The sequence below is a fragment of the Chrysemys picta genome, chromosome 16 (genome assembly GCF_011386835.1).
Source record: "Chrysemys picta bellii isolate R12L10 chromosome 16, ASM1138683v2, whole genome shotgun sequence".
Lineage (NCBI taxonomy): Eukaryota > Metazoa > Chordata > Testudines > Emydidae > Chrysemys > Chrysemys picta.
The window spans coordinates 4,080,151-4,151,593 of record NC_088806.1 but is presented as its reverse complement, the minus strand read 5'-3'; the positions used below and the strand labels follow the sequence as shown (position 1 = coordinate 4,151,593).

The following is a 71,443-nucleotide window of genomic DNA, read 5'->3' as shown; positions in this document are numbered from 1 at the left end:
CAGGGTCTTGTGAGATGCACATCCGATGCTCCTGGAGGTTGGTTTGCAGAATCAGACCCTCAGTCTTCAGGGTCCGTTCTTATAGGGATTTATCCTTGTAGAACTGATAAATGAAATTGTTCATAAGTAAAGTTTTATGAATGAAACAACATTCATTCATAAAACTGGTTAATTGACAATTAAGATGCTCGTTAAGAGCCCTAGCTGTTCAGCCAGTTGCCCTTGTATGTTTCACTGTCAATCCTGCTTAAATCACTGAATACACTGGTCTACAATTTTTGAGAAGTCGTCTGCTTCAGAGATAAAATGTGCTATTTATTATGTATTTTGATGTGCTGAATTCAAATATGACAATTAAAACAACTGATTGGCTACTGTTTCTAAGATATTTAAGTTTGTACATTTTATGTCTATGTATATTGTGTAGATAGTAGAGTTTTAATCATAAATTGTAAACCTAGGTCTTTTCATGTGTTTATGGTTGCTTTACATGATAATATTTCACCTGTCCTGTTTATGTAACACTTTAAAAATCAGCAAAAGGGTTATATAAATAAAATTTATAATGAAACAAAAGGCAAAAAATTATTCTGTACATAGTTTAGTCCTATTCAGTGTCTACTCGGCGCTTCTTGGCTTGTCTCTTGTATTCATTAAATGGAGCATCTCTTCTCACTGTCCAGCAATAGTCTGCAAGCATTGATGGGCTCCAGTTGCCCTGATAGCGTTTCTCCATTGTTACAATGTCCTGCTGAAATCGCTCGCCATGCTCGTTGCTCACTGCTCCGCAGTTCGGTGGGAAAAAATCTAGATGAGTGTGCAAAAAATGTATCTTTAGTGACATGTTGCAACCAAGGCTTTTGTATGCCTTGAGGAGGTTTTCCACCAACAACCTGTAGTTGTCTGCCTTGTTGTTTCCAAGAAAATTTATTGCCACTAACTGGAAGGCTTTCCATGCTGTCTTTTCCTTGCCACGCAGTGCATGGTCAAATGCATCATCTCGAAGAAGTTCACGAATCTGAGGACCAACAAAGACACCTTCCTTTATCTTAGCTTCACTTAACCTTGGAAATTTTCCACAGAGGTACTTGAAAGCTGCTTGTGTTTTGTCAATGGCCTTGACAAAGTTCTTCATCAGACCCAGCTTGATGTGTAAGGGTGGTAACAAAATCTTCCTTGATTCAACAGTGGTGGATGCTGAACACTTTTCCTCCCAGGCTCCAATGACTGTCGGAGTGGCCAATCTTTCTTGATGTAGTGGGAATCTCTTGCACGACTATCCCATTCGCAGAGAAAACAGCAGTAATTTGAGTATCCAGTCTGCAGACCAAGCAAGAGAGCAACAACTTTCAAATCGCCACAAAGCTGCCACTGATGTTGGTCATAGTTTATGCACTTCAAAAGTTGTTTCATGTTGTCATAGGTTTCCTTCATATGGACTGCATGACCAACTGGAATTGATGGCAAAACATTGCCATTATGCAGTAAAACAGCTTTAAGACTAGTCTTCGATGAATCAATGAACAGTCTCGACTCATCTGGATTGTGAACGATGTTGAGGGCTGCCATCACACCATCGATGTTGTTGCAGGCTACAAGATCACCTTCCATGAAGAAGAATGGGACAAGATCCTTTTGACGGTCACGGAACATGGAAACCCTAACATCACCTGCCAGGAGATTCCACTGCTGTAGTCTGGAGCCCAACAGCTCTGCCTTACTCTTGGGTAGTTCCAAATCCCTGACAAGGTCATTCAGTTCATCTTGTGTTATGAGGTGTGGTTCAGAGGAGGAGGATGGGAGAAAATGTGGGTCCTGTGACATTGATGGTTCAGGACCAGAAGTTTCATCCTCTTCCTCATCTGACTCAAGTGAGAATGATTCTGGTGCATCAGGAACCGGCAGTCCTTCTCCGTGGGGTACTGGGAGTATGGCTGATGGAATGTTTGGATAATGCACAGTCCACTTTTTCTTCTTTGACACACCTTTCCCAACTGGAGGCACCAGGCAGAAGTAACAATTGCTGGTATGATCTGTTGGCTCTCTCCAAATCATTGGCACTGCAAAAGGCATAGATTTCCTTTTCCTGTTCAACCACTGGCGAAGATTTGTTGCACAAGTGTTGCAGCATATGTGTGGGGCCCACCTCTTGTCCTGATCTCCAATTTTGCAGCCAAAATAAAGGTGATAGGCTTTCTTAACCATAGTGGTTATACTGCGCTTTTGTGATGCAAAAGTCACTTCACCACAAACATAGCAGAAGTTATCTGCATTGTTCACACAAGTACGAGGCATCTCTGCTCACTTTGGCTAAACAGAAATGTGTCCCTTTGCAAAATCAAACACTGACAAATAAGAGAGCACGACACTGTATGATTTCTAGAGCTGATATAGGGCAATTTGTTCAGCAGAGTGATGTAAGCTTCATTATGATTGCATCATCCATGACTTCTAGGAATAACATGATGCAATTCATATCATGTATGACGCAATACCAGCTTCAGATTGCATCATTCATTGTTTTGCCTAAAAACCAAGTACTGTCCAAACCCAGTCACAGATTTATTCATAGATCCAGTCAAAGATGTATTTTAGTCATTTCTGGTTTAAACTGAGATCCCTTCCCTTTATGACTCACTTATCCCCCACCATTCCCAAGTCAAGGGTCGTATATACTGACCCAATAGCATATCTTGAAAACTAGAGCCAATCAACAATTTTAAGCATCATTTTCTTTCTCAGTGACCCAGAATTAGTAAAGTTTGACTACATTTATTTCAGAAGCATTTTGGCTGTAGAGCAGTGATATCAGGGCTGGAAAGGACCTCAGGAGGTATCTAGTCCAACCCCCTGCTGAAAGCAGGACCAATCCCCAGACAGGTTTTTGCCCCAGATAGGCCCCGTAAGTGGTGGGCCCCTTAAGGATTGAGCTCACAACCCTGGGTTTAGCAGACCACCGCTACAGCCTCTGTGTAACCAACAGCCCTCCTCCCCAAGTTCCATAGCCTCCTCACCCAAACGCCCAAGAATGCGGTGGGGGGGCCTCCGGCCACCCAGCCACTCCACCCCAGAGGATTGCCCAAGCAACAGAAGGCTGGCCTTCAATAAGTTTTAAAGTTTTAAAGTGCAGTGTGTCCTTGTCTTTCCCTCCTCCCACACCCCTTCCAGGCTACCTTGGCAGATATCCCCCTATTTGTGTGATGAATTAATAAAGAATGCATGAATGTGAAGTAACAATGACTTTATTGCCTCTGCAAGCGGTGATCGAAGGGGGGGAGGGAAGGGTGGCTAGAGTGATCTGGGGGGAGGGGGCCTGGGTGTTCATCAAGGAGAAACAAGCAAAACTTTCACACCGTAGCCTGGCCAGTCATGAAACTGGTTTTCAAAGCTTCTCTGATGCGCACCACGCCCTGCTGTGCTCTTCTAACCACCCTGGTGTCTGGTTGCGCGTAATCAGCAGCCAGGCAATTTGCCTCAACCTCCCACCCCACCATAAATGTCTCCCCCTTACTCTCACAGATATTGTGGAGCGCACAGCAAGCAGTAATAACAATGGGAATATTGCTTTCACTGAGGTCTATCCGAGTCAGTAAACTGCGCCAGCGTGCTTTTAAACGTCCAAATGCACATTCTACCACCATTCTGCACTTGCTCAGCCTATAGTTGAACAGCTCCTGACTACTGTCCAGGCTGCCTGTGTATGGCTTCATTAAGGGGTAGGCTGGGTCCCCAAGGATAACTATAGGCATTTCAACATCCCCAACGAATTTTTTCTGGTCCGGGAAGAAAGTCCCTTCCTGCAGCTTTTGAAACAGACCAGAGATCTTGAAGACGCGAGCATCATGTACCTTTCCCGGCCATCCCACGTTGATGTTGGTGAAATGTCCCTTGTGATCCACCAGTGCTTGCAGCAGCATTGAAAAGTACCCCTTGCGGTTTATGTACTCGCTGGCTTGGTGCTCCAGTCCCAAGATAGGGATATGGGTTCTGTCTATCGCCCCACCACAGTTAGGGAATCCCATTGCAGCAAAGCCATCTACTATGACCTGCACATTTCCCAGAGTCACTACCCTTGATAGCAGCAGCTCTTTCATTGCTTTGGCTACTTGGATCACAGCAGCCCCCACAGTAGATTTGCCCACTCCAAATTGATGCCCAACTGACTGGTAGCTGTCTGGCATTGCAAGCTTCCACAGGGCTATCACCACTTGCTTCTCAACTGTGAGGGCTGCTCTCATCTTGGTATTCTGGTGCTTCAGGGAAGGGGAAAGCAAGTCACAAAGTTCCACGAAAGTGCCCTTATGCATGCGAAAATTTCGCAGCCACTGGGAATCATCCCACACCTGCAACACTATGTGGTCCCACCAGTCTGTGCTTGTTACCCGGGCTCAGAATCGGCGTTCCATGGCATGAACCTGCCCCATTAACACCATGATTTGCACATTGCTGGGGCCCATACTTTGTGAGAAGTCTATGTCCATGTCTATTTCCTCAGTACTCTCATCACCGCGCTGCCGTCGCCTCCTCGCCTGGTTTTGCTTTGGCAGGTTCTGGCTCTGCATATACTCCAGGATAATGCGTGTGGTGTTGAAAGTGCTCATAATTGCCGCGGTGATCTGAGCGGGCTCCATGATCCCAGTGCTATGGCGTCTGGGCTGAAAAAAGGCACAAAACAATTGTCTGCCATTGCTTTCACAGAGAGAGGGAGGAAGTGGGGGCCTGACGATATGTACCCAGAATCACCTGCGACACTGTTTTTGTCCCATCAAGCATTGGGATCTCAACCCAGAATTCCAATGGGTGGCGGAGACTGCAGGAACTGTGGGATAGCTACCCACAGCACAACACTCTGGATGTCTACGCTAGCCTCGGTACTGTGGACGCAGTCCGCCGACTTAATGTTCTTAGAGCATTTTGTGTGGGGACACACACAATCGACCTTATAAAAACAATTTCTAAACAACTGACTTCTATAAATTAGACCTAATTTCGTAGTGTAGACATACCAGGTAAACCTAGACCATCTCTGACTGGTATTTGTCCAACCCCTTCTTAAAACCCTCCAGTGATGCAGATTCCACAACCTTCCTTGGCCGCCTAGAATCATAGAAGATTAGGGTTGGAAGAGCCCTCAGGAGATCATCTAGTCCAACGCCCTTCTCAAAACAGGACCAACCAGATATTCCAGAGCTTAACTATTGTTAGTGTTAGAAAGTTTTTCTGAATATCTAAAATAAATCTTCCTCGCTGCAGATTAAGCCTTGGCCTTCACAACATCTGGCAAAGAGTTCCACAGGTAACTGTGCGTTGAGTGAGGAAATACTTTCTTTTGTTTGTTTTAAACTGGCTGCTTATTCATTTCATTTGGTGACCCCTAGTTCTTTTGTTATGAGAAGGAGTAAATAACACTTCCTTATTTACTTTCTCCACACCGTGGGCACAGGCTTTGTGCCACTGCCAATTTAGCAAGGAGAGTGAGCTCCTTAACTACCCCCCACCCCTCCTGCTGCCTTTCCTTAAATATTTCTTTCCAAATTGTGAAATTACCACAATATCACTCACAAAAAATACTACACTGCCCAAACTCTCATATCCTTCAGAGTTTGGTTTAACAGAACAAGATCTGTTTAAAAGGAGTGATTTCCTTAACAAAAGGTGAGGTCGGGGCCACCTCCAGTTCTACTTCCCCTTCAGGCAAAAGCTTACCCTGCCTTGTCTTGAACATTTTTTAAAAGCTTGTTCAAATTTTCCCGTCACCCCTGACACAGGTCAGCGAGGGACACAGCCTAGAATCTGGGCTTGTCACTGTGATGCAGCCTAGTCACCCCTGACACGGGTCAGCGAGTGACACTGCCTGGATTCTGAAATCGTAGCTGAGAAATCTCTCTCTCTCTCGCTCTCTCTGTATATATATATATCCTTCAAGACCTAAGGGGTGGACAAACTCCTATATCCTTCACAGTTTGTCTGGTTGGTAAGAGTGCACACCAATTTTCACAATAACCAAGACATATGCCAATATTCCCCCTTTTGCAATTCTCCACCAAAATGTTATACCAAGAAAATAAAAACCATCCGATCTTATTAAAGGGGATGAGGCAAAATGCCACGTTTATTGTGAGTATAGAAAGAATCAGAGTAAGCAGTCAGTTATAGCTATAACATCTCATTCATTCACACACACAAGTTCTGCAAAGTTGTTATAGTTCCCAGCCTCAGAGTTGCTCGTGCCAAGTCACTGGCCAGGTGGCCTGGACCTGAGGGTGGAGCAGGGTCTTGTGAGATGCACATCCGATGCTCCTGGAGGTTGGTTTGCAGAATCAGACCCTCAGTCTTCAGGGTCCGTTCTTATAGGGATTTATCCTTGTAAAACTGATAAATGAAATTGTTCATAAGTAAAGTTTTATGAATGAAACAACATTCATTCATAAAACTGGTTAATTGACAATTAAGATGCTTGTTAAGAGCCCTGGCTGTTCAGCCAGTTGCCCTTGTATGTTTCACTGTCAATCCAATTCCTGCTTAAATCACTGAATCATAGAATATCAGGGCTGGAAAGGACCTCAGGAGGTATATAGTCCAACCTCCTGCTGAAGGCAGGACCAATCCCCAGACAGATTTTTGCCCCAGATAGGCCCCTTAAGGATTGAGCTTACAACTCTGGGTTTAGCAAACCAATGCTCAAACCACTGAGCTATCCCTCCCCCTAAGACTTGCACTGTTTCAGTATTGTAACTTCTGTTCATTGTTTGCCATTCATTACACTTGCCTACATTGTAACTTCTGTTCACTGTTTGCCGTTCACTACACTTGCCTACTTCTGTTCACTGTTTGCCATATTGTAATTCAAACTCCATTTTACAACGCTTACTCCATTTTGTAAGCTTGCTGCAACCTTCATTTTTGCAAACCCTGCTGTAATCTTATTAGTTTAGTTTAGATGTGTGAATGAGGTATGGATGGATGATGGAATCAACCTCCAGCACCAGCCTGTCCTGATGAAACAGAGTTCAAACGCCAACGGCTGAAGATGCATACAACAGCCCTAACAAAGTAAGAAGAGTCCACCCTAAAAAGAAAAGAACAAAGGTACAATAGAAGGAAGATCAAAGCCAGGTCCCAGGCTGAAAGTCACATCCGCAATTGACAGGTGATCAATCACACCGAACCCAGAGGCAGCGTGACACAGCAAGACCTATAGACTCTGGATTCCAACTAAAGCCTACAAAAAGGATGGGTGAGATGGGAAACTTTGGGTAAAGTTCTGCTGCCAACATGGGAGTGCAGACCCAGCCCTTCCTTGTGCCCGGCTTTCCTGGCCAGTTAGCCGCCACAAGCTTCGATCCCAAGCTGGGAACTCAAGCATGTTCAGGACTGGTAACTATCCAGCAGCTGCAGAACATTTGGGGTGTGTGTCTCTCTCTCTCTCTACGTTTATAAGTATTAAGGTATTAGCTAGTGGTTATAGATCAAATCGTTATCATAGTAAATGTGGCATCTTTGCCTTGCCCCCGAAACGATCCTGTGTAGTTTTGTCTGCATAACATTATTGGTGGAGAATGCAGTAGGGGGAGCAAGCATAGAATCCACGATTATTATAAAAACTGGTGTGTACACTGCCAGCTTTAGTAAGTCTGGCACTATGGAAAAAAGATTGGAAACTTTCAATTAACCACATAAACCCTGAAGGAAATAGGAGTTTAGGTTTGGATATTATAAAGTTGCTCTTCCAGGAGTTAAATAGTAAAATTGCTCTTCTAGGAGTTAGGGGGTTATAGTGATTGATGTTTATCAATTTGGTTTTGTGTTGTGGTTGGTTGTTGCCTACAATTGTTGGGGGAAATGTTTAAGAAAACACTGTCTAAAGATATCCTTAAAGAAAAACAGGAAACATTGCCTTTTGTACAAGAACCCACACCTTTTGAACAAACCTTGCAAAAATTTGGACACAGCCCTTGGTCTGATCAAGTGTTAGCTGATGTCCATACAATTTCAGACCTAGAAGACAAATTGCCTAGGTACTTATTGATATGTAAACCCTCAACTCCAATGGAAAAAAAAGTAGCCGCAGTTTGGCTTCTATGGAAAACCTGTAATGAGGTATTCCTTCAATTGGCTAAATGTAAAAATGAAAACAAAAAACTGCACCAAGATTTACAGGTCTCTGCTGCAAAAGCAGAAAAATGAAAATGTCTGTCCATTAGTACCCAAACCTAGTTAGATGCCCTTAAGGATGGGTGCAGAGAGTTAAAACAGCACTCTCAAATCTTACAGCAGCATACAAAAGAAAAAGAAACAAATTGAAAAAGAAATATTTGCAAATAGACAAATTGCAGCAGTAACATCAGGAGAAGGGACATTTGAGACCCCAGAAGGGGCAGACTTTTGGGACCCCTCTGGAGATTGGGAAGGGGATATTTGGGTAGATTCCTCTTCCCAGGGCCAAAATGCCATTGCAACAGTAACAACAGTGCCTGCTTCTGCCTCAGATCTCCAGGCCATGGCAAAGTGGCCTGGGATTTTAAAATGGAAATTTTTTTCTAGATGGAGTGTTAATGCCCTTTTATTGGGAGAAAGGGAGGATTTAAACTCATGAGAAATGCACCGCTTAATGAACATTTGTGCAGCCCCAAGTACCGGACACACTGTGGCAGAGACCAAGCAGGGTCTGCCGTGGTGGGAGTACGGTGCTAATTTGTTTCTAAGCTTCTATCTTTCAGCCTGTGAACCAGAACATCAGGAGAGCTGGTACCAGCTGAAGAGTTATAAAAATACCATGGTTATAGTGTCGCGACAAAGTCTGTGTTGCATGTCCTGTGTCTGTCTCTGGTGAGTGTCCTTTGCTAGCATTGGGTCCAGAGAGAGAGGGGATACTACACTAGACAGGGTAAATGCCTTTTCCTCTCTCTACTTCCCTCATCTCCAACCAAATTATCAATCATATCCACCTCTGGCCAAACGACTTTGGTCCCCAGTGCATCAGGTTTATTTTTTGTTAGGTTCTCTAATAATCATTTTGTTGTTGATTTCTGTTATTGATACACTTGTATTGTTAGTTACATTTGCTTGTATTGTTACTTCCACACTTTCTTCTAGGCACCCTGGTTCTACTTCCCCAAACCCTGAAGGGTAGTTCATGGGCCCCCATAACCTGTAAGACCTTTGCCCATGATTGTAGGGCCCCATCTTTCAGGTCCCCAGAGACCTCTTGAGAACAACTGTTAGGAATAGGGGATTCTGCAACATTTTAGCAACTGAATGTTAGTTTAAGTCCAAATCAACTTAACCTTTGTTTGTTTAGTTGATTGTTCGTTTTTTGTAACAAATTAGCAGATGAGAGCTGTAGTAAAAGTATAAGAAATTAAAGAAAAAAGAGACAATGCCCCTCTGAAGCAACAGAAGGAGTGAGGTTGACGAAAAAAAAGAAGCAATGTTAGGAAAATTGGACCGAAGGTGGCTCTGAGTAATCAGACTGTCACTTTAACAAAGGTCCTTGAAAACTCTGCTGCAGCCACGACTTTGGTCCTTATTTAAAAACATTTTAAATTGTGTAAAGCATCGAGTTACCCCTTAAGGGTTAAATGCCAAATCCCAAAGCCAAACAACACCAATCTGGCAAAAAGGTCTGTCAGTTTTGCAACTTCGAATTAAAGAGTCAAATGGATTTTTAGTGGCATTATTAAAAACAAAACAAAACCAATTGGTCCTTATGTAACCCTTCTGCCCATCTAAGTTGGCAGCAACAAGGGCCGGGTTCTGTATCTAGGGGTTCCGTTTCAATAACACAATGCAAAACCGGCTCGAGCCCCCACCCAGTGACCTGGGACAATTACATACCACCCCCTGGGCGCCTCTAAGAGGCAATACTTCCCCTCTCGCAAGCACGGAGTCTGAGTGTAACAGAAAATGTTTAATAACATGAGGTAAACAACATCAGCATTAAATTGGAAAAACACCAGAACTAGAGTTCTTAGACCAAACCATGGGCGAAGACCCACCCCAGCAAATTGGGCCGTGTCCTCTCCCATTGGTTCTTGAAACCAGCGACCCCAGAATCACCAAAGTCCCAAAAGTCCACCAATCCCAAGGTCTCTTGGGTCCAGCAACCCAAGAATCACAAAAGTCCGACAACCCCCCAAAGTCTCTGTCCATGATCAGTGCAGCCCCAGAGTTCAAAAGGGGGGGGCGAGCAGGGTGTTAAGGGGCACCTTACGTGATCCGAGGCCAACCGGCTGCTTCTTCGTGGGGTTCCACCGCAGCCTTCACCACGAACTGCTCCATCCACCTGCAGTCCCACTCCCTGCCGTCCCCGAACTGCTCTGGCAGCTGCTCCGCTCCGCTCCGCTCCGCTCACCGACCTGTGAGCCGTGCCGCTCCGCTCTGCTCACCGACCTGTGAGCCACGCCGCTCCGCTTTGCTCACCGACCTGTGAGCCGCTCCGCTCCGCTCACCGACCTGTGAGCCAAGCCGCGCCGCTCTGCTCTGCTCTGCTCCGCTCACCGACCTGTGAGCCGCTCCGCTCCGCTCCGCTCCAGCCGTCCCTTGGGCCGCTCCCACAAGGCTCTGCTCTGCTAGCTGCTCCTCCAGCCGCTCCGCTCACCCCCGCTAAGCTAAGTTAGCTTAGCAATAGCTTCAGGCTCCCCCACTAGTTAACACAGCCTCAGTGATCTCAGCTCTTATGTAGCTTCAGCTCTTTTGTGATTTCAGCTCTTAGTGATTTCAGTTCTTAGTGATTTCAGCTAGTAGTAGGGGAGCCCCAGTGCTGGTGCACCATTGGCCCAAAGTGAACTCAGACTCCTAAGGGAATCAAAGTTAGCTCTGACATTCAACAGTGGAGAGAGGAGGAGGTGCAATTGGTGTTTCAGGCCCACAAAAGGGACCCACACCACTAGGTACCAATACCTGTCCCCATCCTCTCTCAATTCACTGGGTTTTGTAACCCATGCCCCTTGACAAGCAAATGCTACCTAGGTAATGGTGAATGATTCACTCAGTCCTTCTGTCATACAACAGTTCCACTGGCCTTGATTCACAGAATCAGGGTAACAAAACTTTATTCTTCCTGCCCCAATAACAGAGAAACTGGGGATCCCACACCAGCCAAAGTAACCACTTTGAGTTGCTGTGGTTTCATGCCAGGCGAGTGGGTGTGCCTATGCAAACAAGATCAGCCCCTGGAGTTCTTTTCCACACTCACCATAATTCACCACCAGATGTCAGGGTAGAGCTTATCCTGACTCTGCTTACACTTAGAAGCTGACATATTTTACTCAAAATATCAATACACCCACATATTCTTTATTTTTTAAAAATTCTTACACTGCTTTAATTTTTACACAGGTGTCCATAGATTACATTTGTATACATTTGGGGGCAGTTCCAACAGAAACCCCTTATGTTCTTTTAGCAAATTTGACTAAATTGTCCATAGTCGAATGATTTTAATCGATTGTCTCTTTTTGCCTGGCTTATTTACAAACATTCCTTTGGAAAAGGGCCCATTTTCCCTTCAGAACAGCTGCAAAGAAACCAAGAGTTATTTTTCCCTAGCGCTTTTCCTTTTTAACATTTTCATAGAATCCTAGAATATCAGGGTTGGAAGGGACCTCAGGAGGTATCTAGTCCAACCCCCTGCTCAAAGCAGGACCAATCCTCAACGAAATCATCCCAGCCAGGGCTTTGTCAAGCCTGAGCTTAAAAACCTCTAAGGATGGAGATTCCACTCTAGGGAACCCATTCCAGTGCTTCACCACCCTCCTAGTGAAAAAGTTTTTACGAATATCCAACCTAGACCTCCCCCACTGCATCTTGAGACCGTTACTCCTTGTTTTGTCATCTGCCACCACTGAGAACAGTCTAGATCCACCCTCTTTGGAACCCCCTTTCAGGTAGTTGAAAGCAGCTATCAAATCCTCCCTCATTCTTCTCTTCTGGAGGGTAAATAATCCCAGTTCCCTCAGCCTCTCCTCATAAGTGCCCCATATGTGTCCCAGCCCCCTAATCATTTTTGTTGCTCTCCGCTGGACTCTTTCCAATTTTTCCACATCCTTCTTGTAGTGTGGGGCCCAAAATTGGACACAGTACTCCAGATGAGGCCTCACCAATGTCGAATACAGGGGAATGATCACGCCCCTCAATCTGCTGGCAATGCCCCTACTTATACAGCCCAAAATGCCGTTAGCCTTCTTGGCAACAAGGGCACACTGTTGACTCCTATCCAGCTTCTCGTCCGCTGTAACCCCTAGGTCCTTTCCACAAAGTTTAACTGCTTAATTCCCTCCAGCCTCTACAGAGTTAACGTTTCACTCTCTTTCCTTAAATCACTTGCATACCTCCCAAATTGACACTTTTATCAACTCAGATTTTACCATTTCAAGTATTGTTCCAGGGATCTGAATTCCCCATGGCTGTACTTACTTACTCCTTTCTTTACTCCTGCCATTCTGCCCTCAGGGCTTCCAACCTGTTTTCTAATTTCATTATCTGTTGCCTGCCTGCTTGTCTGGGCCCGATCCTGCTTTCCTCACTGAACCGTCCCTTTCCATGGGCACAGGCTTTGTTCCACTACCAATTTAGGAAGGAGGGAGGGCTCCATAACTAGCCCCCACCCCTCCTGCTGCCTTTCCTTGGACATTTCTTTCAAAATTGTAAAATCACCGCAATATCACTCACAAAAAAATCCTACACTGCCCAAATTCCTATATGTTTCAGAGTTTGGGTTAACAGAACAAGATCTGTTTAAAAGGAGTGATTTCCTTAACAGGTGAGGTCAGGACCACCTCCAGTTTGACTTCCCCTTCAGGCAACAGCTTACCCTGCCTTTCCTTGGACATTTTTTAAAAGCTTGTTCAAACTTTCAGATGCATCTGACGAAGTGGGTATTCACCCACGAAAGCTTATGCTGTTAGTCTATAAGGTGCCATGGGACTCTGTTGCTTTTTACAGATCAAGACTAACACCGATACTTCAAACTTTCCGTCACCCCTGACACGGTTCAGTGAGTGACACAGTCTGGATTCTGAAATCGTAGCTGAATAATATTTACCCCTGCCTATACATATCCTTCAAGGCAAGGAGGTTGATTTACCCCTGTCTATATATATATCCTTCAAGACCTAGAGGGTGGACAAACTCCTATATCCTTCACAGTTTGTCTGGTTGTCAAGATAGAAGTGCCAAGCTCTCTAGAGCTGGCGGTGTGCACACCAATTTTCACAATAGCCAAGACATATGCCAATATTCCCCTTTCGCAATTCTCCACCAAAATGTTAAACCAAGAAAATAAAAACCAGCAGGAACTTATTAAATGGGATAAGGCAAAATGCCACGTTTATTGTGAATACAGAAAGAATCAGAGAAAGCAATCAGTTATAGCTGTAACATCTCATTCACTCACACACACAAGTTCTGCAAAGTTGTTATAGTTCCCAGCCTCAGAGTTGCTCGTGCCAAGTCACTGGCCTGGACATGAGGGTGGAGCAGGGTCTTGTGAGATGCACATCTGATGCTCCTGGAGGTTGGTTTGCAGAATCAGACCCGAAGTCCTCAGTCTTCAGGATCTGTTCTTATAGTGATTTCTCCTCCTACAAGTTTATAGGGTTTGCTTCATCATGTTGTTTTCATGTTTGAAATGATAATCCATCACCGTTCTCATTTCAGCTGATAGTCAATCACGAAGATGGCACAGCAATGTCGGAATGACAACATGTTGTTATCTTGTTCTTCGGCCCTCCTGTCCTTGGGGCAAGTATGCCCTCAGGGTTATCAGCCTATCTCGTCCACTGCTTTCTTCAGCCAGACAATCTGATTTTTAAGTTGGCATCTCAACCTTTAATCTTTCATTCCTCATTCAATCATACATACATACATACATACAATCACACTCACACTCCAACATATATCCTGTCACATCTGCATTTTAATCATCTACCCATTCTTTAACAGAACCATTCTAAAATCAGTGGGACATGGCAGACTTCAATAACTCTTTTCATCCTACTTGTTATATCTAAAGGAAACGAACAAGATAAGCATGGAAGAGTGGGGGGTTCACATATCTTATTCCAGAGTTCAGGAAAAGAAAGTTGTACCAGCAAACTCTTTGTCTCTGGATGTTTTTCTACAATTAGCACAGACCTTGCAAACTGGCAGGCCTGTTTCAATTAGCACAAACTCAGCAGGTTGAGAGAGCTGGCTGAGAGACATATTTCTTTCTAGGTCACTCCAAATCCTGGAGTCTGCGGTGGAGTCAGTCTTTCTTACATTTCCCATATCAGAAATATACCACTTATCTATCCAGTCCAACACCTGGTCTGTCACCACTTTGTTTTATCACCTTGTGTGAGCAGCGGGCAGAGGCGTCCTTAAGCATTCATTGGAAATGAAAATTAGCCAAGTCAGCCTCACCGCCCTTTGCCTGTGTCCAACCCCGAGTGCTCACATCACATCACCACTCACATCACCAGTTGCTTAATGAGGGCAATATAAAAACCAGCAGCAGGGCAGAACTGGGAGATAACACCGGATCTCTGGCAAGGACAGCCAGCCAGACAAGGGATCCCGCCAGATACGCTCCTCCCTGCCTCACAAATTACGATGGGCACCTACAAAGTCCGTGTCACCACCGGGAACTTCCTGCTAGCAGGGACATTCAGCTCCATCTCCATCACCCTGGTGGGGACCCATGAGGAAAGCGACAAGAAGCCCCTCAACAATTGGGGGAAGATCTTCAACCCTGGGGCGGTGAGTACTAGTAGAACGGGCCAAGCTCTGTGGACAGAATCTCCCAGTAGAAAGTGTGTGGGGGGTTGCCAATGCTTGTGACTTGGGGCTGTTTGATCATCAATCCTGAGCTTCTGTAGTTATGGGGTTACGCTGGGCGACTCTGCATTCATTTGAAAAAATATTGAAGTTTCTAGTCCTTGTGGTTGTGTAGAAAACCTGAATTAAGTGCAGCTTAAAAGATCTCCAAATAGTTAGTGTTTTTTTCTTAAATCTCCAGTGCCTGTAGTCACGTGATTATTACAGGAGACTGGCAGCTTTTATTGTGAGAATGTTACTGCTTATGCTAGAGAGGAGAAAGGGGTGCAAATTTTCAACAGTAATTTTTTTTGTGGTGAAAAATTGCTATTTGGCACGACCTTTCACAAATTTTCACTGATTCCACTGAACTGTTTGAGTTCCAAAACAAAAAAATCAGAATGTTTCGGTCTTCTCATTTTCAAAATGAAAGTATTCAATTTTTCTAGGCAATGAGCATTTATTTTATGTTTCATTTTGTTTAAAACATTAAAAAATTGCTTGAGATCAAAACAAAACATTTTGTTTCAGGTCGAATGAAATATTTTGTTCAACCTGAAATGATGTCCCTTGATTTTTTGATTGGCCAAAAATTTCATTTTTTCGGTTTGACCAGAAGTGAATCCCACCCCGCCAACTTTGTTGGAATTGCCGGAATTGAAAAATCCATTCTCTGCCCTTATTATACTATGTGGGGAGGATGGTCCAGTGGTTAAAGTAATTGACAGGGCTATGCTAGATCCTGGTTCTATTCCCTGTGCTACCACTGTCTGAAAGCCTTTCTGTGACTCAGTTTCCCCATTTATATAATGGGGATAACAGCACTGTACTACTTCACAAAAGTGCAGTGGGGGTAAATGTGTTAAAGATTCAAGATGCCTCCATATAGCAGTGATGGGTGCCAGATAAGTGCCTAAAATAGACTAGCTTTAGAAATGCCTCAAAAATACAAAGCACACGGGTTGCTGCTTTTTTTTAATCTCATGATTTGTAAACCAAACTTGGGAGGGATGCTGAGGGATGGTGCGTGTTAGGGGGCTTTCCCTTCACCCCCTCCCCTGGTTCTTGTCACGCAGACAGAAAGCAGAAGACCAGAAGTCGGAAGTGCAGGCAACGTGATGTTTATTGGGGTTAGTTCCAAGCAAACATCCATCGCTCTACACGCCGGCAGAGTCTATTTCCCAGGGTTCTGTTCCCAGCTCTGATGCTGCAGAGCCCGGCCTGTGTCCCTGTTCCCCATTTCCCCCACCTCCTCCTTATCAGCCCCACATATACCAGCCGCGCACACCCCTGGTCCCACCCCTTGCAGCTTATGGTCATGTTCCATTTTGGAGGGGCGTGGGCGTGGGGTCCCAGCACCTTTGTACCCCGTGGGAGGGTATAATGGAGCACGACTCACCACTGTGGCACCTCCTGCTGGTTGCTCCGGGGATTAGCTCACTCCAGCTCTGGAGTTCCCTCTGCAGCGGGTGTCCTGCCCATTGTCTACCCTACTCTGCTGTTTCAAACCCGCGTTGCTCCCCTGCTTGGCGGGATTCTCTTCAGGACGCTGCCCTCCGGCAGTGCCCACTACTTCTTCCTCACCCCCCTTCCGGGGGTCACGGCAGTCCTGTGACTTGCACCTGCCTCGGGGCCAACCACAACCCAAAGTCTGGCCCCTCTCTGCAGGGGCAAGTTGCAGTCTGTATTGGCCCTGCTCCTCCGTGGCCAGGTGCAGTGCACGGGGGGGGGACCCAGGCCCACCCACTACTCTGGGTCCCGATCCAGAGATCCTCTAGTGGCAGCCTCCCTGCCTTACTCTCCCCTTCTCTACATATCGTTCTGGGCCACTTCCTCTTGGCCCTTCTTGGCCCTTTCTAATGGGGGCCTGCAGCCTAGCAGGTAAAAGGCCAGAGCTCCCCCTCCGCTCCCCTGAGCCTGCCCAGCACTGCTCTATCTTCGGTGCTATCCCTGGGAGCCCGTCCTCCTCCCTGGCTTGTCGGGGGGAGACTCCCTTCTGCTTTGCTGGGCCGCTCCTTATATCTGTGCTGCCGCAGCAGCTGCCTCCCGTGCGGCTCCTAACAAGCCTCGCCCTAATTAGCTACAGGTTTCCACAACCTCCCTGGCTGCTTCTGCCCCACCCCCGGCTGGAGTGGGCCACCTGCACCGCTACAGAGGGGTAAGGAGTGAGGTTGTGTCCTGGCCAAGGCCAGGCTCATCTCCGGCTTTTAGTGTGTTGTATGCCTTCCCCCTGTTATGCTTAAACAAAGCACACGAGATCTTTTATAGGGGAGAAGGCAATACGCCACATGTATTGAGAATACAGCTGTTAGCATATGCTTTTCAGTCACACACACACACACCATGCACACAGTCCCGCCAGTCGATGTCTATAGTTACCAGTCCAGAGTCTGGATCAATCTAGTGGCCAGGCAGATTGGTCGCAGAGGGGAGCCGGGCTCTGTCGGTCTCAATCCGATGCTCCTGGAGTAGTGGCAAGATGAACCCACAGTCCCATGGCAAAGCACCCTGTTCTTATAGTCCCTTTTCTCTGTTGAAGTCTATGGATTTTGCTGTGTCGGTTTATGACCGGTTACTCCTTAACTAGGGTTACCATATTTCAGCAAGCAAAAAAGAGGACGGGAGGAGCCCCAACCTAGCCCCGCCCCTGCCCCTCCCACTTCCCGCCCCCTCAGAACCCCCAACCCTCCCCCCGTTCCTTGTCCCCTGACTGCCCCCTCCTGGGACCCCTGCCCCTAACTGCCCCCCAGGACTCCACCCCCTACCTAAGCCTCCCTGCCTCTTGTCCCCTGACTGCCCCAACCCTTATCCACACCCCCACCCCCAGACAGACCCCTGGGACTCCCACGCCCCATCCAACCACTCCCCACCCCCTGACAACCCCCCCCCAGAACTCCCAACCCATCTAAACCCCTCTGCTCCCTGTCCCCTGACTGCTCTGATCCCTCTCCCCACTCCTGCCCCCTGACAGCTCCCCCCCAGAACTCCCAACCCCCACCCCCCCGCTCCTTGTCCCCTGACTGCCCCCTCCTGGGACCCCTGCTCCTAACTGCCCTCCAGAACCCCACCCCCTATTTATGTACAGGCGTGACTACCTGCCCTTTCCTGGTTACTATACGCGGCCAGTCCGCATCCACATCCAGTAGTTAAAATAAATAAATAAATAAACTAATAATTTAAATTGGAATTTCATCCATTAATAAGTATTTATTATATAATTAAAACCATTCTATTGAAGGGCAGATATTAAATAACACTAAATATGTTAATGTTCAAAACAATATTAAAAATTTGAAAATTTAGAGCATGGAAACCAAAATAGCTAAAATTTAGTTTTGGCAAGATACACGGAATGGAAACTCCGGGTTCTTTACCTGTCACTGAATATAGCCATCATACCAATAGTGGAATATAAAACAAGTCTACATATACTCTCCTTAAAATTTTTACTTCTGTCCATTCCCAATAATTGTAACAAATCATTATTACCTTCACTCCACTTGCCACGCGCCCCAAGCACAAAACCAAAGAAGTGGATATTTTTACCTCCCGTTAAGTTTTTAATTTCTTCCTCTAACTCAAGATAATAAGCCACCTTCTCACTGTGGGCTTGTTCCAAACTTCCGGCATTATCCTCCCATCGCACTGTAACATCAACCACCACTGCTGTATCTCCTTTTATAAATATAATATCCGGCTTTCTTAACTCACCCTTACTATTTCTCAAATGGGGCTCTATCATTGCCTTCCACCCTAATTTACCAACCTTATCTACAACTGCAGACACTACTCTATTATGCCTTTTTATCCTAGCATTCTTAGTCTTATAACATTGTCCTGAGATATGGGGAACAGTCTCCCGCACTTTACCGCACCATCTACAAAGAGCATTCACACCTCCTCTTCCTCTTGCTAATGTCTCCCTAGTAGGATAAATATTTGCCCTAAGCTGCAATGCTGCGATATACGCTGACGATTTAACTTTACTTGAGTTTCTAAAAATCGAATTACTAATTAAATCATTTTAAAAATATTTTATCCCTATTCCCTGACATCTCAGTTCCGACCATCTTAAAAATTCCTCTTCCCTCCATTTCTTGGGATGAGATGTTACTGCACTAAATGACAATATTTTATCCACAAGATTTTCTCCTGCATATAGATAAGATAGGTCCATCCAATCATCTCTCGAGACAATATGTCTCCTCCATTTACGAATTAACATATTTGGGATTTGCACACTAAACTTAGTGAGAGCTAAACCACCATCCCTACCTCTAGAATAAAATATCCCATCTGTGGTACACTGAGGTAAATGTAAAATCTCTTTAACTATTTTTCTAACTAACATATCAAGATCGTCTAAAAGATTAAAAGGGGGTTCTATTAAAAGAAGATTATAAAATAGCTTCGGTAAGATGTATGTCTGTAAAATTAATATTTTCTGGGCCGGTTTTAATGGGGCCTTAATTAAATTCTCACTCCAATCTTTCAATTTTTCTTTAAGTACCGGTCCCCCTACACCTATCCAGGGATCTATTCTAGCCCCTAAATATTTTTCAAAATCCCCTGGTTGAACATATTCAATCTTCTCTGACCCTATCTGCCAATTATCCTTAGGATTAACTACATAGGTTTTATGTTTAGTTAAAATATGAAAGCCTTTCGTTTTCTTCACATTAACAGAGAGATTAGTATTTTTACAAAACTCCTCTAAGATACCCAAATTTTTGATCATTCCTTTATATGAGCTACTTAAAATTACCACATCATCGGCAAAAGCCAATGATGTGACACTATTACCCTTAACATAAAAACCACTTCCTTCTACTTCTAATCTAGTTAAAAGGGGATCCATAGCAATATTAAACAAAATTGGGGACAACGGGTCACCCTGCTTGACCCCCCTCCTAATTAAAATAGACTCAGTAGCTTCATCACCCACCCATACCCTAGTTGTGCAATTATCATAAAGGTCCCTAATAATATCTATAAAATGTTCATCTATACCAAATCTTCTCAACCCGGCTATTATATGTCCGTGTCCCACAGAATCAAATGCTTTAGCCAGATCTACGTACACTATTGCAATTTCATTCCCATTTCGTTTAGCCCCTTTAATCAAATTATCTAATATAGCAATATTTTCCTCACACCCAGGGGCGGATATAAACCCTTTTTGTCTACTACATATCTTAACTGTTTCCACCAGTCTTTTTGCTAATATTTTGGTATAGATTCTAATCCAAACTGACCCAATTGTCAATGGTCTCCAAGATGTTAACTTCTTCATTTCCTCCTCATCTTGTGTCTTTGGTATTAAAATCGTTCTATTTTTCTTAAATTCATCTGGTACCTGTCTATTTAGAAACCATATATTAAAAATTTTTGTAAGTATTAAGGAGTCTAAATTAAAAATATCCCACAAATTGCTCACTTTTACTTTATCTGGGCCAGGAGCACTATCTTTTCTTATTTCTGTTAAAGCTATTCTAATCTCATCCACAGAGATCGGGCTCATTAATATATCATTATCCGCATTCTCTGTGCATGATGGCCACCCTATCATATTACCATGTCCAATTGTTCCCAAAATATTTACATAGTATTCCTCAATTTCTTTCATAGGGATAGCACACTTAGCCTTATCTGGCTCTCCCATTATAATGCGAGTCAATCTTCTTCTATCCTTATCAAATAATTGTTGATAGAATTTATACTTAGCTTTCTTTGTAGCATATCTCCTAATTGCATTAAATTGCTTCCTTCTCCCCTCCTTTCTAATCTTCCCTTTTCCTTTATTCCTCAACTCTATTTGACTTTCATTTCTAGGGTCCTGTCCCTCTACTAATGAATAACATAATTTTTCCAACATTGCCCATCCGAGAGCTTTTGTTAGATCCTCCTTTAATAATCCTTCAATTTCCCCTAAACTATTTATTATTTCTCTTCCCTCCCTACTTTGTTTTCCCCGTTTACATATTTTCTCCACTAAATCCACTTCTGGATGTCCTTTTAGTGGGAAAATCCTCTCTCTTGGGGGCGGAATTTCTAATATATTTACTCTAATGTCCTCTACCTCAGTCACTTCCTCCCTATCTCCTGTTACCACTAACTTCTTCTTTGCTAATTCTCGTCTTTTATCTGATATTTGTTTATTCGTTTTGGTCCTCATCTCGCTCTCAATACATTTATTTATATTCCTTTTCCCAATATATTTCCTTTCCAACTGTATAAGCTGCGCTACCTCATCTTTAGTCCATATACGAGATCTAGTCGATCCCTCTTTGATCTTACTTTTAGCAGCCATATCTTCTTTTCTTTGCTCATTCCTCACAGCAGGGTGTCTGTCTCTACAGTGTTGGCTCAATCCAGATCTAGTATGAAAACCAAGCCCACAGACCGAGCACGTATGGCTCTTCATTGGGGTATCCGCCTTCTTGGGTATGCACTTGGGGTAGTGGCAAGCTATATTATGATATTGAGAAGATTTTCCACATTTACTACATACAACTCGTATGGCTTTACTTTTATGAACCACATTAATGTGTTTGGCCCATTTACCAAATGTTGGTAATATCTGGGGACATATTGGACAATTAAAACTATCAACGGGATACTCTAAATAAAAAACCCCATCCTTCCACGAACTACTTTCTAATATATTTATATTACTACCAATACTGTTAAGATCCTTATTACGATCCCTATTAAAATCAGTACTTGATTCCCTAACATATGGATCATCAAATGTACTTAAATACTTAAAATCTGGATTAAAACTGTCCATAGTTAAATCATTAAAAGTGTCCCTTGTAAAAACCATCGGTAAGATAGATAAAATCTCCTCACCCTGATCATCACAAACATTCTCCTCTACCTCCTCTCCATGCTCCACTGGGAGGACTTGATTCTCACTCTCATTCTCATGAGACTTCATTATAGTCCACACCATTTTATCCATTGGTCCAGCGACCCTGATCACACCCCTAATATATTTAACACTGTCAGCCGGGGCATCAAAGCCAACAGCGGGGGCGTTATTAACCCGGTCCAGCGCCAATCCGGTATAAAAATATAAATTACTTTTTTCCATAGCTAAAAGATTTACCCTTCTCAGGGGGAAACTAACCCGTACCTGGGGGAAACTAACCCGTACCTGGGGGGCATCCATGTGGCACCATATGGGGCTGCCCAACCCCGTCCCACACCCCACTGAATTTGGGATGTGGGTTCGTCCTCCGCAATCCGCCTGGCTATCCAAGCCAGTTACCGACTCTCACCACGAGGAGGTAGCGGTTGGGCTAAGACTCCCTGTTCCTTGTCCCCTAACTGCCCCCTCCTAAGACCCCCCCAACTGCCCCCCAGGACCCTACCCCCTACCTGTACCCTGATTGCCCAAAACTTTCTCCACTCCCCCCAAAAAGCCCCCCCCTGAACTCCCGACCCCCCGTCTCTTGACTGCCCCCTCCAGAACCTCCCTGCCCTTTATCCTGCCCCCCTTACCCTGCTGCTCAAAACATGGTGTTGGGCTCTGTGCGAGCCGGACACGTGGCTGCGCTCCCCAGCGCAACACACAACCCGGTCCCTGCCCCTGCACAGTGCTGCCGGAGCGGGGCGCTGGGCTGCAGGGGAGGAGGAGCTGCCGGCTCAGAATGCAGGGAGGGAGGGAGGGAGGAGGAGCTCTACAGCTGCTCCGGACTCCAGCCTGGCAAGCTGCAGGGGGAAGGGCTCTGTCTGCCAGAGCCCCATGCAAGCGGCTGACTTTCCTGCAGCCCTCCCAGCCGCGCCTTGCTCTGCCTGGGGGGGGAAATCCCGGACATTTTGAGTGATTTACAAATTCCCCCCCGGACACTATTTTTAGCACAAAAAGGAGGACATGTCCGGGTAAATCCGGACGAATGGTAACCCTACCTTAACTGGTGTTATCTTTTGATGTAAACCTTCCAAAACACCTCTGAGAGGGTCATCCCGGATTGGATTTAATCAATTGTCTTTAGGGGTTCCAGCCTCCACCTCAGGGTCATCAATCTGCCCTTCCTCAATCATGGATGCACCGTGATGGTTCTCTGGCATCAATAAGTCTCGATGAGTGTCTTCAGGGCCGGCTTTAGGCCGATTCAGCCGATTCGGCTGAATTGGGCCCCGCGCCAAGAGGGCCCCGCGCTGCAGCTGTTCACCCTGCCCACTTCCCCCTCCTCCCCTGCCCTGCACGCCCCGCCCCCTCCCCTGATCCCGCGAATCAGAGATTCGCGGGAAGTCTGAGACTAAGCAGCAGGGGCGGGCCGGCCGGCAGCATGAGGTAAGCTGGGGTGGGGGTGGGAGAAGGGCTCCGGGGAGGCGCGGCCCGTTCCCGCAGGCCCCAGCACGGCCCCCGTGGCCCGGCTCCGGCCCGGTCCCCGCGGCTCGGTCCCCCCCATCCTCCCCCTGCGGCGCGGCTCGGCTTGGGGCCCCCCCGGCGGCGCGGCTGGGCTCGGGGCCCCCTGCGGCGCGGCGCGGCTGGGCTCGGGGCCCCCCCGGCCCCCCTGCGGCGCGGCTGGGCTCGGGGCCCCTCCGGTGGCGCGCCGCGGCTGGGCTCGGGGCCCCCCCGGCCCCCCTGCGGCGCGGCTGGGCTCGGGGCCCCTCCGGCGGCGCGGCGCGGCTGGGCTCGGGGCCCCCCTGCGGCGCGGCTCGGGTCCCCTGCGGCTCGGCTCGGGGCCCCCCCGGCCCCCCTGCGGCGCGGCTGGGCTCGGGGCCCCCCCGGCGGCGCGGCTCGGCTCGGGGCCCCCTGCGGCGCGGCGCGGCGCGGCTCGGGGCCCCCTGCGGCGCGGCGCGGCTGGGCTCGGGGCCCCTCCGGCGGCGCGGCGCGGCTGGGCTCGGGGCCCCCCCGGCCCCCCTGCGGCGCGGCTCGGCTCGGGGCCCCCCCGGCCCCCCGGCCCCCTGGCGGCTCGGCTCGGGGCCCCCTGCGGCTCGGGTCCCCCCCGGCCCCCCCGCGGCTCGGCTCGGGGCCCCCCCCCGGCGGCGCGGCGCGGCTCGGGGCCCCCCCCCGGCAGCGCGGCTCGGCTCGGGGCCCCCCCGGCCCCTCCCCCCGGCGGCGCGGCGCGGCTCGGGGCCCCCCCGGCCCCTCCCCCCGGCGGCTCGGCTCGCAGCAAGCCCCGCCCCCAGGAATCGGGCCCCGCTCTTGCTAAAGCCGGCCCTGAGTGTCTTCATTGCTCCTTTCTTGACCATCCGTCACACCTTATCTTTTCCTGATGCATGCATTCCTCATTCACACAAACAGTCTTTTACACAGACCTTTGAGAATACAAACAGCAGTATTTTATATCGAGCAAAAAGACATTGTAAATTAAACCTTGCTAAGTTTTATAACCGAAACGATTCACATTGAGACCCAGGCCTTCAACGTTCCTCTAATCTACTTAACGTAGACACAATACAGGATCCTGTCTCTTACTAACTAAAATTAAAACACAGAACTAAAAGGGCCCAATTTGTAATGCATATGGGAAACAGAATCCCATAGTCCCAGAGGGTCATTCCTTTCTGCTATTCAAAAAGGGTGGCTGGCAGGATGAAATCAAATCATACATTAATTCTCATAGTAGTTATAAAATCCTGCTCCTACACCCCGCCCCCCCCAAATCCCATTCCTCCCTCCTAACTGGTTGCTTGATCTTGGCTGGAAAGAGGAGCCAGGCAGCCTCCCAGTGTATGCTCGTAGATTACACTCCCAGCACGCCCTGTAACATTTTAGTTCCACCTCTTACCACCCCATCTGGCTGTGGGAGATGTAACACACAGCTTTGTCTTTCCTTCCCACATATCAATATAAGGATCACACCCAAAATTCTATTTCAGGCTGACAAACAAGCCTATATCCTAACACTCCAGCCCCTTCTTTTTATTTTCTTCTGGGATCCACTGCCCCAGGTATCCCGGGAAAAGCCTAGGACATATGGTGACATTTCCTGATAGGGCCAGGGATCAAGGTGGAATGTGTTAATGCTCCATTTGCCCCACTGCCCCCTTTGCTCTGCACCTTCCCTCGTACGGACATCCATATTCCAATGAGTGTGTCAGAAGCCCCATAATGGTGTGCCCGAGAGGTTGGGTCTGGGTTATCTGTCACACTGTGGTGGAGGGCTCTTCCATGACAATTAGTGGTTGTACCTTGTGGGTCTGTGCCCCCCTTCACCACCACAGTAGATATTGCAAAATTAGCATACTTAACAACAGGCCAATAGCCATAATAATCCACAGTAACATCGGGACCCCTGATCATTGTAATATAGTCCAACATCCAGGCCACCACCAGAACTGCTCCTCCTCCTCTGACAGGGTCAAGGTCTTTTAACACCATTCTGGAGTGTATGTTTTAAATCTGTCCGGTTGTTGGCAGTGGCAGCGAGCTGCTCCTGCAGGTACCATGTGCTGTTGTCCGTATTATGAGTCCATGGGATATTCACAGGCAAACGGGGTATTGTCCACACCGGCTTGAGCACTTGGTATGGAATCGGGTAGTGTGCGCTGGTTCGATTGCAAAAGCAATGAGTTCCACAGATCCATTCGTGCACCCTAGTTCCGACGGGAGCATGTAGATGTGCATGCCAACTCTTCACCCTGTCCCCGGTTCTTGTCACACGGACAGAAAGCAGGCGGGCAGCAGGCCGAAGTGCAGGCAATGAGATGTTTATTGGGGTTAGTCTCAAGCAAGCATATCCAGAGCTCTACACACCGGCAGAGTCTGTTCCCCCGTGTTCCTCTTCCCAGCCCCGACGCTGCAGAGCCCGGCCTGTGTCCCCCTTCCCTATTCCCCGCTCCGCCTCCTTAGCAGGCCCACATATACCTGCCGTGCATGCCCCTAGTCTTTGTCTTTTGTTTACACATATTAGTATAAGATATAAGCGTATCAAAAAGTCACACCCCAAATTCTATCTCAGGCTGACAAACAAACCTATACACTGATGGCGTATGAACACTTGCGGATAGTACTGAAATAGTTAACAGCGCTGGCATTTCTACAGCACTGCTAACTCACCTGACTTTTTTGCGCATCATGTGATCTTTGGGATATATCTTAAAGCCCCAAGCACCTGGAGTCATGTGAATCTGTGAGAATCTAGGTTTTTATTATTTTTTTTAAGAAACTCCATTTCTTCCATTTGCAGGGCAGAAAAAAAATCTTGAAAATGTGACCTCTTCTTATATTAATAATAATAATAATAGATAAATAAATAATGGGACATTCAACAAAAGCAGCGAAAACGTAATCAGATTAAAGGGCTTTACATTCACTCCAGGATTCACTGCTACTGATTGGAAGAGTTTAGCAGGGTTGAGCAGAGGCATTAAATAACGCTAACCCTAACCCAAAGTCATTATAATATCATCCAGATTTCCACCTGCTGCAATAAACAAGGGTTGTCTTCCCTGCCGTTCCTGGTCCCCAGCCAGGTCCCAAGTGCCTTGAGCGAAGGAGATGCCTCACTCATGGAAGGTTATTACAAAATGTTTCTCCATGGGTTTTCTTACTCAAACTGAGAGGCTTTCCGCAACGCGGTGGGAGATGGGATACCGGGCTAGATGGGCCCATTGGTCCCATCCAAGTGCAGAAGTTGCTGTATTCCTTTGTGGAGTCACAGCCTGGTGTCTAAAGAGACAGAAGAGAAGCTGCCAAACTCGCGTTGATATGTTTCATGGTAGGCCCTGGAGGCCAAAACCCGGACTCACAATCTGCATCTACTCGGAAAACGAACTCAGTCTCCTTTTCGCTAGCACTAGATCTCACTGCAGTGGCATTAAGTGCTGTGCCAGTCCCAAGCTGCTGCCCCTTTGGGATGGCAGGCCTGGTGTTTTGGTGAGTAGCCAGCGCCAGGGACTGGAGATCACTGGGGAACAGTTCACAGGGACCGTAATGCCCAGGGGATAGGGCGGGCTGGGGGGTGGGGTTCTAGAGCAAGACTCAAGGGGTTGGATAGCTGGGAGGTCGATCAGAATCAGACATTCGGGGCAATGCTTTGAGTTTTCATGGAGGGCCGGAAGATCTGGTGCATGGGGCTGGGTCAGCGGGTTGGGTGCAGATCAGGTGAGGCTGTGGGGCAGAGCTGGGTGAAGCCATGGGGCAGGGCGAGGCAACAGGGATCAGTCTGTCACTCAGCCAGATCTTCTAGCTCTTGGGGTCTTTATATAGTCCGAGTACCCACAGACAGCGTGGCCAGCCCAGCCCCTCGGCTACAGGTTCAAGGAGGGGCAGTGACTCAGGAGGGTGCCCGAGGACCTGGAAGGCCGGGGTTCAAGACTGGGGACCTGGCGAGGCCCTGGGGAGTGGGGTGTGAAGGGTTTGGTCACAGAAACCCCCTTGGGACTGTCACCTGACGTGCTGAAATTACCTCTGAGCCCGTTTTCCCTGCCAGCTTGGGACTCCAGAACCCTGCCTTGTTGAGCCAGACATGCTAGCCTGGGGCAAACACAGACCCAGGTCTGACCCACGTCCCCCAAAGCTGCAGACTTAACTGAAAACAGCTCAGCAAGTGCTCCTGTCTCCAGCACCCAGACACCCAGCTCCCAATGGGATCCAAACCCCAAATAAATCCGTTTTACTCTGTATAAAGCTTACGCAGGGTAAACTCATAAATTGTCCGCCCTCTATAACACTGATAGAGAGAGATGCACAGCTGTTTGCTCTCCCAGGTATTAATCACTTCCTCTGGGTTAGTTAATAAACAAAAGTGATTTTATTAAGTATAAAAAGGAGGATTTAAGTGGTTCCAAATAATGACAGACAGAACAAAGTAGTTACCAAGCAAAATAAAACAAAACACGCAAGTCTAAGCCTAATACATTAAGAAACTGAATACAGGTAAATCTCACCCTCAGAGATGTTCCAATCAGCTTCTTTCACAGACTAGACCATTCCTAGTCTGGGCCCAATCCCTTGTTAGTTCCACCTCAGGGGGTAATTTGAGGATTTCCCCTCTTGTTCTTCCCCCCCCCCCTTTTATAGCTTTGGCCCAAGGTGGGAATCCTTTCTCTCTGGGTCTCCACCCCTCCTTCTAAATGGAAAAGCACCAGGTTTAATTTAGGCCTTGTCCCCACTAACCCCCCACTTCGGACTAAGGTACGCAAATTCAGCTACGTTAATAACGTAGCTGAATTCGAAGTACCTTAGTCCGAACTTACCGTGGGTCCAGACGCGGCGCAGAGGCTCCCCCGTCGATGCCGCGTACTCCTCTCTCCAAGCTGGAGTACCGGCGTCGACGGCGAGCACTTCCGGGATCGATCCATCGTGTCTAAACCAGACGTGATAAATCGATCCCAGAACATCGATTGCCTGCCACCGGACCCTCCGGTAAGTGTAGACGTACGCATAGATTCCAGTTCAGGTGACATGATCACATGCCACTGTCAGACTTGCTGGCATACACGTATACAGGAAGGCTTACGGGTAAACAGAGCCATTTACAACCAATTGTCCTGCTTAATGGGAGCCATCAAGATTCCAAACCACCATTAATGACCCACACTTTGCATAACTACAATAGGCCCTCAGTGTTATATTTCATATTCCTAGTTTCAGATACAAGAATGATCTATTTGTATGAATGTGATGACCACACTCAGTAGATTATAAGCTTTGTAATGATACCTTACAAGAGACCTTTTGCATAAAGCATATTCCAGTTGCATCATAGTCACACTTATAAACATATTTTTATAAAACATATGGAGTGCAACGTCACATTGGGTGCACCTCTCATTAAACCACAAGGCATGGATGGGGTGGGCTGGGCCCACGGTAGAGGGCTTAGATGGCCAGGGGGCAGGATATCAGCCTCTGCTTTAACTGAGGCCAAGATTAGATGCACAGGGCTGCTCTGACCGGTTTCTGGCAGCTTCTAAAACATGGTGGGCACCACTTGAGGGCTCACAAAGGCTTTAAAGGGATTGTGCCCTTCTCCTATACACTGCTAGGCTATGCTGAGGTACCTCAAGCTCTAGCCAAACCAGTAAATCTTGGCCTCTACCTCCAGGCTAATGAAAGGCAGGTGCTGAGTAGAACAGTAGTTGAAACATTGACCTGGTTGACCTATGTTTCCTTGGAGACTTCCACACAATGGGGTCACAGGACGCCAACAAGTATTTTATTGGGGGGGGGACAGATGTTGACGGTTCACCCCTGAGTTGCTGGATTAATCCCTGAGTCACATCCTCACGCTCCGGTCCCCCAACCCCCACCCATTGCAGGTGGAGGAGTTCAAGCTGTGCAGCCGGCGCTGGCTGGGGGACATTGTCCTGGTGCGACTCCACAAGGAGCCCTACTCCTTCTACCCCACCGACAACTGGTACTGCAGCTTCGTGGAGGTCATCTCCCCCCATGGCCAGAGCTATCGTTTCCCCTGCTACCAGTGGGTCAAGGGCTACTGCACCCTGGAGCTGCGGGAGGGCAAAGGTAGGGGGCTGTGGGCTTGGGGAAGGTGCATGGGGATTAGGCTGGTGCCGCTTGGGGGTCGTAGATAGTTATACCCATAGACATCCCTCTATCTGTCCATCCCCATACACCTCCTTTATCCATCCATCCCCATACACACCCCTACATCTATCCATCCCTGTTCACACCCCTCTGTATCCATCCCTATACACCCGCTCTATCTATCCCCGTACACCCCCCTCTATCCATCCATCCCCGTCCACACCCCTGTACCTCTCCATATCCATACACCTCCTCTGTCTACCCATCCCCGTCCACACCCCTCTATCAATCCATCCACGTCCATCCCTCTATCTATCCATCCCCATACACACCCCTCTGTATATGCATCTCTCTACGCACCCCTCTATCAATATATCCCCAACACCCCCTCCATATATCCAACCCCCACATCCCCTCCATATATCCAACCCCCACATCCCCTCCATATATCCAACCCCGTCCACACCACTCTATCCATCCCTGTACACCTCCTGCATCAATCCATCCCTGTACACCCCCCTCTGTCTAGCCATCCGCGTGCACACCATTCTACCTATCTATTCCCATGCACACCCTCTATATAATAATAATAAATGGAGATATCCTATCTCCTAGAAGTGGAAGGGACCCTGAAAGGTCATCAAGTCCAGCCCCCTGCCTTCAATAGCAGGACCAGATACTGATTTTGCCCCAAATCCCTAAGTGGCCCCCTCAAGGATTGAACTCACAACCCTGAGTTTAGCAGGCCAATGCTCAAACCACTGAGACATCCCACCCCTCTGTCTAGCTATCCACGTCAACATCCCTCTACCTATCCATCACCATACATCCCTTCTGTCTATCCATTCCCGTACAACCCCTGTATCGATCCATCCTTGTTCACCCCCTCTATCTATTCATCCGTGTACACCCCCCCGTATATCCATCCCCATATACACCCTGTCTATCCAACCGCATCCACCCCTCTATCTATCCCATCCACAGCACTTTACCGATCCATCCCCAGCCTCCACTCTATATATCCACGCCCTTATACTCCCCTCTGTCTACCCATCCCCGTCCACACCCCTGTCTATCCATCCCCATAAACCCCCTCTGTCTATCCAACCCTGTACACCCCCCACTATCTATCCATCCCGAAAAACCCCTCCCCATCTCCCTACAGCCCTTTTATCTATCCAACCCTGTACACACACCCCTATCTATCCATCCCTGTACACCCCCGCTATCTATCCATCCTGAATCCTCCCTCTGTTCATCTCCATACACCCACTCAATCTATCCATTCCTGTACACATTCTTCAGTCTAACCAACCCCATCCACCTCTCGATCTATCCATCCCCGCACACACCCCTACATCTATCTCTCCATCCCGAACACCACCTCTGTGTCCATCCCCTTCCACAGCCCTCTATCTATCCATCGATCCATAGACACCTGATCTGTGTATCCATCCCTGTACACACCCCTTTATCTATCCATCCCCTTCCACACCCCTCTAGCTATCCATCCATCCCCATACACCCCCTCTAGGTATCCATTCCCATACACACACCCTCTGACTATCCAACCCTGAGTACACCCCTCTATCCATCTAGCGGAAGACCTAGAGAATGAGCCTGCTGATCTTCATATTGAGAATGACGCTGAGAAAGACTGGGAGCGATTCTGCAACACTGTCCATACAGCTGCATGGAAGGTATTGGGGCCCTCCACATGCAGGCAGCAAGACTGGTTTGATGAAAATGATGCAGAAATCCAGGCCTTACTTGCTGAGAAGCACCGCCTGCATCGTGCATATCAAAACGATCCATCCTCAGCGCAAAGAAGACCGCCTTTATCAACGCTCGCAGAACAGTACAGAACCGACTGCGCAAAATGCGGGACTTGTGGCTGAGCACCAAAGCAGATGAAATACAGGCTGTCCACATAAGCAACGACTATAAGCAGTTTTATGAAGCCCTTAACACACTCTATAGTCCACAGTCTTCAGAGTTCAGGAGGGGAAAGCTCCCAGATGGTACTGTGCTCCTTACAGAATAGATGCAGATTCTCCAGAGATGGGCTGAACACTTTGAAGCAATTCTCAATTGCCCCTCAGTCATCAATGATGAGGCCATTGACAAGATGCCCCAAGTTGCAGTCAATGACTCCATGGATGCTTCACCAGAAGAGGATGAAGTGAAGAAAGCTATCAATCAACTGTCAAGTGGCAAAGCCCCAGGGTCAGATGCCATACCAGCAGAGGTGTACAAAGTTGGTGGACCCGTGCTGCTACGGAAACTCACTGAGGCTACATCTACACTACGGGGGGGGGGGTCGATTTAAGATACGCAAATTCAGCTATGTGAATAGTGTAGCTGAATTCGACGTATCGCAGCTGACTTACCCCGCTGTGAGGACGACGGCAAAATCGACCTCCGCGGCTTCCCGTCGACGGCGCTTACTCCCACCTCCGCTGGTGGAGTAAGAGTGTCGATTCGGGGATCGATTGTCACGTCCCGATCCCCGAGAGGTTGATTTCTACCCGCCGATTCAGACGGGTAGTGTAGACCCAGCCCAAGCTGTTTCAGTCCTTCTGGAAGCAGGGAACCATTCCACAAGAATTTAGAGACACGTCCATCTTGCATCTCTATAAGAGGAAGGGCAATCGCCAGGTATGCGACAATCACCGTGGAATCTCGCGGCTTTCTACAGCGGGGCAAGTTCTTGCACGGGTTCTATTGAACTGATCAATCACTCACCTGGAGAAGGGCTTACTGCCAGAATCACAGTGTGGCTTCCGCAAGGGACGTGGGACTATTGACATGATCTTCGCTGTGCGTCAGCTACAGGAGAAGTGTCAAGAGCAGAATCGTGAACTCTACACAACTTTTGTGGACCTCACGAAAGCATTTGACTCTGTCAGTCGCCAGGGCCTATGGAGGATCATGTCGAAATCTGGCTGTCCAGACAGATTTATACGAATGGTACTTCAATTTCATCAAGGTATGATGGCTCGTGTCCTGGATGACGGTGAAACATCTGAGGCCTTCCCAGTCACCAACGGCGTCAAGCAAGGGTATGTTTTAGCACCCACTTTGTTCAGCATGATATTCTCTGCCACTTTGACTGATGCCTTTTAACACTGCACTGCAGGAGTAGGCCTGAAGTATAGAACTGACGGGAAACTATTTAATCTGAGGCGACTGCGTGCCATCACCAAGGTGAAGGAAACTGTACCTCGAGACTTTCTCTTTGCCGATGATTGTGCTCTGAATGCTAGTACAGGGCCAGAAATGCAAGCCAGTATGGACAAGTTTTCAACTGCATGCAACAACTTCGGTCTCACCATTAACATCAAGAACACTGAGGTCATGCACCAGCCAGCTCCCCACGCTCCGTACTCAGAACCGTCCATCACTTTGAGATCAACACCGCCACATGGGAAACCTTCACACTGAACCGTCCAGCATGGCACAGCCTCATTCACACAGGCAGTAATACCTCTGAGGCGAGGCGTATTGCTGAGGCTGAAAAAAAGCGTGAGCTGCGCAAGTCCAGAGCTGCTCGTACACCATCGAGAGTGCCATTATATGTCTGTCCGATGTGTGACAGGACGTTCCACGCCTGAATCGGACAGATCAGTCATCTCCGGATGCACAGAGCCCCGTCATCGAAAGAATGAGTTGTTGAGGTCTTCATCGATAATGATGGACGAACATCATATCCCCATCTGCACCCCTCTATCCATCCATCCCCATCCACACCCCTCTCTCTATCCATCCCCTTCCACCCCTCTCTCTATCCATTCCTGTATACCCCCCCCCTCGGTCAGTTGGCTTATCTATCTATCTATCCATCCATCCCCACAGACCCCATCTCTCTCTCTCACATTCTCTCTTTTGCCCAGGCCAGACGGTTCGTAAAGATGCCGATTCCCCGTTGCTGCTGGAGCAGCGGCAGGCTGAGCTGAAGCACCGACGCAAGTGCTATGGGTGAGTGAGAGCCCGGTGGGGGTTGGGGGAGCTCCCCGGGGCTCAGGGCTGTGCGGGGTCCTGGGGATGGAGGGGGCGGTAGGAACTGCAGGACAGGTTGGCCCGGGACTGCGGCTGAGGGAATGTCAGGGCAGCGGCAGGCCAGGGCTAACGTTCTCAGTGGTCTCTCCCTGCCCAGTTGGAAGGAGTTCGCCCCTGGACTGCCTCAGTGCCTGGATGTGGACAACATTAGTGAACTGGACTGTAACAGCATGTACTCCTTCACCAAGAGCACCAACGTCCTGCTGCATGGGGTGCGCGCGTGAGTGCTGCTTCCCCACGGCCCAGACCTGTTCTCAGCACCTGCCCCAGGCCTGCCCTTAGAAACTAACCCCAACCCTATACACCAGCCATACCCCTATACATAACCCTACACTAACCATATCCCTATACAAAACACAATATAGTAACCCTAAGCCTGTACATTATTCATAACCCTATACACTAACCCTAACTCTGTACACTAACCCTACACAGTAACCCTAACCCTTCATCAAGACCTCCCCCTTCCTCGAGCATGGGGTCAATGTGTGACTTCCGGCCCCCACAGCCCAGGTCATTCCCAGAGACTAAACCCAAACCCTAGCCGTAACCCTAACCCTGTACTATCTCCTTTCCCTAATCCTACCCTAACCCATATCCCATACTTTTTCTTTCACTCTGCCTATGCCCTATAGTCCTTCCCTAGCTTTAACCCGACTGTGTAGCCTAGCGCCTTTCTGTAACCTTAACTCTGACCCTTCAGCAAGACATCCACCTTCCTGTGGTGTGGGAGGGATGTGTGTGTGTGCACCCCAGCCCCCAAGGCCCAGCCCCAGGGACTAACCCCCAACCCTGCTCTTTACCCTAGCCCTTATCCCTCACCCTACTCTATAACCTAACTATCTATTCCCATACACATCCATTCTCTCGCTGTCATTCTCTCCATCCCCACCCATCAATCCATCTGTCTATTTATGCATCCCCATACACCCCCTCATCCCATACTACTCACTCTAGTCCTTGTAGTAGGGGAGAAGAGCTTGAAAACCCAGGTGTAACCAATGCAGCGATGCTGCCTGAGTCTGCCGAGAGCCTGAGCCCATCGCTCTGACAGGGGGCAGCTGCCCTGAGTGTGGCTCCACTTTGCCACCAGTGCATCTCTGGGGAGGAGAAACGGGGGGCCCTATTTGTTATTCTCATGGGGAGAAAGGGCTATCTCCATCCCAAGCCCCCCCAGAGGCTCTCAACTCTCTGCCCGCCCAGGAAGGTGGAGCTGCAGCTGAAGGGTTTCCTGAACTGCACCAATTCCTGGGCGAAGCTGGACGACATCAACAAGGTTTTCTACTTCAACAAAACCCCAATCACAGGTGGGTGACCCCCCCCCCGCCCACTCCGAGCCCTGCTTGCCTAGGCCCACGGAAGCCCCCACGCACAGAGTAGGGTGATTGGGATGGGTGTGATCCAAGCACCTAGACAGCCCAACACTGCTTGTGCCAGGCCTGCCCAGCGTGCTCCAGGATCCCCTTGTGCCAGGCACTGCCCAGACACCCCCCCCAATCAGGGACCCCCTTGTCCCAGTGCTGCCCAGACCCCCACTGAGATTGAGCCGTCGTCATGCTGGACCGTTAGCCACGTTATCCAGCAGGGGGAGGCTGTGGCTCCAAGAGACACCGTAAGCTGCCTCAGGTGCCTGGGGCAGGACTCAAACCCGGCTCCCCTGAGTCCCGGCCCAGTGCGCTAACCCCGCAGCTGCCCTGCCTGTGTCCCCCCAGAGTACGTGCGGGCGCACTGGCGAGAGGACACGTTCTTCAGGTACCAGTTCCTGAACGGGGTCCACCCAGTGGTGATCCAGCGCTGCACGGAGCTCCCCTGCAACTTCCCCATCACGTCGGCCATGGTGGCCTCCTCCCTGGGGGAGAGCACCAGCCTGCAGGATGAGCTGGAGGTAAGTGGGGCGCTGGGGATCCCCCTGGGGGGACTTGGCCATGGTCTGAGCTATCGCTCCGGCTCCCTCTCCAGCGTCACTCCAAGGACGAGCAGCCACGTGTCAGAGGTGTCCAGTGGGCCCAACTCCAGAGCCAATGGCTGCGCTCACACTGGCCACTTGGCTCCAGGGGCTAGTCCCAGGGCACTGCTGTGAGGAAGCTCACAGCGCTGGGAGAGTGCACTACCACAGGAAAGCTCACAGCTCTGGGAGAGACACTGCTATGTGGAAGGTCACAGTGCTGGAATCCGAGCTTTCCTCCACACCCCGGGGACCCCGCTCTGCACCCCAGATGCACTGGCCCCCGCCAGCCCCTGCACTCTGCTCTGCTTTCCCTGTGTGTGGGGAGGGATAGCTTGGTGGTTTGAGCATTGGCCTGCTGAACCCAGGGTTGTGAGTTCAATCCTTGAGGGGGCCATTTAGGGATCTGGAGCAAACATCTGTCTGGGGGTTGGTCCTGCTTTGAGCAGGGGGTTGGACTAGATACCTCCTGAGGTCCCTTCCAACCCTGATATTCTATGATTCTATAGAAGGGGAACATCTTCCTCGCTGACTATAAAATCCTGGAGGGCGTCCCGGCCAACAGGATCAACGGCTACCAGCAGTACATCGCCGCGCCCCTCTGCCTGCTGCACCTGCAGCCCTCCGGGGAGCTCGTCCCCATGGCCATCCAGGTAACAGCCCCTGGTGCCCCCACACGCTGCCTAGGGGGACCCCCATGCAGCCCCCACCCCTACACAGTCCCAGGGCTGGGCATTGCCATATAAAAGGACCAGCTCAGGGAGATAATGCAGGAGTCCTGACTCCCTAATCCCCCCACACCCTTCTGGGTGTGCATGCGTGTGCCCAGTTGTGTGTGTGCACACACCCCAGCTGTGTCTCTCCTCTTCCTAACACTGGATTTGCGGCACCATCATGTCCCCTCATCCTGACAGCCGGGTCCCAGCCCCTGGGCTCCCCTGGGGGAAGCAGCAGGATTCACACACCTGGTTTGTGCCAATCCATCCCCCCCAGGCTTCCTGTGTCTCTGCCCCCACAGCTCAGCCAGTGCCCAGGCCCTGACAGCCCCATCTTCCTGCCCAGCGACTCCGAGTGGGACTGGATCCTGGCCAAGACCTGGGTGCGCTACGCCGAGTTCCTGGTGCACGAGTCCGTCAGCCACCTGCTGCTCACCCACCTGATCAACGAGGCCTTCACCCTGGCCACCCTGCGCCAGCTGCCCATGTGCCACCCGCTCTTCAAGGTGAGAGAGGGGCCGGGCCGCCCCCACCCCCTGGGGCCAGCTGTGCAGGAGAGAAGAGCCCAGCAGGGGAAGCGTGCCAGACAGTCCCCGCTGCCAGCACCCACCTGTGCCCAGCCACACCTGCGTGTGCCTGGTGGGGTGCGTGTGCCCGGTGTGCCAGGCTGGTCATGCCCCACGCTGGTCATGTTCTACCCATCGTGGTCCAGCACCTTCCTGACCTCATGAATGATGGGAAAGGAGCTGCCGCTGGCTTCTCGGAGGATCTGCGTCTGGGTACTTGCCCTTCGCCCCTGATACATGCGGGGGTGGGGGTGCTGTCTGCTTGTCCTCACCCACCCCTGTGTCTCTTCCCCCCCCAGCTGCTGCTGCCCCACACCTGCTACACGCTGCACATCAATGTCGTGGGAAGGACCCAGCTACTTGGACGTGGCGGGATCGTCGAAAGGGTGAGAAGATGCCATGGTCAGGGGCATTGGACCCTGCTCCCCTCCCATAGCTGGGGACAGAACCCAGGAGTCCTGGCTTCCTGCTCCCCCAGCTCTAACCACTAGCCCCCACTCCCCTCCCAGAGCCATGTACTTGGGAGTAAAATGCACCTGTCACCCGAGTTACTGGCCTCACCTGGAACCCATGAAGCTCCCTTCCTGTATTGTCTCTGTGAAAACCACATCGGGAACCTCCCGGAGAGCAGATCCTTCGGGCCAGCCTCCATCTCAGTTAGTCCCTTTGTTTGCACCGTACGGCTCTGCGGATGCAGCCTCTGCTTTCAGCTCATCGGTACTGATATCAATTAACTTCCAGAACTCCTGGAGGACGGGTGAGGTCCCAGCGGGCTGGAGAAGGGCAAACACCACATCTCTCTTTGAAAGGAAGAACAAAGAGGACCCAGGGAATTACAAACCAGTCAGTCTAACTGGAAGATACTGGATCAAATTATTAAACAATCAATATGTGCCCAGAGGATCATAGGGCTAGAAGGAATGGCCTGCATGGATTTGTCAAGAACAAATCATGCCAAACCAATCTAATTTCCTTCTTGGACAGTGGTGCTGGCCTAGTGGCTGGGGAGAAGCAGTAGACGTGATATATCTTGATTTTAGTCTTTTGACACACCCCACGTGCAAACGAGGGAAATTTGGGCTGGATGGAATTACTATGGGTGGTTCAAAGACTAGATGCCAAGAGTGGTTCTGAATGCTCCGCTATCAAACAGGGAGGGCGAATCTAGTGAGGGTCCCACAAGAGGTCAGGCCTGGTTCGGCACTATTCAATATTGTCATGAATGACTCGGATAATGGAGTGAACATAAGAAAGGCCGTACCGGGTCAGACCAAAGGTCCATCTAGCCCAGTATCCTGTCTACCGACAGTGGCCAATACCAGGTTCACTCCCTCTGGGGCACCTAACAGGCAATGATCAAGTGATCTCTCTCCTGCCGTCCATCTCCACCCTCTGACAGACAGAGGCTAGGGACACCATTCCTTACCTGTCCTGGCTAATAGCCATTAATGGACTTAACCACCATGAATTTATCCAGTTCTCTTTTAAACTCTGTTATAGACCTAGCCTTCACCAGTGTGACAAAGTTCCTCCTCTATCTTGGTGGGTCCTGCGCTTATTGGTGGATTTTCCTGCCTCAGAGATTCACCATGTGGGTTGGGGAACAGCCCAGAGGCCTTCCCCTCTGGAAGAACCCACAGTCCAGGTCAATTGGGAGGTTTGGGGGGAACCCGGGCCCGCCCTCTACTCCGGGTTCCAGCCCAGGGCCCTGTGGACTGCAGCTGTCTATAGTGCCTCCTGTAACAGCTGCATGACAACTACAACTCCCTGGGCTACTTCCCCATGGCCTCCTCCAAACACCTTCCTTATTCTCACCACAGGACCTTCCTCCTGGTGTCTGATAATGCTTGTGCTCCTCAGTCCTCCAGCAGCACACCCTCTCACTCTCAGCTCCTTGTGCCTCTTGCTCTTAGCTCCTCACACTTGCACCACAAACTGAAGTGAGCTCCTTTTTAAACCCAGGTGCCCTGATTAGCCTGCCTTAATTGATTCTAGCAGCTTCTTCTTAATTGGCTCCAGGTGTCCTAGTTAGCCTACCTGCCTTAACTGGTTCTAGTAGGTTCCTGATTACTCTAGTGCAGCCCCTGCTCTGGTCACTCAGGGAACAGAAAACTACTCATCCAGTGATCAGTATATTTGCTCTCTACCAGACTCCTGTACCCCACTCGTCTGGGTCTGTCACATATCCCTTCCCCCTGCTCAACGCCAAGGGGTTGGGCAGCTTGGGACGCCAGACAGTGCACACGTGACAAGCCATCGCCGTTGCCATGATGGCTCCCTGCTCTGTGTTGCACATGGAACTGGAAAAGTTGGAGGGATAAGAACTATCTGGTCACCCTTGTGTTCTTCTCCTTGTTCCGCTGCATCCCTTGAAGAGGGGCATGGTCGGTCATGAGGCCAAATCTGCGCCCTAGCAGGTAGTAGCGCAATGTTTCCATGGCCCATTTTACAGCGAGGCATTCGCTCTCCACCACTGCATATTTTTGTTCCCTTGGAAGGAGTTTCCGACTGAAGTAGAGAATTGGGTGTTCCTCCTCCCTGACCATCTGTGATAGAACGGCCCCCAACCCTACTTCTGATGCATGCGTCTGCAGGATAGCCCCTGATTTCACCAAGGAGTTTATCAGTATGGGGTTACTGCAGAGGGCAGTCCGTAGGTCTGTGAATGCTTCCTCTGCTGCGTCAGACCATCTCACCAGATCAGGTCCACAGGCTTTCACTAGGTCTGTCAGGGGGCTTGCCCTTGTGGCAAAGTGGGGGGATAAGTCATCGGTAATACCCCACCACACCTAGGAACGCCCGAACTGGTTTCTTGTGACTTGGTCGGGGCCAGTTTTGGATGGCCTCTAACTTGTTCACTTGGGGTTTTACCAGACCTTTTCCCACAATGTAGCCAAGATATTTGGCCTCTGTAAACCCTACAGTGCACTTGGCAGGGTTTGCTGTAAGGCCAGCTCGCCTGAAAGTATCGAGGACTGCCTCCACCTTCTCCAGGTGGGTTTCCCAGTCTGGGGTATGAATGACATCGTCCAAGTAGGCAGCAGCATAACTGTTATGCGGGCGTAATAGCTTGTCCATGAGGCGCTGGAAGGTAGCTGGGGCCCCATGTAGTCCAAAAGGGAGGACAGTATATTGAAAAAGACCCTCTGGTGTAGAGAACGCAGTCTTTTCCTTTGCATCTTCTGCAAGGGGAATCTGCCAGTACGCCTTTCTCAAGTCTAGGGTAGTCAAGTACCAGGCATTACCCAGACGGTCCACTAGCTCATCTATGTGAGGTATGGGGTACACGTCGAACTGGGATACTTCGTTTAGTCGCCGGAAGTCGTTGCAAAATCTTGTGGTGCCATCAGGTTTGGGCACCAGCACGATTGGGCTGGACCACTGACTGTGGGATTCTTCGATGATCCCCAACTCCAGCATTTTTTTTTACTTCTGCTTTTATTTCTTCCCTTTTTGCCACTGGCACCCGATAGGGCCTCATTGTTACTCTGGCCCCAGGGTTCGTGACGATGTGGTAATATGTCTCTGTTGTTTGACCCGGTTTTGTCGAGAACACATCTTGGTTCCGGAAGATCATCTCAGACACCTCATTCTTCTGGTCTGGTGTTAAATCGGGAGACACTCTGACCTGTTTGGAAGGCTTGTTTTCCTGGGTTAGGTCTTTTTGGACCGTTGTACATACCTCTTGTGCATGCCAGGGTTTCAGAAGGTTAATGTGATAAATCTGTTCTTGTTTTCTGCATCCTGGCTGCCGCACCTTGTAGGTTACTTCCCCCACGGGTTCAACCACCTCATAGGGCCCCTGCCATTGGGCCAGAAGCTTGCTTTCTGCCATGGGTACCAACACCATCACCTGATCCCCTGGTTGGAACTGTCGCACTTTTGCCTGGTGATTGTAATGGGTTCGCTGGGCCTCCTGTGCCTTCTCCAAATGTTCCCATACAATAGGGGTAACCAGGGCTATCCGGTCTCGCATCTGCATTACATGATCTATTATATTTCTCCCCTCATTGGGTTCCTCTTTCCAAATTTCTTTGGCAATATCTAGTATGCCACGGGGGTGACGCCCGTATAATAACTCGAAGGGGGAAAACCCAGTTGAGGCCTGTGGTACCTCCTGGATAGTGAACATAAGGTAGGGTAGTAGGGTGTCCCAATCCTTCCCGTCCTGACTTATCACCTTCCTTATCACAGCCTTGAAGGTTCGATTAAACCTTTCTAGCAACCCATCAGTCTGCGGATGGTAGACTGAAGTTCTCAGGGTATGTATATGGAGCAGCGTACAGAGGTCCTTCATTAGCTTCAACATAAATGGGGTTCCTTGGTCAGTTAATATCTCCTTCGGTAGCCCATTCGGGCAAAGTTCCCCACCAGCTCTTTGGCTATAGTTTTAGAGGCAGTGTTCCACAGGGGGACAGCTTCTGGGTAGCAAGTAGCATTGTCCAAAACAACAAGTATATATTGGTGGCCCCGAGCCGTCTTCTCCAGGGGTCCCACTAGGTCCATAGCTATTCGCTCGAAGGGGACCTCTATGATGGGAAGGGGTACTAAAGGTGCCCTTAAGTGGGGACGGGGACTGTGCAGCTGACACTCCGGGCAGGAGGCACAGTACCTCCGCACTTCTTCATGTACTCCGGGCCAGAAGAACCATCGTAGGATTCGTGCCAGGGTCTTCTCTACCCCCAAATGCCCCCCAAAAAGATGACTATAAGCAAGACTTAATACAGCGTTCTGGTGTTTGTGAGGTACTAGGATCTGCTGTACCTTTTGCCCCTGTACTGGTACAACCCGGTATAAGAGATCCTTCTTCATTATGAAGTAGGGTCCTGGTCCCTGGGTTTTCCCTTCCACGGGGACCCCATCTATTTCAGTCACCTCCTTCCTAGTGTTGTCATACCTTGGGTCTTCTGCCTGGTCCCGTCCAAAATGTCCTCTCCCGGGGCTAATCTGCCCAAGATCTAGGGGCCCAGTCTCTGTTGCCTCTACTGGTTCAGAAGCATTAGGGTGGGGGTCAGACTCAGATGCTTCTCCCTCCTGCGTGGCCTCCTTTTCAGCTGCGCGGGTCCGCCTACCTGCAAGAGCGACCCTCTGGCTTTGGGTCAGTATTCGGGTTCCCAAGGCCTTAGCTGCCCTTCTTTCCCTTTTGTCTTTCTACCCTGTCTGGGAGTGGAGAACAAATCTGGGGATATTTCAGAGAAGATTGGGGGTTGACAGTCTGCTGTGGATGCCTCACCAATTTTTGGGTCCCCATCTTTCTCCAATCCCCCTACTGGGAGTAAGTTTCCAAACCCTGGGAAGTCCCTCCCTGTGAGCACCGGATATGGGAGTTTAGGGACTACACCTGCTGCTACCTCAGTAGTGTTCCCTTGGATCTCGATTTTTACTGGGATGGTGGGGTAGTAACGAACTGTTCCATGGACACACGTTATCCCCATACGTTTAGCCTGCAGCAGCTGACTACGATTCATGAGCTTCCCTGAGATAAGTGTGATAGCACTCCCCGAATCAACCAGTGCCGTGGTCCCTACCCCATTTAGTTTCACTGGTCTGGTATACATATGTGGAGTGAGTGAGACCCCCACAAGGTGGATTAGGGAGCATGGATCTGCCCAGTTCCCCAGGTTACACTGCATCGGCTCCTCAGCATTGGGACACTGTGCAGCTATGTGTCCCCACTCCCCGCAGGCATAACATCTGTATGGAGCCCTAGGCGTTCCCCGTTCTCTTGGTTTGGGCAGTCTAACATCTCGATCCTCTTCTCCCTCAGTGCTCCGACTCTTTGTGGCCTCTGATGGGCCTTCAGCCGCTCTCTTTTTCCACCTGGGCACTCCTGGTTGCCCAGTCACCTGAACTTTAGGGCTTGGTGCTGCTAGTTTAACCCGGGGTGCCTCTTCCTTAACTAGTCAGGTCAGGTCCCTCACGGTCCTTCGCCTCTCTACCAGGGCAACAACCTCGTCATAGGTGGAGGGTTCGTTCTGGCTTACCCAGGCACGAAGGTCTAGCGTTAGTCCCCTCATGTATCGGTCGATGACCAGAACCACTAGTATCTCTTCCGGACTCCAGGACTCTGTTTGCAACCACTTTGTGCGAGATGGATGAGGTCATACAATTGGGACCGTGGGGTTTTGTCTTCCTGGTACCTCCAACCGTGATACTGCTGGGCCCGCACTGCTGTCGTTACCCCAGATCTGGCCAGGATCTCTGCTTTCAGTCTGCTGCAGCCTCTTCAGGCAGATCATGGTAGGCCTTCTTGGCCTCCCCACCCAGGAATGGGGCAAGGATGCCAGACCACTGATCGAGGCCAGGCCTCCCGTAGGGCTGTCCTCTCAAAGGCCAGAAGGTATGCCTCTACATCATCCTCCCGTGTCACTTTCTTCAGTCAATGGCTGGCCCGTATGAGCCGCATCCCATCATGGCTGTGATTCAGCTCTGTAAGGGACTTTACCTGGTTTACCAGTTCCCACAGCATAGCTCGGTCTTGAGCAGCCTGGTCCATCAGTAGGCGATTAGTCTCTTGCTGCAGCCGCACTGCCTCCTGTTGGGTGGTTGCCTGGACACGGGTAGCCTGCCCACACTACGTCATCCATTGTGGTGAAAAAAAATAAACCCTCTCCCCTTTTTTTTTTTAAATCACCCTCCTTCTTCCGCTGCGCACCCCAAGATCCCACTCCTGACACCAGTGTGATAAAGTTCCTCCTCTATCTTGGTGGGTCCTTTGCTTATTGGCAGATTTTCTTGCCTCAGAGATTCACCATGTGGGTTGGGGGAACAGCCCAGAGGCCTTCCCCTCTGGAAGAACCCACAGTCCAGGTCAATTGGGAGGTTTGGGGTCAACCCAGGCCCACCCTCTACTCCGGGTTCCAGCCCAGGGTCCTGTGGACTGCAGCTGTCTATAGTGCCTCCTGTAACAGCTGCATGACAGCTACAACTCCCTGGGCTACTTCCCCATGGCCTCCTCCAAACACCTACCTTATTCTCACCAGAGGACCTTCCTCCTGGTGTCTGATAACGCTTGTGCTCCTCAGTCCTCCAGCAGCACACCCTCTCACTCTCAGCTCCTTGCGCCTCTTGCTCCCAGCTCCTCATACTCGCACCACAAACTGAAGTGATCTCCTTTTAAAACCCAGGTGCCCTGATTAGCCTGCCTTAATTGATTCTAGCAGCTTCTTAATTGGCTCCAGGTGTCCTAATTAGCCTGCCTGCCTTAACTGGTTCTAGCAGGTCCCTGATTACTCTAGTGCAGTCCCTGCTCTGGTCACTCAGGGAACAGAAAACTACTCATCCAGTGACCAGTATATTTGCCCTCTACCAGACTCCTGTACCCCACTGGTCTATCACATTATCTTTAGCAGTTTAGTATCATCTGCAAACTTTGCCACCTCACTGTTTACCCCTTTCTCCAGATCATTTATGAATAAGTCTGCCTATATGCCTCGGGAGATCTGCAACCTTCGCACCAGGCAGTCAAGTCACCATACGGTTCTCCCGGTCATCACAAACCCAGCTATCTACATGTCTAATGATCGAATCTCCCAATACTAATACCTGCCTTTTCCTAGCAACTGGAGTTCCCTCCCCCAGAGAGGTAACCTCAGTGCGAGAGGCAACCCCAGTCTGGAAGGAGGGTCCCAATTATGGGAAGGTTTCCTTCTGCTCCTGTTGACTGCTCTGCTTCCCTGGCCCTTTCATCCTCCACAACAGCGCAGGGGCTGTCTGACTGGAGGTGGGACAATTCTACAGTATCCTGGAAAGCCTCATCAACATACCTCTCTGCCTTCCTTAGCCCCTCCAGTTCCACCACCCTTGCCTCCAGAGTCCGTCCGTGGTCTGAGGGCCAGGAGCTCCTTGCACCGAATGCACACATACGCCACCCACCCACAGGGCAGGTAATCATACATGCTACACTCAGTGCAATAAACTGGATAGCCCCCACTCTGCAGCTGGGCTTCTGCCTGCATTTTCTCCTAGTTCATGAAGGGGTTGTTTAAAGCAAGAAGTTTTGAATGTAGTTTGGTTTATAGGTTTTAAGGGGAATAAAGGGTATAAAATAGAACCGGCAAGGGACCCGTGCTTCTTTCTAAACTCCCTTGCGAAACTCCCTGTTAGCAGCATCCGTTCGCAAAAAAAAAAAAAAAAAAAAAAAAGGAGAGTTTGTTGATAAAATTTATGCTGACACCAAAGCAGGATGGGTTGCAAGTACGTCAATGGGCAGGATTAGAACTCAAAGCAACTATGACAGCTCAGAAAATTGGGCTGAAATCGACAAGCTGAAATTCAATGAAGACAAGTGCAAAGTGCGCCATTGAGGAAGGAAAAATCCAATGCCCACCTGCACAGTGGGACATAACTGGCTGCTGGGGGGTCGTACTGCTCAAACAGATCTGGGAGTTATAGTGGAATAAAAGACAACAATGGAACCCAGTTGGGAAAAAGGCTAATATAATTCTAGGCTGTATTAATGGGAGTGTCATGTGTAAACGACACAGGAGGTCATTGTCTGACCTCAGACGGAGAAGGGGGTGGGGTGGGAGGGGCGTCACACTTCAGGAAAGAGGAGACCAAATTGGAGAGAGTCCGGAAAAGAGCAACAAACATGACAAAAGGTTTAGAAACCCTGATCTATGAGGCCAGGTTAAAAAAAACCAACCAAACAAGAACACTGGACACATTTAGTCCTGAGAGAAGAAGACCAAGAGGGGGGATCTGATAGTCTTCAAATATGGTGAGGACTGTTACAAAGAGGATGGTGATCAATTGTTCTCTGGTCCTGCTGAAGGCAGGACCAGAAGTAATGGGCTTAATCTGCAACAAGGGAGATTTAGGTTAGATATTAGGAAAAGCTCTCTCTCTCTCTAAAGATAGTTAACTCTGGGGCAGGCATGCAAGGGAGGCTGTGGAATCTCCATCCTTGGAGGTTTCTAAGGACTGGTTGGTCAAACACTGGGGCTTGCGAGTGATCAGTCACTTTTGGGGTACAACACAAAGCGAAATATTGGGGAGGTACCTTTGTCACAGGGCGTATTGTCTGTCGTTCGGTTGCCCTGAAATAGATCTCAGCGGTATTTCATTCTAACCTGCCCCCCAGCCCGGTGGCTCGGAGGTTGAAGGCTCTGTCTCTGGTCCCTTCCCAGGCCATAGGCTTGGGGCTCGAGGGGACCAAGGTGCTGATGGCCAAGGGCACATCCGGCCTGACCTATGCCTCCCTCTGCTTCCCTGAGGACATCCAAGAGCGTGGGGTTGACTGCATTCCCAACTACTACTACAGGGATGATGGGCTGAAGATCTGGTCGGCCATTGAGAGGTAAGGAGCAGGAGCTGGGGCAGAGGGTGGCGAGGAAGCAAATGGCATGTGGAAAATTCCCACCATCTCAGAGTTCCTTGGAAACACGGCTTTCCTGCCACGTAAAGAATTCTAGTTTTAAAAAAAATCGTAATTCCCCAAAAGGCAATTTTTCAAAGACAACGCCCCCCCCCCCAGCTAGATTGCATGAATGCTCCTTGAACCACTAATGAATCACACAGAGAAGGGCACCAGCCAATTCTCGCCAGCCTTGCACACCAGAACTATACCATCTTGCCCTAATCAGAAGCCTGGCCAGTTTCAGTTTATTACCCAGTCTGCCCCTCCCTCAATGCGGAGAGGACATGCACCAGTCTTTGTACCTGAGCTGAGATTTCCTGAGCACTTCAACCAAACCAAGTTGTTTTAGGTAGAATATAAAACAGGTTTATTAACTACAGAAAGATAGTATTTTAGTGATTATACATGGTAGGCATAAGAGGTTAGAGATAGTTACCAAAGAAAATAAAAGGTAAGCGCACAGTCTAAATCTTAAACCTCATTACCTAGGCAGCATTTAGATCAAACAATTTTCTCATCCCACTGGATGTTACAGTTCTTCATACACAGGCTTCTCCCTGAAGCCTGGGACCAGCCTCCTCAGTTAAAGTTTTCATCTTCTCAGCATTCTTGTTGCTTCCAGCATAGGTGAAGGAGGAGACAGGCCAAGGAATGATGCCACTGTCCCTTATTTTATACCCTCAGTCCATGTGCCTAGAAAAGACTTGCCCAGACATGTGCTGATGGGCTTTGCTAAGTCACTGGGTTGAGCAATCCCCTTGGTGGGTCTTGTGCAAATGGGTCAGAGAGGGGAGCAGTCCCTATTGTGTGGTGTTTGGGCAGCTCTCATTGAATTGTAAATCTCTTGATTACAACTTCCCTGCTTATTAATGGCCTGTGAACAACCTCCTGGGTGGGCTGGGAGGAAGTTCTTTGAAGGTCACTAGCAAATTTATAGCATATTTCAGTAACAACCACACAGAAAATTCTCAACTTCATACACACTAATGATACACATATTTGGAAAGAACAAGGGGTTTCAACAGATCATGACCTTTCATACGATATCGTACATGGCATGCTTTGTATGAAATATCACAACTATATATGAATGATGCATATGGGTTTTACAGGGAGCTATTTTGAGGTACAGCGTGTCACAGATTCTATTCCTGATACCTGGAGGTTCCCTGGTAACAAAGCAGCGTGATACCAGTGGACAGATTTGGGCACTAAAAAATTAATCCTACCACAATGGAAAAGTCAACCCCCATCAAATATTGATGCCTGGCTTGGTGATCTGACTGATCACACAGCTAGCAAATGGCTGGCATTCTGGAGAAAGGGAATGCATGAAAAATTCAAAGCAATTTGGGATGACTTATTAGAGGTCTATGATCAATGTACACCCAGATTTGTCACATCCCCTCTCCTGCCTTTATCCTAACTCCCGTTCTTACTTTGTGTGGTTGATTGGTTAGTGTAAGAGGTCCAGACTCACCCCTGTGGCACCTCCTGCTGGTCATCCAGGGAATTAGCTCACCAGCCTCTCGAGTGCCCTCTGCAGGCCAGTGATCCACCTGTCCTCTTCTGGCACCTGTATCCCTCCCAGGATCCAGTACCCCTAATACTGGGATGCTGCCTCCTGGCAGTACCCCACAGATCTGGGTCTCCCCTCCCTGGGGAACCCCCACCCACTATCCCCACCTAGCCTCAGCACTAGGCCACTGCCAGTCACCAACTAGCCCTCGCTCCCTGGGGCAGACTGCAGTATAGGCCACTCATCACCAGCAAAGGGGGTTTGGACCTGCTGCCTTGGACTAGCCCTGGGTTGCCCTCTGCAACCCCCAGTACCCCTTGGCCTAATACTAGGCTGCAGCCTGGGGCTTTCCAGGCTGGAGCTCCCCAGACTTTCCCCAGCCCTACACCACTCAGGTACCCTGTGTCTAGCTCCCTACAACCAGGCCCTTCTCTCTGAAGGCAGAGAGAGACTCTTGGCTCCCAGCGTCTTTATACAGGCCATCTGGGCTCTGATTAGGGTGTGGCCCAGCTGCAGCTACTTCCCCAAATCAGCCAGGGTTTTACCTTGCCCAGCCCCAGCCCTCTGCAGGGCTTTTCCAACCTCTTCAGGGCAGGAGTGGGTGTCCATCCCGCTACAGAGCGTGCTCAGCTTCCTCTGTGGCTGCCCTCCTGGCTGGAGCTCTCCCTCCTTCTCCTTCTCCCATCCACCTGCCCTGCTAGTTGGAGCTCTTCCTTACTCCCTGGGCTGCTGCTGCTGCTGCTGGCTAGAGCTCCCTCCCTAGACTGCTGTTGCTGCTTCTACCACTGCTGCTGAGTCAGGGGTGGGGGGGCCTTGCCGGCCAGCCCCCCCTCTCCACCATCTTTGGAAGGAGAAGCTAAGACCCCCCCCCACCTTCACCATCCGCTCTACCACCTGTGGGGGGGTCCTTCCTGCTTGGCTGCCAGGGTTGCCGGAGCTGCTACTACTGCTGCTGCTGCTGCCGGTGCTGTGCGTGTCCTGGGGAGCTGCTAGAGCCTGGAGGTGGAGGAAGAGGACTGCGCGGTCCATCGGCTGCTGGGGGAGCGCTTGAGACTCTGGAGACCACTGTGGAGGGGGCTGTTTTGGACTGAGTAATTTTCGAACTGTGCTCTAGTGGTGGAGGTCTAGACTGCGTTTGTGGGGACACAGGGGGTGTGGCGTGGAGCCTGCCCCCTGGTCCATCTGTGTGTCCCCCCCCCAAACCCCCACCACCACCGTTGCCCCCTCCACCACCAACCCCACAGCCCATTTCCATCTACCTCTGCTCCTGCCTCTGGGACTCTGCTGCTTTCCTGGCCTGCCACGCCCTACTGACAGCGTTTGGGCCTGCAGCGGCGGGCAGGCGGCCCGCACATTGACTTTTCGCAAGCGCTCGTGGGCGCACCTACCCCCCCCTGGACTGACCCCTTCCCATTTTGCAACAGGCCCCCAAGCTTTGCCCCTTGCTGCCTACCCCCTTTGCCCTCTGTAGCCTTTTGCCCCTCCCCAGCTTCAGTTTGTTTGCCTGCCCCGCCCCTTTCCCTCTGTAGTTTGGTTCCGTTATCCCACCCCAGCCCTGCGGTTAGTCCTTTGGTTCCTCTGCCCCATTCCCAGCCTGGTTGCTCCCTTGCGCCCCCCTTGCCCTGATTGACCTCTCCCCTCGTGTGCCCATGCCCCCTCCCGTGCGCTTGTGCCCCCCATCACATTTTGGTTAATCACTGCACCCCTTCTGTTATTGTGACCTTCCCTCCCTTAGTGTAACTAGAGGAGCCGGTGTCGGTGACTGTCCCCCCTCAGCCCTTGATATTCCCGCATCTCCCTGCGTTTCGGTGCCCTCCTCCCCTGCCTGCAGCCTAGCGAGGAGGAGTGGTTGACCTGCCTTTCCTTTATCCCCCCCCCCTTTTTTTCTCCAGTGTGTTTTCCCCTCCCTCCCTGCCCAATATGGAAGGGAACACGGCGGGTGAGCCTCCCCAAATAGGCCCCGCCACCCCTCCCCTGCCTGTCTCCTCAGCCTCTACCTCGACCTCCGCTGCTAAACCATCTGCCACCACTGCGGCATTGGCAGCGGCGGGCGACGGGGTGACCTCCGATGCTGCCACGCCCTTCGCTCCCTCCAATTATGGGGGAGCTGCTCCAGCCGGCAGGAAAGGCCAGGGCAAGAAAAAAGGGAAGAGCCCCGCTAAAAAGACTGGGCCCTCCATGGCAGGGGCTGCCTCCACTGCTGCGGCCCTGCCACCGGCCGCAACAATCCTTCCCGCTGCTCCCTCCACCAGCTCTGCGGGTGCCCCTCCCCCAGGCCCTAGGGCGTATGCCCAGGTGGCAGCGGCCACCGGTATGCCATCTCGCCCATCCACCGCCTCCGCTTCCAACTATAGTGGCCTGGGCCCCTTCCCCACCTTGACTAGGAGGCATGGCATCCGTTGCCTCCAGGTACCCGCCTCGCCGCACGTGGAGACCTACGTGCGGGCGTTGGCAAGGGTGGTGGGGCCCGCGGCCATCGTGGCGGCCTCCAAAATGTATGGCAAGGTTGTCTTTTTCCTTGCCTCGGAGGCCGCCGCCCAAGAGGCGGTGGAGAAAGGCCTGGCGGTGGGGGGCGTATTCGTCCCCCTGGAGCCGCTAGAGGACCTGGGTGTCCGTGTGGTCCTTACCTCTGTTCCTCCTTACCTTCCCAATGTCGCCCTGCTGCCCGCCCTTTCCACCCTGGGGAAACCTATTTCCATCGTTCGCCCTCTCTCGCTAGGATGCAAGGACCCCGCCCTCCGTCACGTCCTCTCGTTCCGCCGGCACGTGCAGCTCCAACTGCCGCCGGCGGCACGTGCTGGAGAGGCGCTTGAGGGGTCTTTCTTGGTCCCCTATCGGGGGACCCATTGCCGGGTGTACTATTCTACGGGGGAGGCCCGGTGCTACCTCTGCCGGGCGATAGGGCACGTCCGGAGGGACTGCCCCTTGGCCCGGCACGGAGGAGCGTCCGGGACCCCCGAGCCCCGGCAGAGTGCCAGCCCCACCATTGCTGGCGCTCCTAGTTGCCTGGTATCCGGAGCCGCCCCTCCTCTTTCTCAGACCACCACTGCTCCCGCTCGGGCTCAAGGGCTATCTCCCCCACCATGCCCAGATGAGCGAGAGAGCCCCGTCTCTGCTATGTGCACTGTGGCGGGGCCTGTAGAGGAGGGTGCGGTGGGGGTATTGCCGGGCGCGAGAGAGGGCCCTCCCCAGGGGGATTCTGCCCCCCCTCCTACTGCCCCATTGTTACCTCCTCAGGTCCTCGAGCCGTCATCTCTGCCCCCCGACCCAATCCCTGTCACCCAGCCCGCAGACGATGCCATGGAGGGCTGGACCCTTGTACAGGGAAAGCGGGGCAAGCGGAAGGCTCGAGCTCCACTCCTGCCATCCGGTGCGGAGGCCCCCCGGAAAACCAGGAAGGGGGGCTCCGCTGCTGAGCCTTCCGCTTTGCCCGCGGGTGCTTTACATCTACCGTTGCCGGTTGGGGAAGCTGTGGCAGCACCGGAGGATGCCGCCATCCATTCTCCGCGGTCCTTCCTCGCGGAGGCCCACGTTGCGGCCCCTCCTACCCCCTTACCACCTATACCCTCTGCGATGCTCGAGGCAAGCGTCGCCTCGGGTGTTAGCGGGGATGATCCCGGGGTGGTGGGAGGTGAGCTGCCCTCTATCTATGAGGAGATCGAGGCCCTGGGTCTGACCCCGGTCACCCAGGGGGAGGACGACCCTTTGCCAGCGGGCCTTGATCTAGCCGCTCTCACCTCAACCCTCCCTTGTGCGTCTCCTGTTCCCCTGACCGCTGCTCCTGCCTTCGAGGAACCCCTGGACTCCTTGCCCTGCCCGGCTGCGGGTGCCGCATCGCTGACGGCCGCCGAGCCTCTTCAGGCGACGGCCGGTGCCTCGCGGCCGGGACTCGAGTTACCAGGGGTATCCCTTGTTGGTGTGGGGCAACCGAGTTCCTTCCCGAGTGGGGGCCCCATTGCACCATCTGCTGCCGTGGTTGTCCAATCTGCCGTAGAGCCTGAGCCCGGCATCCCTGAGGACCCCCTCCCTAACCCTCAGACCCCTGGGCCCGACCGAGAGGAGCTACCTTCCAGCTGTCCAGCTCCTGGGGCCCAGGATCCCGCCTCTGTCCCTCTTCCCGACCCTACTCCTGCCCCCGGCCCTACCCCTACTTCTGACCCCAGCCCTGTCCCCTCCACCTCCCACGATGCCATTGCCGCCTCTGGGGATGTCCCTTTCTCTTTCCCAGAGGGTGACCCCCAGGGAGCGGCTTTTGTGTTCCCCAGTCCCGACCCACTAGGGGCTGCTCTTCTCCCTCCGCCGCCGCCCCCCATTAAGCCGGGGTCTGAGGCGGACCGTGTGGCGCCGGTCCATCGGGCGCCACGTCGAGGGTCCGCCCCTTGCCTGCCCGTCTCAGTGGGCCACGGGGCCGAGCCAGGGGCCCCAACGGGGGATGATCTGCAGCCAGTGACCCCACCCCCCCATATGCTGCGAGAAGAGCTGCGGGAGTTTTTAGAAGATGTGCGTGGCTCCCGCAATAAGGTGCCGCTCGCTCTCCAGCGATGGGGGGATTTCCACCAGATCCTCCGGGCCGCGAGGGCCCTCATGGGGGAGGGTAAAAGGACCGGGAAGCAGGGTGCTGCGGCTTACCAGCGGGTCCGCAGCTTCCGTGACTCCTTGCTCACCTTCGGGGTGGGTCACGGTTTGCTGCGCGGCCCAATGGGGGCCGCGAGCGTCCCTGCCAGCGAGGATCCCCCCCAGCCCTCCTCATGCCACCTATCTCTTTTGCAACATTGAACACCCGGGGCTGTAGGGTGGGTCTCCGCAGGTGCCAGGTGCTCTCCTTCCTTCGGGAAGGGGGGTACTCTGTGGTTTTCCTGCAGGAGACCCACACGGATCCGGCCGCCGAAGACAGCTGGCGGCTGGAGTGGGGGGACAAGGTCTATTTTAGCCATCTCACAGCTCGTACGGCTGGAGTGGCTACCCTGTTCTCTCCCGACCTACGGCCCGAGGTGCTGGGGGTTGCCGAGGTTGTGCCGGGCCGCCTGCTGCACCTCCGGGTCCGTATGGAGGGGCTTGTGGTTAATCTTGTCAACGTCTATGCCCCGACATCGGGCCCGGAGCGGCTGCCTTTCTATCAGCAGGCATCCGCCTTCCTCGGCTCCTTGGATCCTCGTGAGTGCCTGGTTCTGGGCGGGGACTTCAACGCTACCCTCGAGGAGCGGGACCGCTCGGGGACCGAGCAGTGCCCGGCCGCAGCGGACGTCCTCCGGGAGATTGTAGAACGTCATTCCCTGGTGGACGTCTGGCGCGACCACCACCCAGACGACGTCTCCACGTTCACCTACGTCCGGGTGGAAGTCCATCGGTCGTGCCACTCCCGGTTGGACCGCATTTACTTGTCACGTCTCCATCTCTCACGGGCCCACTCCTCCGATGTGCGGCCGGCCCCCTTTTCTGATCACCATTTAGTCACCGTGACGGCCTCTCTATGTGGGGAGAGGCCGGGGCCGGCCTATTGGCACTTTAACAATAGCTTGTTGGAGGATGTGGGCTTCGTGGCGTCCTTCCGGGAGTTCTGGCTGGTCTGGCGAGGGCAGCGGCGTGCCTTTCCCTCGGCGCGGCGATGGTGGGACCTAGGAAAGGTGCGCGCCCGGCTCTTCTGCCGTGATTACACCCGGGGCGCCAGCCGACGGAGGGATGTGGCGATAGAGCAGTTGGAACGGGAGGTCTTGGAGCTAGAGAGGCGTCTGGCCGCCAGCCCTGAGGATCCATCCCTTTGCGGAGCGTGCCGGGAGAAGCGGGAGGAGCTCCGGGCCCTCGACGATCATCGGGCCCGGGGTGCTTTTGTTCGATCCCGCATCCGCCTCCTTCGGGAGATGGATCGCGGCTCCCGCTTCTTCTACGCCCTGGAGAAAAGGAAGGGGGCCAAGAAGCACGTCACCTGCCTTCTAGCGGAGGACGGCACCCCCCTTACGGATCCGGTGGAGATGTGCCAGAGGGCCAAGGCCTTCTACGCACACCTTTTCTCCCCGGATCCGACTGACCCTACCGCTTGCAGAATGCTCTGGGACGGACTCCCAACGGTCAGCGCGGGCGACCGGAACCGGCTGGAGTCGCCTCTCTCTCTGGCCGAGTTCTCGGAAGCCCTCCGCCGCATGCCCACCAATAAATCTCCGGGCATGGACGGGCTGACCGTGGAGTTCTACCGCGTGTTCTGGGACGTCCTCGGCCCGGACCTAGTCACCGTCTGGGCCGAGGCCTTGCGAAGCGGGGTCCTCCCTCTTTCGTGCAGGCGAGCCGTGCTCACCTTATTGCCGAAGAAGGGGGACCTCCGCGACTTACGGAATTGGCGTCCCGTCTCGCTCCTCAGCACGGACTACAAAATCGTAGCCAAGGCCATCTCGCTGCGGCTGGGGTCCGTGCTGGAGGACGTGATCCACCCAGACCAGACCTACACCGTCCCGGGCCGTAGCATTTTTGATAACCTCTATCTGGTCCGGGATCTTCTGGAACTTGGGTGTAGGGATGGTCTGTCGTTTGCCCTCCTGTCCCTGGATCAGGAGAAGGCGTTCGACAGGGTGGACCACGGGTATCTCCTGGGCACTCTGCAGGCGTTAGGCTTCGGACCCCAGTTTGTGGGTTTTCTCCAGGTGCTGTACGCCTCCGCAGAGTGTCTGGTCAAGCTCAACTGGACCCTGACCGAGCCGATCAGCTTCGGGCGGGGAGTGCGGCAGGGGTGCCCCCTCTCGGGCCAGCTGTACGCTCTGGCGATCGAGCCCTTCCTCTGTCTCCTCCGCAAGAGGTTGACGGGGTTGGCGCTTCGGGAACCGGAGCTGCGGCTGGTCCTGTCGGCGTATGCCGACGATGTGCTCCTCGTGGTCCAGGACCCGGGCGACTTGGTGCGGGTGGAGGCTTGCCAGACCGTGTACTCAGCGGCCTCCTCCGCCCGGGTCAACTGGGTCAAGAGCTCTGGCCTGGTGGTAGGGGCCGGGTGGCAGGCGAGCTCCCTCCCACCCGCGCTTCAGGCCATCCGGCGGAGCGCAGGTCCGCTGCTCTATCTCGGCGTTTACCTTTCTGCCACGCATCCGTCTCCGCCGGAGAACTGGCAAGGTTTACAGGGCAGGGTGACGGAGCGGCTCCGGAAATGGACAGGACTACTCCGGTGCCTCTCCCTTCGTGGGAGGGCACTGGTACTCAATCAACTAGTCCTGTCCATGCTCTGGCACCGTCTCAACACCCTGGTCCCGGCCCCGGGCTTCCTGGCCGACCTCCGGAGGGTGATTCTGGAGTTCTTTTGGCCAGGACTGCACTGGGTCTCTGCAGGGGTCCTCCATCTGCCCCTGGAGGAGGGAGGGCAGGGCCTGAAGTGCCTCCACACTCAGGTCCATGTCTTCCGCCTCCAGGCCCTGCAGAGGCTCCTTTATGGTGCAGGTAATCCGGCGTGGAGCGTATTGGCGCACGCCTTCCTGCGCCGCTTCCGAGGGCTCCGATACGACCGGCAGCTCTTTTATCTCGATCCGAGAGGGCTTCCGCGAGACCTCTCCGGGCTGCCGGTCTTCTACCAGGACCTCCTCCGGACCTGGAAACTGTTCTCAGCGACCAGGTCCGTGGCGGCCACCGAGGGGGCAGATCTCCTCGTGGAGCCCCTGCTACACAATCCCCAGCTCCGTGTGCAGGTGGCGGAGTCCCCCGCGGTGCGCCAGAGGTTGGTCCTGGCAGAAGTCACTAGAGTCGGAGACCTCCTGGACTACGACCGGGGAGACTGGCTGGATCCCCTGACGCTCGCTCGGCGCATGGGGCTCTCCAGGCCTTGTACTCCCCAGCGCGTACTTCAGGAGGTGAGGGCCGCTTTGCCGCCCGCTGCTCGGGTTTGCCTCGACCGGATCCTGCATGAGGGCACGCCCCGCCCACCCTCCACCCCTGGCCCTCCGGACCTTTTCATCGGGCCCCTGCCCCGTGGACCCAACCGGCCCCTCCGCCCCTTCTCCGTGAGCCGGCTGCACGACTTGCAGCCGGTTCGTTTCCTGACCGCGCCAAGGAAACATCTATACACGCTCGTGCTGCACACTCTTCACTTCCTCACCCTCGTGTCCCGCCCCGATACAAAGTGGCGGGACCTCCTGCCACCTGTCGAGGGTGAGAAGCCCCGGTGGGCCAGCCTCTATTCCACTCTGGTCCCGAGGCCCGCCGGGGATATCAGCTGGCGGCTCCTTCATGGGGCCGTGAGCACGGGCGTGTACTTGGCGCCGTTTACCCTAGTCCCGGACACCTGTCCTTTCTGCGGCGTGAGGGAGACCCCGGCTCACGTTTACTTAGAGTGTGCCAGGTTGCAGCCCCTACACCGGCTCCTCACCGATATTATGTTACGTTTTTGGTTACACTTTTCCCCTCACCTTCTCATTTATGCACTCCCTATCCGTGGCCCCACAAAGTCGCGGGACCTCCTGGTCAACTTCCTCTTGGCACTGGCTAAACAGGCCATCTATAAAACCAGGGAGAGGAGGTTGGCCGATGGAGGTGCCTGTGACTGCGGGGCCTGTTTCCGATCCTCTGTCCGTTCACGTATCCGGGCAGAGTTCCTCTGGGCGGCATCCACTGGCTCCCTTGAAGCCTTTGAGGAGCAGTGGGCGCTGTCCGGGGTTCTCTGCTCGGTGTCCCCGTCTGGTTCTCTTCTTTTGACCCTTTGACCACACTCCTGTCCCTGTTTTTACATTAGTTGTCCCCCGTAATTATTTGAGTTCCAGGCCCTGTGGATCCTCCCCTTAGGCTGGGGGGGGATCCTTTAGCAGTGGGCGGGCTTACGCCCGCCCACTTCCCGGAACCCAATAGGTACAGTTAACTTTGGAAAAATGAATGAAAACTTGTAAATATAGAAAAAGGGAGAGGAAAAGTCAAACTTTTGGGAATTTTGCCCAAAACCAAATTCCATGAAAAGGTCTCATTGGGGGTGATAGGAAACACTTGGTTTCAGTCAAGCCAAGACATTTTGTGTCAATGGCAACTCTTGTTTAATGTGTTAACTTCCACAAGAGCAAGTCCAATTTGAAATGAAAACTTCAACTCTGCTGTAGACGAGATCCAGGATCACCTGGAGGTCAGGCCAGAGCCACCAGGCCATGCTCCCACAGCTAAGAAAGGGTGAAGTGGAGGGGACACTAGGTACAGGCAAGGGTGCGTGGTACCACTGGGCTGTTTGCGGTCACTGGCTGACTGATGCTGGCGCACTGGGGAGCGATGAGGCCTGCATTGACCCACCAAGATGACACATCTCTGCTCTTTCCAGCTTCATCTCCGGCATCGTCAGACACTATTACCGCAGCGACGCCCACGTCCTGGCTGACTGTGAGCTGCAGGCCTGGGCAGACGAGATCTTCCGTGAAGGCTTCCTGGGGAACGAGGCGTCCGGTAGGGGTCATGTGAACGCAGAGCTCTGCAGGCGCTAGTCACCGGGCTCCATGCGGAGGTTGCTGGGGGGCATCTCTGGACTGCGTATCTCAGGAGGCCAAATGACTACCAGCCAGATCCTGGCTGGTGTCAATGGGCATCTCTCCACTGGAGTCAATGGGGCCAGAATCCAGTTGGTGTCAATGGGTGTCTCTCCACTGGAGTCAATGGGGCCAGATCCCAGCTGGTGTCAACGGGCATCTCTCCATTTGGAGTCAATGGGGCCAGACCCCAGCTCATATCAAGTGGCCCTGCAGGCAGGGATCATGACCCCCGGATGGGGAGCAAGGTCTCCGACCCCACTGGGACAGGGTGGTCTGGGTCATGGTGGTGGGACGGGGCCGTGGGGTGACTAGGAACATCCCCGCCGTAGGAACTGGCAGGGCAGGGAGCAGGCGTGTGGTGGAGCTGAAGCTCGGAGCAGGGAGTGACTCCCCAGGGGAGGATCCAGCAGAAGGAGGCATCAAACCCAGCTCTAGCGGTCCCAGCCCCAAGGCCGCGGAGGGGACCACAGCCGGGCCTGGTCAGTGATGCCATTGTCCATCCCGCAGGCTTCCCCTCATCCCTGCAAAGCATCCCTGAGCTTATCAAGTACCTGACTATGTGGATCTACTGCTGCTCGGCCCGGCACGCTGCCCTCAATAATGGGCAGGTAGGTGCTTGGGGCCCCATTCCCTGCCCCCGACGGGGCCCTGGCGTCCAGCCACTGACACCCCCACTCTGACCCCACAGCACCCTGGGGTCCAGCCACCGACATCCCCACCCTGCCCCCCACCCCACTGACACCTCAATCCCCAGGACCCTGCTCTAGCAGCCAATCCCCCACCCAGCACCCAACCCCAATGAGACCCCGGACACATCAGGACCCTGCTCCAGTCCTCCAAGACCCTCCCCCACTGCTGTGCTCAGCACCCCCAACCCCTGCCTTGACTTTCCTAATCGTTGCCCATGGGTGAGACTCTGACCAAGCCCCGGGTGCCCAGGTCTCTTGGCTGAGCCAGACCTTCCCTATGCTGGTGCACCCTGGGCGGGGTGAGGAGGGGATCCCTGGCTGGGCCCGAGGGGATCCCCAGCTGGGCTAGGCTGGTCCCCCACTGGGATGGGGGGTGCCCAGCTGGGCTGGGGAGGTCCCTGGCTGCTCTGACTGCGGGAGGTCTCTCTGGGCCGCAGTACGACCATGGTGCCTGGATGCCCAACTTCCCGGCCACCATGAGGAACCCCCCACCCCAGGCCAAGGGCACCACCTCCCTGGAGAGCTACCTGGACACCATTCCGGAGGTCAACAGCACCAGCCACATTGTCCTCACCCTTTGGGTCCTCTGCTGCAAGCCAGTGGATTCGGTGAGGACATGGGAGCTAGGGGACGCTGTGGGGAGGCACCAGGGTGGGGGCAGCAAGGGGCACTCTCCCCAGGCTGGCAGGGCTAGCCCTAGGGCATCGCTAGGGGGTGCTGTGGGGCAGGGAGCGGGGTGGGGGGCTCAGCAGGGGGCACTCTCCCCTGGCAGGCAGGGCTGGCCCCAGGGCAGCACTAGGGGGCTCTGTGCGGCAGGGAGTGCGCGGTGTCTCAAGAGGGGGCGCTCTCCCCTGGCTGGCAGGGCTGGCCCCAGGGTGGCGCTAGGGGGCACTGGGCTGCAGCTGGGCGTGTCTCTTTAATGAGCTGTTCAGTTGTGTTCTTCCCCCTTTGTGGTAACAATAAAGGACCTGCTGATGTCTCACCTGAGCCGGGGCATGAACCCTGGTGTCTCAGCCCAGCTGCAATTTGGGGGATTCCGTTCAAACACCCATAAATTCCACTGTGTTGTTTCAACCGGCTGCAGGAGTCTCCTTCCCTCCCTGGCCTGAACTCCTCCCAGTGTTGCTATGCAGCTGTTAAACAACTGCCTCATGCTCCGGGGCATGTGAGGGATCCATTTCTAACCACTGCCCCTCCCCAGAAGTGGCTGCATCTCAGCGCCGGGTGAGGGAGCCCTTCCGAGCTGTCCCTCACCCCCTCCCGTTCCCTTGCAGAGACTCCTGAGCACGTACCCTGACGAGCACTTCACGGAGGAGGAGCCCAAGCGGCTGATCGCAGCCTTCCAGGGGCACCTGGCCCAGATCTCCCAGGAGATCCAAGAGAGGAACAAATCCCTGCCCATCCCCTACCACTACCTGGATCCCCACCAAATCGGGAACATCACGTCCATCTGAGCCCGACCGGCGAGCCCCAGGGACGGGCCCCCTGTGGCCACTGGCTATGCTGTCCCTGCGATCCTGTCCCGGGAGCAATAAACCTCAGCCTGGCTCCACTCTGAATGGCTGATTCTGTCTAGTGGGATGTGATGTTACTGACAACATAGACCATTGTTGCAACCACTGTTATATATTTGCAGCAAATATTGTACAAAGGTTGTTGTGTAAGGTGTCTATGGAAAGGTTATGATTTGCTGGGTATGATTATGCTATCTGTGTGTGTGTATTGTTTTTGTAGTTGAAGTTATGAATATTGGCTATGTGCTTGTATCTTAATATGTTTTGATTCTAAGTAGCCTCAATGAAGCATTTGGTCAGCTTCTTGAGAAGGGACTATTCTCAGGAAGTGCCCAATCAAAAAACATTAAACAGACAATGGACTTTGGGAGATGCCAATCCACATCTGAGCTCAACTGGGAACGTTCAAACTAACAGGTAAACAATGGTAACTTGCCCATGTGACTCCAGACTCCATCTTGCTGCTGTGATTTTCCACAGTAAAAACTAAAGGTGTTCTTCCATGGGCAGAGACTATAAAAGGCTGTTGAATCTCCTCCATCTTATCTTCAATCTTGATTCCTGCATCTGGAGGCACTTGCTACAGACTGAAGCTCTGAACAAAGGACTGAATGACCCATCCCAGGTGGGGATGGACTCCAGAGACTTGATTTGAACCTGCAGCTTATTCCATCACTGCTACAAGCCTGAACCAAGAATTTTGCCATTAGTGTATGTAATTGATTCTATTTAACCAATTCTAGCTCTCATCTATATCTTTTTCTTTTTATGAATAAACCGTTAGATTTTAGATTCTAAAGGACTGGCAACAGTGTGATTTGTGGGTAAGATCTGACTTGTATATTGACCTGGGTCTGGGGCTTGGTCCTTTGGGATCGGAAGAACCTTTTTTCTTTTACTGGGTGTAACAATGCTGGTTCTGGCGGGACCCAACTGAGAGTGCCATGATACCAGTCAGCTCTGTGTTCCTGGGGAACCAGGGTGCAGTATCCAGCCTGACTCATGAAAGACACCCCGCCCCAACCTCTGCTTAAACCAAAACCCATCAGAGGAAAAAACTTGCAGAGAGCAGTGAAGGGCATTGGGAGACACACCTAGACCCCTCCTAACAAGGATGACAAGATTAAGACATCTCCATTAGCATACAGAATGGAGAGCAGAGACAACTCCCCTAGCCTCATCTGCATGAAAGATGGAACAGGAAGACATCTCAATTTACATATAGAATGGAGAACAGAGAACTGCACTGAACTCTGGGACCAGAAAAAGCAGGGAAGCACTGCATCCTGGGAATCTCTACTCCAGATGCTAATAAACCTACTGTGATGAAGTGGGGGGGTTTTCTTGTTTTCTGTGGCGTTTCAATGGTTTGCATGTGGAGGGGGTGGGACTCAGTTTCCCTGGGTGTTACTGGTTTAACGAGGTGAGGGGAAAGGGAGTGTGTTTTGCAGAGGACCGGAGAGAGGACTTGGGGACCCAGCCGATGGCTGGGAGGATGGGTACCCCAGCGACCGGTGACCTTACGACCTGGTGACCCGGAGGCCCAGCTGAGGAGACGCAGCCGGTTCTGGCCAGTGGGCGGACAATGGGCTGCAGAGTGAAGACCCAGTGACCTAACCAGTCGGTTCCAGCCAGAGGACAGAAGCGAGGAGAGGAGGCCCCGGTTTATGACCCTGTTTCCCTAGAGAGAAGACAATGGACAGAGGCGGGGCCTGGGGCCGGTGATCTCAGATGCCCAGCTGGGAGCAGGGGGGCTCGGGGCTGGAGAGGGGAACAGGCAGAGCCCACCTGGATGCAGAGAGACTGGGATGTGCTGGGCTGAGGGAGGCCAGGCCTGAGGCCCTGAGAGTTTCCTGTGCTGTGTTCAACTCTCAATAAACCCTCCTGTTTTATGCTGGCTGAGACTCACTCCAGTCTAGAGAACAGGGTGGCATCAACCCCTTTGGGGGTGGAGGCCCCGGGGGTCCAGAGTGAGTGGACTCCCTGAGGGGGCCCACGGCAGAAACAGACGTGCTAAGGCTCAGAGAGGTGCGGCTCCAGGAGGTGGAGGGGCCTGACCCCGAGAGAGAGTGGACCCCCGAGAAGGGCTGTTGCACTGAAAGGGGCACCCCCCCACGGACCGCACGGGGCCAAGAATGGGCACAATCTGTGAGTCCGTGACACCTACGCCTGCACACACCCAGCTCAGCAGTTATGACCAATTCTAGTAATGACTCATAGACTTTAAGGTCAGAAGGGACCATTGTGATTATCTAGTCTGACCTCCTGCACAACGCAGGCCACAGAATCTCACCCACCCACTGCTTTAACAAACCCCTAACCTATGCCTGAGTTATTGAAGTCCTCAAATCGTGGTTTAAAGACTTCAAGATGCAGTGAATCCTCCAGCAAGTGACCCGTGCCCCACGCTGCAGAGGAAGGTGAAAAACCTCCAGGGCTTCTGCCAATCTTCCCTGGAGGAAAATTCCTTCCCGACCCCAAATATGGCTATCAGTTAAACCCTGAGCATGTGGGCAAGACTCACCAGCCAGCACCCAGGAAAGAATTCTCTGTAGTAACTCAGATCCCACCCCATCTAACATCCCAGCACAGACCATTGGGCATATTTATCTGCTAATAATCAAAGATCAATTAATTGCCAAAATTAGGCTATCCCATCATACCATCCCCTCCATAAACTTATCAAGCTTAGTCTTGAAGCCAGATATTTCTTTTGCCCCCACTACTCCCCTTGGGAGGCTGTTCCAGAACTACACTCCTCGAATGGTTAGAAACCTTCATCTAATTTCAAGTTTAAACTTCCTAATGTCCAGTTTATATCCATTAGTTCTTGTGTCCACATTGGTACTAAGCTTAAATAATTCCTCTCCCTCCCTGATATTTATCCCTCTGATATATTTGATTGATATCCAAAATACTGAAGCAGCCTAGTTGCATTGTGAGCTCCCTGGAAGAAAATACCACCCATAGCCAAGAGTGATCAGCTCCTATTGTCTAGTCTAAAGAAAACCCTTGAGTCATCAGCTTACCTATAAACAAATCTAGTGTTCTCCCTTGAACCATTGTATTTTCTCTACAAAAATCCCTACTCACCCTCCAGTCAGTTTTCTGATGCTTAGATCCAAACTATGCATCAGTTCCACTGGGACTCCATCTTCTCCTGACTGATCGTGCTGGGGGCTCTGCCTGTCTCCTGCCCTCAGGATCCTGAGCTACCACTATCACCTGGGAACCCCGACCAGCTCAAGCGTCAGGGAGCGGTGAGATCCCCCCCGCCCTCTTTTCCTTTCTACCTTAGGTATTAACCTTTAATAATGTATGGTTTCAGAGTAGCAGCCATGTTAGTCTGTATCCGCAAAAAGAACAGGAGTACTTGTGGCACCTTAGAGACTAACAAATTTATTTGAGCATAAGCTTTCATAGGCTACAGCCCACTTCATCGGATGCATAGAATGGAACATATAGTGCGGAGATATATACACATACAGAGAGCATGAAAAGGTGGGAGTTGTCCTACCAATTCTAAGAGGCTAATTAAGTAAGAGAAAAACCTTTTGTAGTGCTAATCAAGATAGCCCAGTACAGACAGTTGGATAAGAGGTGTGAGAATACTTAACATGGTGAAATAGATTCAATGTTTGTAATGGCTCAGCCATTCCCAGTCTCTATTCAAGCCTAAGTTGATTGTATCTAGTTCGCATATCAATTCAAGTTCAGCAGTTTCTCGTTGGAGTCTGTTTTTGAAGCTTTTCTGTGTGGCAATTTTGCAACAGAAAAGCTTCAAAAACAGACTCCAACGAGAAACTGCTGAACTTGAATTGATATGCAAACTAGATACAGCAGCAAAGAGTCCTGTGGCACCTTATAGACTAACAGACGTATTGGAGCATGAGCTTTCATGGGTGAATACCCACTTCTTCGGAAGCATGCAATGGGTATTCACCCACAAAAGCTTATGCTCCAATATGTCTGTTAGTCTATAAGGTGCCACAGGACTCTTTGCTGCTTTTACAGATCCAGACTAACACGGCTACCCCTCTGAAACTAGTTCTTGGTTCAGGCTTGTATCCGTGATAGCATAAACTTCAGGTTCAAATCAAGTCTCTGGAGTCCATCCCCACCTGGGATGGGTCAGTCAGTCCTTTGTTCAGAGCTTCCGTTTGTAGCAAAGTCCCTCCAGAGGTAAGAAGAGGTACTGAAGACAAGATGGAGATGAGGCATCAGCCTTATATAGTCTTTTCCAGGTGTAAGGACACCTCTTTGTTCTTACTGTGGAAAATTACAGCAAAATGGAGTCTGGAGTCACATGGGCAAGTCCCTGCATACTTTGCTGAGTCTCAAGGCATAGCTGCCTTCTCTCAATGGGTCAATTGTATAGCTGATGGTCCTTGATAGGCCATCAAGCAGGCTAGGCAGAGCTGACACCAACTTGTCTGGGGTGTCACCCAGAAGCAAAACATAAGTTTGAAACACAGACAGTATAGAGCCAATATTCATAACTTCAACTACAAAATGCTACACACATATAGACAGCATAATCATAACCAGCAAACCATAACCTTTCCTTAAACCCCTTTTATACAAGATTTGGTGCCCCTACAGGATCTTGGTTGCAACCATGTTCTATATGGTCCCAGTTCAAGTCAATAATGTGACACTGGGGTATTGGTTTTCATAACCATTCATCCCCATAACGAGTGGCACTGGTGGGGATACTGGGAAACTGGAGTGTATAAGGGAATTGCTTGTATGACTTATGGTTAGCCAGTGGGGTGAGACCAAAGTCTTTTCTATTTGGCTGGTTTGGTCACTTGGCTCTAATTATAAGGTTACTTGGTACTGCATCAATGCAGGGGGCTTGACTCAGTGACCTCTTGGGGGTCCCTTTTAGACAGGAGCGGCGGAAGCTTCCTAAAAGTGGGGGGACCACCAACACCCAAGCCGAGGTCCTGCCCCCTGTGCCGCCCCTTTCCCTTGATGCCCCGCCCCCGTGCCACCTCTTCCCCCAAGACCCCGCCCCCTGCTCGCTCCTTGCGGCCCCGATCACTCACCCTTATAGCCAGTAAAAAGTAGAAGGGCATAGAGCAGACAAGAGGACGTATTCAGGGCATGCTTTAAAACAGATGCCGTGATGCTGGCAGGCCAGGTGCCAGCTCTCACCCAGGCTACAAGCACGAGCTAAGAACTGACAAACAGGGGCGTCCTTAGGATTTATGGGGCCCTATGGAGTATTATAAAACCGGTGCCCCTATGCCCGACTTGCTCTTAGCTACACAAACATAAACTTACGGTATTGGAAATCTTGCCACATGCACACTTTATTAGAAACAGTTTAATAGTGCTGCCTTCACCCCTAACCCCTGTACTTCACTCCCACCTGTGCCCCCAACCCTGGTCCTGCACTGCCAGGGTGCCCCGCCACACCGCCCCCCTGCCCAGTACCCCCGTTATGCCCAGCAACCCCCATGCTCAGTGGCACCTCACCCAGAGATCTCCACCACAGACCCCCTGCAACTGCCCAGCACCCCATATTCCTGAGGGAACTACACACCAAAAAATAAATTGTGTGCACAATATTTGAAAATTCTGCAAATGTTGTCAATAAATAAATGTGGAGGCTCCAGCCTGGCAGTGGCGAGAACAGGCCACAGGCTGCATGGAGGTGGGAGATCACCCTGCAGCCTTCCCCCTCCTCCCCTCCTAGGATAGGGACTGGGCAGTGAGATACCTCAGTGTGCATGTCAAAAGGCCACAGGGACGCATTTTACATGATGGTGGGATGTCAGCCATGACCCAAAATCCATTTGAATGACAAAAAAGAAATAGCTGATACCAATGGCTGAGTCCCTTGCCTGCCACCTCTCTGGGCCATCAACTCCCAAATGGCCTTTTGTTCTCCCTAAAACAGAGCATTTCCCTCTCACCCGGACAAGTAACGAGGGGCTTGGGATGTGCAGTTTAATAAGAACAGGAATTATAGTCAGGCACCCATCTTTTTTTCTGCCCTGATCTGCACACCAGGTGGCCCCACACGGCTCAGTGGGATCACAGTTTCAACAATGCTTCAACAGTGGGGCTGGAGCCATAAGCAGCCACGTCTCACTTGAACTGTGGCTCTTAGTTTGGATCATTTAAGGCTGTTTTAAAAGGTCTTTCTCGCAGGGGAGGAAGAAGGTGCTGTGTTCTTGAAGGGACCTTTCAAATCCCACTCAGTTCTGCAGGGTTTAGAACTCTCCCTCGGTCAAAGACAAAAGACAGCCCCTGCTTTTATCCCTTCCCAGCCCGGCTCCTCTTCTGCCCCCCTGCTCCCTAAGGTCCCGTGCCCGGCTCTACCCCCCCAAGCTCGGCTCCCCCATTCTCTTCCCAGCCTCAGGGTATCCCCCCTGCTGTGTTCCCAGCCTAGCCCACCTCCCCCTGCTCACTCACATGAAAGTTTTCGCTCCTAGCCCCGTGAGCAGCTGGCTGGCTGGCTGAGGAGTGAGAAGGCGGAGGGCAGGGGCCAGGGGGTCGGGTCAGGGAGAAGCCCGCTGGCCCAGTGCAGGGATGGGCCAGAGAGGAGAGGAGTCTGCACTGCAGCCAGTGAGGGGGGGTGCCCCACATTTTCCAGTGCCCTCTGCAGCCACATACGCTGTGTATGCCTCAGGACAGCCCTGCAAAGACTGTGTTGATTGTTTCCCCAACTCCCACACCCGGGAAGAGAAGACTCGTCCCCACATCTTGACCACTGGGGGAAAGGAACAAAACCCCTTGACGAGCCAAAACGGCATCCGTTCAGCTGTTTGAGCTCTGAAGGGCCAGAGATCCCCAGAGCTGCCTCCCAGGGCCGCCCTCACAGACGCTTCGAACTGACAGATCACTACAACATAGGGTTTTCAATGTTGCTTGGACAGATTCCTCGCGTGACATCATCTTTAATTCAAGGTTTATCTTTAATTCCTGGAGACAACCCCGGAAGGTTGGCCGCCCGAGTACAATTCTGTGACTCTGTGGATTTTGACATCTTTATCCATGATCTGGATGATGGGATGGCCTGCACCCTCAGCAAGTTTGCGGATGACAATAAGCTGGGGGAGAGGTAGATACGCTGGAGGGCAGGGATAGGGTCCAAAGTGACCTAGACAAATTGGAGGATTGGGCCAAAAGAAATCTGAGGAGGTTCAACAAGGACAAGTGCAGAGTCCTGCACTTAGGATGGAAAAATCCCATGCACTGCTACAGACTAGGGACCGGCTCGCTAAGCAGCAGTTCTGCAGAAAAGGACCTGGAGATTACAGTGGATGAGAACCTGGATATGCGTCAGCAGTGTGCCCTTGTTGCCAAGAACATATTGGGCTGTATTAGTAGGAGCATTGCCAGCAGATTGAGGGAAGTGATTATTCCCCTCTATTCGGCACTGGTGAGGCCACATATGGAGTTTTGCGTCCAGTTTTGGGCCCCTACTACAGAAGGGATGTGGACAAATTGGAGAGAGTCCAGTGGAGGGCAACGAAAATGATCAGGGGGCTGGAGCACATGACTTATGAGGAGAGGCTAAGGGAACTGGGTTTGTTTGGTCTGCAGAAGAGAAGAATGAGGGGGGATTTGATAGCAGCCTTCAACTACCTGAAGGGGGGTTCCAAAGAGGATGGAGTTCAGCTGTTCTCAGTGATGGCAGATGACAGAACAGGAGCAATGGTCTCAAGTTGCAGTGGGGGAGGTCTAGGTTGGATATTAGGAAAACCTATGTCACTAGGAGGGTGGTGAAGCACTGGAATGGGTTCCCTAGGGAGGTGGTGGAATCTCCATCCTTAGAAGTTTTTAAGGTCCGGCTTGACAGAGCCCTGGCTGGGATGATTTAGTGCAGGGGTTCTCAAACTGGGAGTTGGGACCCCTCAGGGGGTCGTGAGGTTATTACATGGGGGGGGCCTCCACCCCAAACCCCGCTTTGCCTCCAGCATTTATAATGGTGTTAAATATACAAAAAAAGGGGGGTTAATTCATAAGGGGGGTCACACTTAGAGGCTTGCTGGGTGAAAGGCGTCACCAGTACACAAGTCTGAGAACCACTGATTTAGTAGGTTTTGGTCCTGCTTTGAGCAGGGGTTGGACTAGATACCTCCCAAGGTCTCTTCCAACCCTAATATTCTATATTCTATGATTTCAGTGGTAGCTCATTGGTTTGTAGCTGTTTGCTGGCTTTTGCCTGTAAATAACTCTCTGATCCCTTTGTCCTAGTTAATGAACCTTTAGAAAGTTTATTTCAGGATCAGCTACAGGTGAGATCTAGGGGGACCAGTTGACCTGGGGTAAGGGACTGGTCTCTTGGGCCAGGAAGCAACTTGAAGGTGGGGCATAGGTGCTAACTTTATTTTTCCCCGTGGGTGCTCTGGCCCAAAGCTCCGCCCCCACGCCCCCTAAGCCCCGCTCTAGCTCTGCCTCTTCCCTGCCCTGTGCACTTCCTGCCACCCGCTAAACAGCTGATTGGCAGCTCAAGCTGAGAGCTGTTAAGGCAATTTCACGCCCGAGCACTGATGTGGGCCAGTTGCCCTGTTCATAGCAATTTATGCCACGGCTTTAATCTCCTGCCAGGGAGCCATTGGGCCCAAGGCACCAAAATAAATGGTGCTCTGTCTTTATTAAAACATGCCCGAGCCAGGAGCTTACAGACGGGTGGGTCCTGAGAAGCTGCTAGGCAGGCAGAGTTGCTACGGACGCTGATTTTGGCCTGCGAGCCGTGAATCCTTTCCCACACTCAAAGGAAGGAGGGCAGAGAAGGAAGACACAGGCCAGGACCGTTGGCGGTTCCGGACTGAACGCAGGAGATCTGGGCTGGCAAGTTTCGTCAAGCTCACAACAAAGTGAATCGGGATCAAAGGGAAATGGATGCAAAAGGGGAATGGTTGTGAAAAGGATCAGGATCAAAAGGAAACAGAATCACTGGGGGGGCCCAATTTTGGCCAGGGTCTGTGCTGCACCTGGCATAATTGGGGTGCCCCAATCTCAGCTGGGGTCATTTGTGCAGCGCCCAGCATAAATGAGGCCCCGAACTTCGGACCGCTAATAAGTGAACCTGTAGCATGTGAGGGCATTTGGGAATCAGCAGGGGACAGAGTGGGGGCGGGAAGAGTCAGGGCAGGGGCAGGAAGAGGCAGTGGGGTAGGGGTGGGAAGAGGCAGGATGGGGGAAGCAGCAGGGCGGGGGTGGGGCAGGAAGAGGCAGGACAGGGGCAGAGTGGAGGCGGGAAGAGGCGGGGTCCTGAGTGCTCGAGTGCTTTGTACGACCGTCCGGTTCCTTGTGTCACAGAGTCCCCGGGCGATGCTCTGGCACTGCTCCCTACGAAGCCAGGCAGGACTCTGTGAGAACCTCCTCTCTGTGAGCAGACTGTCTCCAGGGGAAGAAGCTTCCACAACTACCATCTCCCTGGGTCTGACCTTGGAACATTCAGCCTCCCCTTCCACACCATGCACTTCCCACAGAGAGTCTGCACCGGTGGGATTCCTGGGGAAGCCAGAGGGCCCTGCACCCCAACTCCACAGTCAGACGTGACTCTCAGCCAGCCAGTAAAACAGGAGATTTATTAGTCGACAGGAACACAGCGTAGAACAGAACTTGTTAGCACAGAAATCAGTGACTTTCAGCCAAGTCCATCTCGGGGAGTCCTGGCCCAGACTGCCCTGGGCTCCCTCTCTTCCAGTCCCATGCCGCAGATTGCCCTAGGCTCCCGCTCTTCCAGTCCCACGCTGCAGACTGCCCAGCTTCCAGGGACCCGACCTCCGACACCCCCATTGCTCCTCCTTCTGCTCTTTGTCTCGCTTCCCGTGTCAATCAGTTGCATCCCCTCCTGGTGCCAAAGGAAATCGGACATAGCTGATGTGCAGGCAGCTGGAGCAGCCTCACCTCCTCCCGAGGGCCTCAGCAAAAGTCATGCACCCTTATTCCCACCACCTAGGTACTGGTGCAATACACAGGGAAACTGAGGCATGAACAGCAGTCATGCCAAACAGTAAGACTCACCTAGGTTCACATACAACATAATGAGGGAAAAACCCCACTTTTTCACACCCTGCGCACCCTCCTCTGCTCTCGGGTCATGTCAGGATCCCGTTGAAATGTGGGCCCGAAGCCAGGATCAACCCATTTGCTGCTCGACTGCAACAGTGTGTTATAGCATAAAGATGTTCTGGTCTCCTAGACCTCCTCCCTCTTTTCTATCCAAGAATATTAAATGCACTGGCATGTGAAATTGCAAACCTGACAAGCAATCGATGAACGCAGCATCGTACCCTATGACTAGGGAATTGCTAATGTAGTACCTATTTTTAAGAAACGGGGGGGGAAAGTGATCAGGGAAACTACCGGCCTGTTAGTTTGACCTCAGTTGTACACCAGGACTTGGAACAAAGTTTGAGAGAGAAAGACGTTAAGGACACAGAGGTTAACGGTAATTGGGATAAAATACAAGACGGTTTTACAAAAAGCGGATCGTGCCAGACCAACCTGATCTCTTTCTTTGAGACAATAACTGATTTTTTAGACAAAGGAAATGTAGTAGATCTAATCTCCCTGGATTTCAGTGAGGCATTTGATACAGTTCCATGGGAAATTATTAGTTTGATTGGAGAAGTTGGGGATTGATATGAGAATTGAAAGGTGGGTAAGGAACTGGTTACGGACCCTGGACTTCAGAAAAGCAGACTTTGACTCCCTCCAGGAACTGATGGGCAGGATCCCCTGGGAGGCTAATATGAGGGGGCAAGGAGTCCAGGAGAGCTGGCTGTATTTTAAAGAAACCTTATTGAGGGCACAGGAACAAACCATCCTGATGTGCAGAAAGAATAGCAAATATGGCAGGCAGCCAGCTTGGCTTAGCAGAGAAATCTTTGGTGAGCTTAAACACAAAAAGGAAGCTTACAAGAAGTGGAAACTTGGACGGATGACTAGGGAGGAGTATGAAAATATTGCTCGAGCATGCAGGGGTGTAATCAGGAAGGCCAAAGCACAACTGAAGTTGCAGCTAGCAAGGGATGTGAAGGGAAACAAGAAGGACTTTGACAGGTATGTTAGCAACAAGAAGGTTGTCAGGGTTCCCTCCCCACTCTGAACTCTGGGGTACAGATGTGGGAACCCACATGAAAGACCCTCTAAGCTTATATTCCACCAGTTTAGGTTAAAACTTCCTCAAGGCACAAATTCCTTTCCTTGTCCTTGGACGGTATTGCTGCCACCACCAAGTGATTTAAACAAACATTCAGGGATGAGGCCACTTGGAGCCCTATCCCCCCCGCAATATCCCCCCAAGCCTCTTCACCCCCTTTCCGGGGGTGGTGGTCGCTTGAGAATACTATACCAACTGTTAGGTTAACAAAGTGAGCACAGACCAAATCCCTGGTTTTTAGGACACTGAAAATCAATCCGTTTCTTAAAAGAAGAGTTTTATTTAAAAAAAAGTAAAAGAATCACACCTGCAAAATCAGGATGGAAGATAACTTTACAGGGTAAATAAAAAGATTTAAAACCCAGAGGATTCCTCCCCAGTTACAAAACAGGAATAAAATTACCTGTTAGCATAGGGAAAATTCACAAGCTAAAACAAAAGAGAATCTAACACATTTCCTTGCTATTACTTACAATTTTTGTAATCTTAGATGCTTATTTCAGGTAGGGTTTTAGGAGATTTTTTTTTCCTGCCCTGGTCCCTCTCTGTCCAAGAGAGAACAACAAAGAGAGCACAAACAAAACCTTCCCCCACAGATCTGAAAGTATCTTCTTCCCTTATTGGTCCTTTTGGTCAGGTGCCAATCAGGTTATTTGAGCTTCTTAACCCCTTACAGGTAAAGGAGGGATTTTATGCTACCCTTCGCTGTATGTTTAAGACAAAGGTGGTCAGGGAAAGTGTGGGACCCTTACTGAATGGGGGAGGCAACATAGTGACAGATGATGTAGAAAAAGCTGAAGTACTCAATGCTTTTTTTGCCTCTGTTTTCACAGACAAGGTCAGCTCCCAGACTACTGCACTGGGCTACACAGTATGGGGAGGAGGTGAGCAGTCTCAGTCACGAAAGAACAGGTTAAGGATTATTTAGAAAAGCTGGACATGCACAAGTCCATGGGGCCGGATCTAATGCATCCAAGGGTGCTGAGGGAGTTGGCTGGTGTGATTGCAGAGCCATTGGCCATTATCTTTGAAAACTCGTGGCGATCGGGGGAGGTCCCAGACAATTGGAAAAAGGCAAATGTAGTGCCCATCTTTAAAAAGGGGAAGAAGGAGAATCCAGGGAACTATGGACCGGTCAGCCTCACCTCAATCCCTGGAAAAACCATGGAGCAGGCCCTCAAGGAATCCATTTTGAAGCACTTGGAGGAGAGGAAGGTGATCA

General features: G+C 51.6%; 1 protein-coding gene across 1 annotated transcript; it reads left to right on the top strand.

Annotated features, from left to right (window-relative positions):
- The first annotated feature begins 13,511 nt into the window (after positions 1-13,511).
- Positions 13,512-60,288, top strand: LOC103307336 (hydroperoxide isomerase ALOXE3-like). Its single transcript, XM_065569254.1, has 14 exons — positions 13,512-14,742; positions 29,023-29,227; positions 33,142-33,226; positions 33,405-33,527; positions 34,511-34,614; positions 35,020-35,192; positions 35,762-35,905; positions 36,271-36,474; positions 36,834-36,920; positions 45,666-45,835; positions 56,680-56,801; positions 57,392-57,492; positions 58,011-58,181; positions 58,848-60,288. The coding sequence occupies exons 1-14, from the start codon at positions 14,596-14,598 to the stop codon at positions 59,025-59,027; spliced, it is 2,016 nt and encodes a 671-aa protein (XP_065425326.1). The 5' UTR covers positions 13,512-14,595; the 3' UTR covers positions 59,028-60,288.
- The last annotated feature ends 11,155 nt before the right edge of the window (positions 60,289-71,443 follow it).

Coding starts and splice junctions, on each gene's coding strand:
- LOC103307336 (XM_065569254.1), top strand. CDS start 14,596: ATGGGCACCTACAAAGTCCGTGTCACCACCGGGAACTTCCTGCTAGCA. Junction 29,228..33,141: donor GGAGCTGCGGGAGGGCAAAG/GTAGGGGGCTGT, acceptor TCTTTTGCCCAG/GCCAGACGGTTCGTAAAGAT. Junction 57,493..58,010: donor CTGCCCTCAATAATGGGCAG/GTAGGTGCTTGG, acceptor TCTGGGCCGCAG/TACGACCATGGTGCCTGGAT.